Source organism: Ovis canadensis, chromosome 15 (genome assembly GCF_042477335.2).
Source record: "Ovis canadensis isolate MfBH-ARS-UI-01 breed Bighorn chromosome 15, ARS-UI_OviCan_v2, whole genome shotgun sequence".
NCBI classification, from domain to species: domain Eukaryota; kingdom Metazoa; phylum Chordata; class Mammalia; order Artiodactyla; family Bovidae; genus Ovis; species Ovis canadensis.
The window spans coordinates 27,783,324-27,855,412 of record NC_091259.1 but is presented as its reverse complement, the minus strand read 5'-3'; the positions used below and the strand labels follow the sequence as shown (position 1 = coordinate 27,855,412).

Genomic DNA, 72,089 nt, shown 5'->3' with positions numbered 1-72,089 from the left:
GCTCAAATTTGCTTGGGTAGCATTTTAAAAGGAATCAGAGATAGTCTTGAGCTTTGGAGACCCAAGTACAGTGTGACTTGGGAGGCCGTCACTAGTAGAAAGAAAAAGAACATGATCTTTGGAGTCAAAGAGGTCTGCCAACATAAACTCAGTTCTGCTACTGCTAGTATTCATTTCCTAAGCCTTTATTTCCTGATCTTGTATTGAGGGGGGTGTGTGTGTGTGCCTTCAGTTGTGTCTGACTCTTTGTGACCCTGTGGACTCTAGTCCACCAGGCTTCCCTGTCCATGGAATTTTCCAGGCAAGAATACTGGAGTGGGTTGCCATTTTCCTCTCCAGGGGTCTTCCTAAATGAAGGATGGAACCCACCTCTCACGCATGTCCTGCATTAGTAGGTGTATTTACCAGCTGAGCCACCAGGGAAGTCCCTGTATCTAGGTAGTATAATGTCTATGTGTGATAAAGGACTTCTGGTGATAAGTAAATATGATGATATCCATAAAGTGTCTAGCATAGTTTCTGGCCCATTCATTGTTTAATTTCAATATAAAAGGAAGAGGGTGGGGGGAAATAAAAGAAAAACAAAAAGGGAACCTACAGATTGAAAGAGATTTAGAGCACATGTCAATTAATTGTAATATACGGAGTTTATTGGGGTCCCCATTTGAACTACTAGAAAATACATTGGGAAGTTTAAATGCTGAGTGGACATTCAATGATATTAAGGAGTTATTTATTTTTTAAGATGTGATAATGGTATATCTATGTTTCATAAAAATAAGTTCCTAGCTTTTAGAGATACACATTGAAATGCTTATGAATAAAGCAAAAATTGTTTATAAACACTTCCATGATAAAGAGCTGTACCTATACACCGCTGTTTTTTTAAAAAAATTCAAACCTGTTTACATAGATGCAAATAAAATTTTGCAAGCAAATAAAATATTCCTGCACATGTGCACTGGAGTAAATTAAATGCCAGGCTAAGTTCAGACACATCTGCTCTGTTTCTACTCTCCCTGGCACTAATAATTAGATGCGAAGAAGTAACATTGTGCTGAGAGGTTTTGCTGTACGTATTTTTGGTGCTTTTTGTATATTATGAGTGCTTCTTTTCTGACATTATGAAATAAATGCATTCAATTGTTAGATATTATAATTCATATTTGAAATAAAAATTACCACTCAGTTCAGTTCAGTTCACTCGGTCATGTCCTACTCTTTGGGACCCCATGGACTGCAGCACGCAAGGCCTCCCTGTCTGTCAGCAACTCCTGGAGTTTACTCAAACTCATGCCCATTGAGTCGGTGATGCCATCCAACCATCTCATTCTCTGTCATCCCCTTCTCCTACCTTCAATCTTTCCCAACATCTGGGTCTTTTCTAATGAGTCAGTTCTTGGAATCAGGTGGTCAAAGTATTGGTTTCAGCCTCAGTATCAGTCCTTCCAATGAACACCCAGGACTGATCTCCTTTAGGCTGAACTGGTTGGATCCCCTTGCAGTCCAAGGGACTCTCAAAAGCCTTCTCCAATACCACAGTTTGGTGCACTGGGATGACCCAGAGGGATGGTACGGGGAGGGAGGTGGGAAGGGGGTTCCAGATGGGGAACATGTGTACACCCGTGGTGGATTTATGTTGATGTATGGCAAAACCAATGCAATATTGTAAAGTAATTAGCCTCCAATTAAAATAAATAAATTTAAATTAAAAAAAAAAGCATCAATTCTTCGGCGCTCAGCTTTCTTTATAGTCCAACTCTTACATCCATACGTGACCACTGGAAAAATCATAGCCTGGACTAGATGGACCTTTGTTGATAAAGTAATGTCTCTACTTTTTAATATGCTGTCTAGGTTGGTCATAGCTTTTCTTCCAAGAAGCAAGTATCTTTTAATTTTATGGCTGCAGTCACCATCTGCAGTGATTTTGGAGCCCAGAAAAGTAGTCAGCCACTGGTTCCACTGTTTCCCCATTTATTTGCCATGAAGTGATAGGACTGGATGTCATGATCTTAGTTTTCTGAATGTTGAGCTTTACACCAACTTTTTCACTCTCCTCTTTCATCAAGAGGCTCTTTAGTTCTTCACTTTCTGCCATAAGGGTGGTGCCTTCTGCATATCTGAGGTTATTGATATTTCTCCCGGCAATCTTGATTCTAGCCTGCGCTTCATTCAGCCCAGCATTTCTCATGATGTACTCTGTATATAAGTTAAACAAGCAGGGTGACATTATACAGCTTTCACTGACTCCTTTCCATATTTGGAACCAGTCTGTTGTTCCATGTCCAGTTCTAACTGTTGCTTCCTGACCTGCATACAGATTTCTCAAGAGGCAGGTCAGGTGGTCTGGTATTCCCATCTCTTTCAGAATTTTCCACAGCGGTAATTTCCCAGAATAATTACCACTATTCCTCTTTTAATCCTCTAGATTTAATTTTAGACCATCCTGAGCTTACAAGGTGAGCTGTCAACAAATAAATACATTTTCAAAGCTACTCGTCTGCGAAAGTCATGATCTTATTTCTTCTGTGTGATCAGAACAAAAGAAATAATATGAATACTAAGTTTGATGTAAATCAAAAGTCAAATACAAGAGTTTGTGTTTATCTGTGTATTATTCTCACTGACTGACTAAAACAATGAGTTATACCCTTCAGGGAAAAACTGTCTAGCAGGAGAGGGACAGGTAAAAAACAAGGCTTGACTTCTCTGTAAAATGATCTCACTAAGGTATCTTTTCCAAATGTCAAGGATAACTGAGGTTGGAGTCACTCCTGCCTGCCCTCCTGTTAGCACTGATGACTACACCTTATATTTTAGAGAAGTCATGTTAATGTACGCTTTTCTCTCTGATTTCTGTGCTGATGTCAACTAACTCCTCATTAACATCAGTTTCATTTCTTTTTCTCCAGCTTCAGAGGAAGATGGTTTCTTTTTGAAAAAAAAAAATTTTTTTTAACGTGTGGTAAAATACATATAATGTAAAACTTACATCTTAACTAGTTTTTTGAATGTACAGACAGCTCTATAGTGTTAAGTATATTCACAGAAGTCTTTTTTCATCTTGCAAAACTGAAATTTTATACTCATTAAACAACTCCTCATTTCCCGAGGGAATAGTTCAAAACTTACTTTCCTGGCTTTCTTACCTCTTCCCCACCCATTACAACCAAGATCCTTTTGTTTACTTCTCTGAGGTCTGCTAAGGGTAGACCTCATTTTGGTAGCATTTCACACTCCACCCCTGCCATAATAATAATGTTCTCCTGGCTCCACTCTACTGAACGTTCCTTCTTTAAACTGCTGCTAAGTGTTGCTAAGTGTTTCATTGCTAAACACTCTCTAAATGTTATTTGTTGGGCTCTTTCTGCCCTTGGCTTTCTACACCCGTTTTGGGTAATCTCACTCACCCGTTGCAATGACTTCAATTTTGAAGTTTCCCACATCTATACAAATCTCCATCCCTGGCCTCTTGCCTGAGCTTTAGGCTTAGCAAGATTCATTTTATTGTTACGCGTCAGAATCTCTTATAGCACTAAATTTTCAGAGCTGAAAAAGACAGGGACAAGCTAGGCTGCTGCAAAAGCAGCTCTGCTTATTATTATGATATCTTACTTAAAAAAAAGTATATTGTAAAACCATTCATTCTTTTCTTGGCTTCTGTGAGACCGCAGTATCTTTTTCAAGCTATAGTTGCATCTCCTTCTCAGCCTAGAGCCGGTTCTTGGGTAACATCCTCTCCTCCAGTTACACCATCTCCTTGTTGTCTCAGCCAGTCCCAGAGCTTTAGAAACACTGCATGGGGGTGACTTTCAAATCTTTATCTACAGCTCTGACCTCTCCTTGGAACTCCAGCCATGTATATCCATTTCCCAACTTGTCATCTCCACTTGTATGTAATGGTTCTTTCACATTTAACACGGTCCCATAGAAATTCCCAGTTTTCTCTCTCTGACCTCTCCTTTCTCAATAAACATTTCCAACATCCATCTACTGCATATGCTGAATGTTCATCAGTGTTCTTTGATATCACTTTTCCTCTTGTTCCCCAGATTTAATTCACCCACCAAGACCTATTTTTGAAACTTATGTTTGGTAACTCAGATGGTAAAGCGTCTGCTTGCAATGTGGGAAACCTGGGTTCAATCCTTGGGTTGGGAAGATCCTCTGGAGAGGAAATGGCAACCCACTCCAGTACTCTTACCTGATGGTGGAGCCTGATAGGCTACAGTCCAGGGGGTCGCAAAGAGTCTGACACAACTGAGCAACTTCACTTTCACTTTTTAAAGACCTTTTTAACTCTACACAAGCATGTCTCAGTTCTCTCTGCTTCTCTCCATCTCTATTGTCATCAACCTAGTCCACCCTGATCCCTCCCATGAGGATGACTACTATAGCTGTCCAATTTATTTCTTCTACTTCTGCTCCTGTCTACTTTCCACAAAGCAGCCCGTGATCACATAGAAATACATGCCAGACCATGTCACTTGTTTGCCTAAAAGCATGCAGTGACTCAGTTGTGTCCAGATCTTTGCAATTCGGTGGACTGTAGCCCACCAGACTCCTCTGTTCATGAAATTCTCCAGGCAAGTCCACGGGGTCGCAAAGAGCTGGACAAGACTTAGCAACTAAGCAACAGCAATGCAGTGACTTCCTTATGGACCTTAAAATAAAACCCAAATCTGTTGCCTCAGGCCACATGGCATTTGAATTCTAGTCTGGGTCTACCTATTAAATTTAATTGCTTAACCTTCACCTTCTTGATCCTGTTCACTGGCCTTGTTTCCATTTCTTGAACTGGCTCAACTTTTGTCTTCTTAGCACCAGTGTTTCCTTAGCTTGAAATGCTTACCTCCCAATCATAGACTGATTGGCTTTCAGATTCTGCTCAGAGACGTCTTTCTTTCTATGCAGTTTAAAGTAGCCATCAGACAGTCTCTCTTATGTCAGCCTATTTTTCATTTTTACACAGCGTTTAACGTTATCTTCTACTTTTCTTGTTTATCTCTTCACTTGTCTGGTTATTATCTGTTTGCCTCTGCTAAAACACTCTGTGAGCCTAGAGATCTTGTCTCTTTGGTTCATTCCTGTATTCCTTAGACAGAGCTTAGACAGAATCTGGCACTTAGAAGGATATTTTTAAAACACTTGAATGAATGAATAAAATGTCTCCAGACATCAAACTTTCTAATTCAATCTCTAAATAGCTGCCAGAGTGAGCTCCCGAAAACACCCATCTCACCAAGTCATTCCCTACTTGAAACACTCCAAAGATGCCACGTTGGGCATTGGCAAGAGAATATAATCAAAGTGCTCAATACAGCATACAAGACACCCCACAACCTGGACTCTGCTTGCTTCTCCCATCTCATTTCTCACTAGCTCTCTGCCCAATCACCTGCAAGATGCCTAATGATCGGCATGTCCAAGGGGTCATACTGTTTCATGGTCCTGGATCTTTGAACCACGTCTTCATATCTGGACTGTTCTTTTCCCCCGTTACTCCTTTCACTAAAATCCCCTTATTTACTCAATTTTTAAGATACAGCTTACGTCAGGAAGCTATTCTGATCCCCCTATTACCCCAAACTTCAATCTTTTCCTCTATCGTTTATATTTGCCTCCATTATAGCTACTTAACTCTACTGCTTGCTGCATGTCTGTCTTTTCACTTGGACTATAAACTCCATGAAGGCAGGTGTAGTTTAATATGTCATATCATATTACATATCATAGTATGTATATAATTCTATTTCTGGATACTACTCATGGTTGGCAGTTGCATATATTAGTTGACTGACTCACTCATTGACTATATAAAAATGCAAGAAACTTGAAAATGCTTGACATCACTTGCCATTGGGTTGACAGATGCTACTCATTATGTTGTGTTTATTGTAGCTCAGGCTATCATACTGAGCATGATAACTCAGATGAGTGAAGATGAATGTCTTCAAACTCTTAAGAAAAATGTGCTCTAGAAGAAAATAGTCAATTTATCACCTAAAACCAATTCTTAGATCATCACAGGGAAATGAATGGGTCTGACAGGAATGTGAAATACTTAAGGAAAAGTTGATTAAAGCAGGCTTCATGAATGATTAATTGTAGAGTTTAATATTGGTGGGAGAGAGTCTTATTGACATTTAAATAAATGCCAACAAAACAAGGTGCAATTAAGCATTTGCCGTAGCAAATAAAACATCATCAAGGTATTTGTTCTGAATCATAATTATGTAAAAGTGGAAAGTGCAACTCTGAAATATACGTTCATGTTAGGTATGACTCATTGGCTGAAGTCTTACATTTTGGATGCGTATTTTTACGTGATAATTGCAAGTCCTGCTGTGCAAAGGTGAGTGTACTACCTCTCTTTCCTCTGGCCTCCCAGCCCATCTGCAGTCTACTGCTTTCTGGTCTCCAGTTATCTCTACTTTAACTGACACCTTTTCATAAAGTCTCCAGTGACCTCCTTCTGATGAACATATCCAATGGTCCCAGCTTATTTGAATCTATTTAATCTGTTGATTGAATTACTATTTATTTATCACCCATGCTGTGTTAGTGTTAGGCACTGATTTGACACATGGTAATAAAAAGAGGAAAGGACACTTTCTTCCCCAAACTAATCAAATAAACAAAATAAAACCACCAAGAAAATCCACAAATGCATGTACATGTGTGTGCATGTGCATGCGCACACACACAGACACAGACACACAGACACACACACACACACACACACACACACACACAGGAAACAAAGGTAAAAACAGAAACCAAGCCAAACAATGACAAACTAAACAACTAAACAGCAGCAAACTAAACTATGAAACAGACTTGTTTCCTGACCTCAAATATTCAGTTCTAGTAGGAAAGTTAAATAAATAAGCACAGAGATAAGCATTTAATTATATTGTGATAAGTGCAATGCTCTTAAGACAGGGTGCTCGGTGCTGGTGCACTGGGATGACCCAGAGGGATGGGGTGGGGAGGGAGGTGGGAAGAGGGTTCAGGATAGGGAGCACAGGTACACCTGTGGCAGATTCATGTCAATGTATGGCAAAACCAATACAATATTGTAAAGTAAAATAAATACATTAAAAAAACTGAAAAAAAAGAAAATAGAAAACTGAAGCGCATGATGTTTTGAGAAATGATAACAAGGAACCCAGTTTGAATCAAGGATAAAGGCAGAACCTCTGAAGAAGAGATCTTAAGGAGAAGGGAGAAAAAGTCCAAATGGAGAAAGAAAAATTAATAGTAGCTCGGAAAACATGTTTGCTTGGACAACACATGAAGAATATGAATCCTGTTTGGCTAATCATTTCCCCCAAGCAACAGATGAAGAGGAAGAATTGTCCTCTATCACAAATAAACTAAGTAGTCATGGGAGTAAACATGATATGATCAAAGACAAAGCATTCTGGAGCCATATTAGAAAGCAGATAAGAGAGGGATTAGCTGGCAACATTTTTTTTTTTTGAGTTAATTCAGGAAAAAAGAAGAAAAAGCCAAATTGCTTAAGAATGTGAAGAGTATTATGCAGATACTCCAGATACTCCAGCAGAAGGAAGGAAAGAAGTTAGGTCCCTGTTGAGACACTGATTCTTGCTACATTCCATCCAACATACCAGGGAATTTCTGGGAAGATGTTTTCTCTTCTGGCAGACATTCCCTTAATCCTTAATGCTACATAAATGTAGGGTACATCCAAGGCCTCAAGTTTGGGGAAGATGAAATCATTGGCTGAAAATTGTTTTCTACATCTAGGATTGCAAACAATAAGTATGAAAGAGAAACTGATAGTCTTTGCAGAAATGAAGCTTCCTTTGTGTGGTTAGTACATGTGATTAAAACAGGAACTGCAAAGTGTACTCAACACCCTGTTTGGACTTTTCTGGATCTTTGGCACTTTCATTCCTTGTACAAAAATAGGGGGAAAGTCTTTCTCTTTCTCTTTTTAAAAATTAAAAAAAATTCCTAAGGCAATAATTCTCAATCTTGCCTATACATCAACTTTACCTTGGGTCACTTTGAAGGCTCCATGTGCCTTTGAAGCACTTCAAGACCTCCTTATCAGTTTGTCTCAGATGGGTATAGGGATCAGTTTTAAAAATCTTCCCAATTGATCCCTATGTGCTTCCAAGTCTAAGAGCTATTTTAGTAAGCCTTTATTTACCTTCTATCTCTTTTTACTTTTAAAAAGAATCCATTTTCTGAAAATTAAATAAACATTGAAAAAACCAACTCCAAACTTAAATGAGCAGATATCTTAAAATAAAAAAGAGAAACTTGGAAACTTCCGGTAGAATGTTTGTGGTCTCACTGTCCTGTCCTCAACAGCCTGACTTGTAGGTGGTGATAAGTAGCTGAGCCACGGGCCCTGATAGGCAAGTCTGGCTTTGGCTGGAGAACCTGGTTCAGTTCAGTTCAGTCCCTCAGTCATGTCCGACTCTTTGCTACCCCATGAATCTCAGCATGCCAGGCCTCCCTGTCCATCACCAACTCCCGGAGTTCACTCAAACTCATGTCCCTCGAGTTGGTGATGCCATCCAGCCATCTCATCCTCTGTCGTCCCCTTCTCCTCCTGCCCCCAATTGCTCCCAGCATCAGTCTTTTCCAATGAGTCAACTCTTCTCATGAGGTGGCCAAAGTATTGGTTTCAGCCTCAGTATCAGTCCTTCCAATGAACACCCAGGACTGATCTCCTTTAGGATGGACTGGTTGGATCTCCTTGCAGTCCAAGGGACTCTCAAGAGTCTTCTCCAACACCACAGTTCAAAAGCAAATTCTTCGGCACTCAGCTTTCTTCGCAGTCCAACTCTCATATCCACACATGACCACTGGGAAAACCTGGTAGGGTTTCTCAAATATTCTCACTCACCCCAGCCTCTGCACGACTCTAGATGTGTACATCAGTTCTCTATCTAGCATCCTCTGCCTTTGACAAGTCACATGTTTTCATCTGGTCTGAAAATTGGGCCCCTGGAGTCATAGCAGCTTCCCTCCTTTGCCATGATTTCCCTTCACTTCGCTCTCAGTTTCCTCTAGCAGATGCCAGCATAGGTACACAAGCTTTTATCTGCAAACCTTGGGGCTGCATATGTCCTGAAATTCAGCATATCTTAGGCTTTGGAAAGGCAGATTCTGCGTTCCATGTCTTATGGACTTTTAGTGTGGTGAAGCAGTACCCTGTAATCAAGCACTTGCCTGTTTCTTCAGGAAACATGGGACTACTCCCAAGAAATAGGATTAATAATGACTGCAAACAGTCTCATGTCTGTTCAACTTTGCCACCAAATAACTCTGCTAGAACTTTGTGAATAAAAACCTTTAGTTAGACCCAGAGAGCAAGGAGACCTGTGGTAGCAGTATTATTTAAAAATTGTTTTGCAAGACTGCCTTTTCACTGACTTTACTGGTTTTTCTCATTGCTTATAACAGAAACATTGTAACATGAAGTTAAATGCATTTCCATTGTTGGTTGCTTTCTGAGTGTTAATACTTTCCCTTTTGTCAAAATGGAAACCCCAGATAACCCTAGATTTTTTGCTGGGGGAGAATAAAACTGAAATAGATAGAAAAAACAGACCTTTAGAAGCTGCTACCATTGAACCCTGTTGACTCAAGCTTGGAAAAGGAAATAGCTGATTTAAACCTCAGGTGGGCCATTTCAACCATGGTCATCTTTATAACTCTCTTCAGCCTTTAGACATCTTTCCCTGCTCTAATCATAAATTATTTAGTCTTCACAGTTGTAGTAGCTGAATTTCTATTGTATTGGCCTTCCTCATATCTGTCAGGACATGGGTCCAGGGGTTCCAGTGGGGGAGGTGGGCATGTTGTGGAGATAGAGCTGTTAAATATCATGTTACCTCATTGTTTCCACTGGCTAGTGAGGCCCAAGGGAACTCTGAGTCATATGCATCTATTTTCCTATTAGATTAGCTACTTGCTAAGAGTGGATTTTCTTCCTTGTCTGCTCCTTAGATCATGTGGTATAGATCGTGGATGGTTTAAAAATTCTAATGTTTTTCTTAATAGTTGATAGTAGAGTTTCCTTCGGGAATAAGTGGTCTTAAAAGAAGAAAATACCTTGGAGCAACTGGGTATTAAAAAATAGGCCCACCGTAGAATGCAGAGGGTGAGGGCAGACAAAATGGAGGGTACAACTACTTTATATTAAAAAAAACCCACAAACAAACCAAAACTGGTAGTCATTGGAGGGGACAGAAAGAGAACAGCTGAGCAAGGTGGATAATCGGCCAAAAAGACTTTCTAGAACAGAATGACTATTAATAGTAATTGTGATGGATCAGTAGTGCAATCCCCATCTATTACTTAATTTTTCTAAACTTTTTGTAAAATCTGCTACACAGAGGCTTTGTGTGCATAATTGCGGGTGTGTCTGTAAAACTAAGAAACGTAGCTGAAAAACCTACCAAATAAAGAACAAGTTGCAAGATGCTGAAAGGTTGTTGCTGAGCTGTGAAAGATGCCAGGATTCTTGGCCTCCAGAGGAGAAGAAATCAAGCAGGGGCTAGTGACGAGGCTTGATCGCTCAGAGCTTTTGTGTAATAAAGTTTTATTAAAGTATATAAGAGGTAGAGAAAGCTTCTGACATAGACATCTGAATGGGGCAGAAAGAGTGCCCCCTTGCTAGCCTTTAGCAGTATGTTATATACCTATCAGCAAGCTGTTAATTAGAGAAAGGAGATGTCTTAAAACTCAGAGTGGCACAAGGCCCCTCACCCACAACATGCATTTTGAGATAACATTGGCAACAGGTGAGTCATCCTGGGCCAAAAAACAATTGGCATGACTCTTGAAGAAAGGCAGCTTTCCAAGCAAATATATAGTTTCATTAACATGGATTAGGAGAAAAATGTATGAGTAAAACACACAGGTTTGTTGAGCTCTTATCAGTTCTGAGTCTTAAGCGAACCGACTTGAAGAAACACAGAGTTTAGGGTAAATAGATAGTTCATTACCATAGCTTAAGAAAAACATTTCCACAAGAAAAACACATTGGTTAGTTTAAGGTTTGAGGAAAGTTAAGTTTAGGTGGAGCCAGGTGTCGTCATGGCAACACAGAATTTTAAGAGAAACCTCCTTTTAATTTTGTATAGAGAAGGGGGAAAATAAATCTGACACTTGTAGTTTGCTTCCTTCTGCCGCTTAAGAGAGAGATAAAGAAATGTCTGACACTTGCAGTCTATTTCCTCCATTTGGAGACCCCTAGCCTTCCTGCCTGTTACCCTCTCAATGCCAAGTGGAGAACAAGAAATCAGCTGAAGCAGAAGGTGGTCATGAAAATGAAAGCCCTCCAGAAATGCACAGAAATCTTGGACAGGGATTTAGGCTTTCAACATGAGGTGTGTTGGAGACCAGTCTTATCTAGATTTTAAGAGGCAAGATGACCATGAATATTATGTAGATTAAGTAGTAAACGCTTAACAAATGTTACAGATGACATTAAAAAATGATAAACATTGGACTTAGTAGAATGTTATAATTATCTACAAAATGGAAAGGGTCCTGGAGAAGAAATTAGAGGTTCTGGATGTGAATTTTTTCTTTCCATTTTTAAAAATTTTTTATTATTTTATTTTATTTTTTCTTTTCTTCAACTCCCACCATCTTTACTTTTCCTAGAATCAAGATACAATGAACTCTAGCAGGACAGTTACCGCTATTTAAGCCTTAAACTTAAGGTTCTTTAAATTAGTTCAATATTTGTAAATATGAGAATTCACATTCTATCACATTCTAAATAGTGAAAAATTTACTCAATATTAATCTAATTACACAAAATTTTGTATGCAGCACACGGACTTTTATATTGCAGCATTTTTATTTTTCTTTCTTTATTTTTTTTTTTGGTTTTTATTTTTTTTAAAAAATTTTAATTATTTTTTTATTTTTTTAATTTTAAAATCTTTAATTCTTACATGCGTTCCCAAACATGAACCCCCCTCCCACCTCCCTCCCCACAACATCTCTCTGGGTCATCCCCATGCACCAGCCCCAAGCATGCTGCACCCTACGTCAGACATGGACTGGCGATTCAATTCTTACATGATAGTATACATGTTAGAATTCCCATTCTCCCAAATCATCCCACCCTCTCCCTCTCCCTCTGAGTCCAAAAGTCCGTTATACACATCTGTGTCTTTTTTCCTGTCTTGCATACAGGGTCTTCATTGCCATCTTTCTAAATTCAATATATATGTTTTAGTATACTTTATTGGTGTTTTTCTTTCTGGCTTACTTCACTCTGTATAATCGGCTCCAGTTTCATCCATCTCATCAGAACTGATTCAAATGAATTCTTTTTAACGGCTGAGTAATACTCCATTGTGTATATGTACCACAGCTTTCTTATCCATTCATCTGCTGATGGACATCTAGGTTGTTTCCATGTCCTGGCTATTATAAACAGTGCTGTGATGAACATTGGGGTACATGTGTCTCTTTCAATTCTGGTTTCCTCGGTGTGTATGCCCAGCAGTGGGATTGCTGGGTCATAAGGTAGTTCTATTTTATTGCAGAATTAAAAAAAAAAAAAATGAAGTATAGTTGATTTATAATGTTAATTTCAGGCATACAACAAAGTGCTTCAGTGATATGTGCATGTATAACTTTTTTAGATTCTTTTCCATTGTAGATAGGCTATTATAAAATATCGAATATAGCTTTTCCTTTCCCATACAGTAAATCCTTGTTGTTTATCTGTTTTATACATTGTAGTGTATGTCTGTTAATTCCAAACTCCTAATTTATCCCTCCTCCTCCCCTTTTACCTTTGGTAGTCATAAGTTTGTTTTCTATGTGTGTGAGTCTATTTTTGTTTGTGAATAAGTTCATTTTAATAATTTTTTTAAGATTCCACAGATAAGTGATATCATATGGTATTTGTCTTTGTCTAACTGACTTCACTTAGTATGACAACTTTAGGTACATCCATGTTGCTACCAATGGCAATGTTTCATTGTTTTTCATGCCTGAGTAATATTCCACTGTATGGAAACAACCTAAATGCCCAAGATCTGTCAATGGGCATTTAGGTTGCTTCCATGTCTTGGTTATTGTAACTATTTGCTGCTGTAAATATTGTAAATATTTACATGGTGGTGCATGTATCTTTTCAAGTTAGAATTTTCATCTTTACCAGATTTATAAATGTGGTCTTTTTATAAGATCTTATCTATAAAAAATTTTTTTTGCCTATCTGTCTTAGCCTATGAAGATTTGCAACCAACAGACCACCTCCCACAGCTTTTCACTGTGTCCTTAAAATATATAACTGATTCTTCCTCTTAGACAAGGAGAAAAGAGCAAAATTCCTACCCAGAAAAAAACGTTAACCCAGAATTATCAAATTTTGATTTCAGCAGATAAAACACCAAAAATAGATTATAGGAAACTCTTACTTAAATGTTTTAAATCCCGTGGATGGAGGAGCCTGGTGGGATGCAGTCCATGGGGCCACTAAGAGTCAGATACGACTGAAGTGACTTAGCAGCAGAAGTATTATAGAGATTTACAGTCTTGACCAAAAGAGGATATAGGTGTCTCATTAAATTCTGTTTTAATGTGTCTCCAACTTCTATAACAGCTTTTTGGTCAACTTGTTTCCTTTAGATATTACTGATTTTATTTATTTGTTTTTATATTGTATTTATTTTATTTTTATTTTATTTTATTTTTTGGTTTCATAAGTCTTTTATTTATTTATTTTTATTTATTTTTTTTTAGTTTTTTATTTTTTCTATTGTATTTTTTTTGTTTTTTTTTTTTTTTAGTTTTTTATTTTTTAAATTTTAAAATCTTTAATTCTTACATGCATTCCCAAACATGAACCCCCCTCCCACCTCTCTATTGTATTTTTTTAATTAGAGGATTATTACTTTACAAGAGTATGGTAGTTTTTTGGCCATACGTCAACATGAATCAGCATTAGGTATGCATATGGCCCCTTTCTCTTGAACCTCCCCCCCTCCATCTCCCTCCCCATTCCACCCCTCTAAGTTGTCAGAGAGCACTGGCTTTTTGTTCCTTGTACCATACATCAAACTCGTACTGGCTATCTATTTTACATATGGTAATGTATATGCTTCAAAGCTGTTATATTTACTGTATATCAGAATCCAACAGAAATTGTAAATCAACTATATTCCAAGAAAAAATTTTCAAAAAGAGCCAAAAAATTGCTGATTTAAAAAACTGACAACTTAAACTTGCCATACACACAAAAACAGAAGCAGTCCACAACACATTTGCCTTTCCTTCTGAAAGTTTTACAATGCATTATCATTAAGCAGTCTTTTACCTTTAAACTCAAATGGCCAACAGAAGCAAACAGTTCTGAGAATATTCTTCCACACTTAAGGACTGATTAAGACTAGGATGGCAGGTATTAGGCATATTATGCACTTAGTTTTGTGAACTTTCTGGGTTGACTTAGTGACCTTCCCAGCTCCAGCTGTCTTCTCATCCACTGACACTCAAGACAGCCGTCTGTCTCATGTCACAGGCAGCAAAATCCTTAGAAGGACTGTCAGAAAAGCTCTCAAAATGCATGAGCTTTCTAGGAACCATATGAACCATGCCAGCGTCACCAGCTTTACAGAATTTGGAGCCACTTTCCAGCTTCTTCCCAGAATAATAATCAACCTTCTTCTTCAGTACAGCAAACTTGGAAGCAACACGAACTGCACAAGGGCATAGCTGGCAGTGATTTGGACTGGATGCCATAGGATAATTTCTTGAGCTGTGAAGCCAGCTGCTTCCACTGGTGGGTCATTTATGCTTTCACAAGTCACAATGCCACAATCAACATCTTTGAAAGATATGTTCTTGACATTGAAGTCCATCTTGTCCCTGGAAAGTTGTTGCTGTTCAGTCACTCAGTCATGTCTGACTCTTTGTGACACCGTAGACTGCAGCACTCCAGGCTTTCCTGTCCTTCACTATCTCCTGGAGTTTGGGTCCATTGAGTTGATGATACCATCTACTGTCTCATCCTCTGTCATCCCCTTCTCCTCCTGCCCTCAATCTTTCCCAGCATCAGGGTCTTTTCCAGTGAGTCGGGTCTTTGTATCAGGTGGCCAAAGTATTGGAGCTTCAGCTTCAATATCAGTCCCTGCAATGGATATTCTGGGTTGACTTCCTTTTCAATTGACTGATTTGATCTCCTTGCTGTCCAAGGGACTCTCAAGAGTCTTCTCCACACCACAGTTCAAAAATATCAATTCTTTGGCACTCAGCCTTCTTTATGGTCTGGCTCTCACATCCATACATGACTACTGGGAAAACCATAGCTTTGACTATACAGACCTTTGTTGGCAAAGTAATGTCTCTGCTTTTTAATATGCTGTCTAGATTTGTCATAGCTTTTCATTCAAAGGACAAGTGTCTTTTAATTTCAAGGCTGCAGTCTCCATATGCAGTGATTTTGGAACCCAAGAAAATAAAATCTCACTATTTCCATTGTTTCTCCATCTCTTTGCCATGACGTGATGGGACCGGATGCCATGATCTTCATTTTGAATGTTAAGTTTGAAGTCAGCTTTTTCACTCTTCTCTTTTACCATCACCAAGAGGCTCTTTAGTTCTTCTTGACTTTCTGCCATAACGGTGGTAACTGCCTCATCTGCTTATCTGAGATTATTGATATTTCTCATGGCAATCTTGATTCCAGCTTGTGATTCATCCAGCCAGACATTTCACATGATGTAATTTGCATAGAAGTTAAATAAGCAAGGTGACAATAAACAGCCTTGGTGTACTTATTTCCCAAGCTTGAACCCATTCATTGTTCTATGTCCAATTCTAACTGTTGTTTCTTGACCCATATACAGGTTTCTCAGGAGGCAGGTAGGGTTATCTGGTATTCTCATCTCTTTAAGAATTTTCCACTATTTGTGTGGTTCACTCAAAGTTTTACAATGCATTTCAAAAGATCTGACTTCAGTTGTAATGTTGACTAGAGTAAATGTGACCATTATGATGGGTTAGAGAACACCCGTCTCCACAGGGACAGTACCAATACCACCAATTTTGTAGACACTCTGGAGGGGTAGATGCAAGGGTTTGTCAGATGGAAGAGTTGGTGGCAGGACCCAGAGGTTCAAGCAGCATGGTTTCATTGGCATTGTCGTCTTTATGAGTGACTTTCTAATACTTGAGCCAAAGCGTGTTTGCATTTGGCTGCAGCATGCTGTCACTCTTCCAAACAGAAACTGGTACAAATGATACGTGTTGGAGCTATTGCAAGTTTTCTTAATGTAGGTGCTGACTTCCTTAACGATTTCCTCATATTTCTTCTGGCTGCCGGGTGTCTCAGTGGAATCCATTTTAATACCAATAATTAGTTGTTTCATTCTCAGTCTACAAGCCAGGAGAGAATACCCTCATGGGTCTGCCCATTCTTGGAGATACCTGCTTCAACTTCACCAACACCAGTAGCAACATTCAGGACAGCACAGTAAGCCTAAGGTGTGCCTATAGTCATGCTTTTTGTAGCCTCTGTGTTCCAGGGCATCAGTGAGACTACTTGCTGGTCTTGAATTTTTACAGGAAATTTCAATGATGATACCATGCCCATGTGCAGCTTTCACTTTGTCCAAGATCCAGGCAAAATTGAAGAAATCCTATCCTGTATCAGTCACCCCCTTCTCAAATTTTTCCTGTGGTTCTTTTGTTGATACCGCCATGTTTGTAGACCTTGTGGTGTAGACTTGCTGTAATCTATGTTTAGTGAGAACAATATTGGCATGAGTCTTTTTCTTTCCCATTTTGGTTTAGATTTAGTTGTGCTACTTGTATCCTGGCAGCAAATCTGTTGTGAAAAAGTAGGTTTGAATTCTGTGGCATTAAGTAATTATGTAACTTTGGGAAAAAGCTTTACTCTGAGCTGCAGTTTTCTTACCTGACAAAGGATAGAAAAAGCTAATTATTGGTTTTCTTATCTGTAAAATAGCTTCAGTGTTAACTAAAATGCTTGAGGACAGAGTTCAGAATTTGGAATAAGAAATATACACATAAAATACCTATGTTTGCATCTGGCTCCTGCCACTCTCTGGCTGTGCCACCTCCAGTTAGCTGCTTAAATTCCTAAGCCTCGGTTTCTTTACCTATAAAGTATAAAACGCCTATGCCTCAGATGGGCTTCCCACATGGTGCTAGTAGTAAAGCACCCATCTGCCAATGCAAGAGACATAAGAGACATGGGTTTGATCCCTGGATTGGGAAGATCCCCTGGAGGAGGGCATGGCAACCCACTCCAGTATTCTTACCTGGAGAATCCCACGGACAGAGAGCCTGGAGGGCTACAGTCCATAGGGTCACAAAGCGTCAGACACAACTGCAGTGACTTAGTGTGCACAAACACACACACAATCACACACACACATGCTTCAGAAGGCTTTGAAAGGATTAAATATTTTAGCCTAGGTAGACATGCTTGACGGATAAGGCAATGGCACCCCATTCCAGCACTCTTGCCTGGAAAATCCCATGGATGGAGGAGCCTGGTGGGCCACAGTCTATGGGGTCGCTAAGAGTCGGACATGACTGAGCGACTTCCCTTTCACTTTTCACTTTCATGCATTGGAGAAGGAAATGGCAACCCACTCCAGTGTTCTTGCCTGGAGAATCCCAGGGATGGGGGAGCCTCATAGGCTGCCGTAAATGGGGTCACACAGAGTCGGACACGACTGAAGCGAGCAGCAGCAGCAGCAGCAGCAGACATGCTTGATAAGTATTAGACCCATCTCTTTCAGATTTAAATTCAATTTCCTTGCTCGGTTTCTTTCTCCATGACCTGGAAAGGGAAAAAATTTCTGGTTCTGTTGTACAGGGTGGTCCAACTTCACACCAACTTAGTTCTGTTGAGAAAAGGAAATAATGCTAATTCATCTTTGCATTTATCAATTGTATGGAATTTAGCAGCAATATTAAAATCCATATGCCACTATGGTTACTGATATGAGGTACTAAGTATTAACCAAGTAGGTGCTATTTAAGGAATGGCATCCAGGGAGGTGATAAATTTTGCCTACAATTTGTTTTATTACTATGTAGCTTTTATATCTCTTATAAAGATAATACTTTCCCAGCATCAATTCTAAATCCCAAGTCTTTTTGTTTTAACAGTCCTGGAAGACACAGTAGTAGTGGAACTCTCGCTCACTTTTTTCACCCCTGGGAATAATTGGAAGCTGTATCTGTCACCCACCTCAATCCTAACCCCACTAAACTGGGAATAACTCCATTTACGTTTACAGCAAAAGATAGCCCACAGCGAAGAAGATATGAAACCCTCAATTTTCCTGTGCAGACAGAAAGTCCATTTCTTTACCTGGATCATGTCCCAGTGTTTCTTCTCACTAAATAGCCAGCCATCATCAGGATACCTTGGACAGGACTTTATGTCACTAAATACTGCTTTTGCAGTATTGTTGAGCAAGGGGACAAGTCGAACTATCTTACATCTGTCTATATTTCTTCCCACCTTCCTAGGTTTCTAGTATCATGAAAAGGGAAAAGGAGCTCTTCTCAGGACCTAAGAAGTGTTGATGGGCCACCTTTTCTGCCCTAAATCTTGTATTCCCTGTCGGTCTCATGCTGTCTCCATTTCACCCACAGTTTGTACCTGAGCTTTACCTACTAAAGAAACCTAAACTTAGGGTAGTGGGTCTGAGAATGGGAGGAAAGCGTGTAACATTATACAGGGTGTAAAAATATATATTCTTAATTTTGCTTCATATTTTCATCCATTATCTCAACGGGATGAGATCTTAATGGGAGTATAGGCTGTATTGACCCCGTCCCTTTATAATCACTCCTAGGTTGAAAAAGATGGTTCTAAGCTGATGAAGAATTTCCAAATGATTATTGTATTTCAAAAAATACTCTACTAGGCATTGTGTTGATATGTGCTGCCTATATTCCTGAGCTAATATTAATATTTCTTTTAATTTGTATTGCCCATAATCCTTTTTGCTGAGTATTAATGATCTAAATTCTAAATTCCTAAAAGAAATGAGCAGATGATGAACATTTCTCTACCATATTGTCATTAGGATGGTAATGGAGCACAAAAATAGTTGGTGCTGATTTATTTTGCCCTGGAAACTCAGAATACCCCAAGTTATAAATATACCTTAAACTGAGAGGTTCAGTGTTTCAGTGTAGATGTAACATCAAAACTATGCCTTCGATTTTGATTGATGAGCAAGAAGACCTTTGTCAGGCCAGCATGATGAAATTGTGCTAATAAAGGAAAATGAGACAGAAAAATGGTTTTAGAGGTTCAGAACTTTATTAGAATTAATAACTAAGTGATAATGAGCTCTAAATATATCCTATAATGAACACAGGGCAAGGAATATCTAACTTAAAGTAGACAGGCTATTTTCTGGAAGTTGATTATTTTGTAACTCAGCATAGTTTCACATAGGATTAGTAAATGGTGGTTGTTTTCTCAAGGCCGTATATGCATTTGAAGTCCTAGGCCGTATGTGAGGCTTAGGACTTCAGAGACTGGTGTAGGCATGGGGTGAAGAGGGCAGCAGGTTCAGGGAGCTGGAATAAAATCAGGCTTCTCTGGAGCGCTGGGGTGAGTAGTCAGAGTCACCTGGAGCATGCATGCTGCAGTCTAGTGCCAGTGATGGCCCGTGGCACCTGGGCCTTCTGACTTATTGAAGTCTGACCAGTAACCACAAAGCCATATCAATTCAACTTCTTAAATGCTTATTGTACATGCGTGCTAAGTCACTTCAGTCATGTCTGACTCTTTGCAACCCTATGGACTATAGCCCACCAGGCTCCTGTGTCCAGGCATGAATACTAGAGTGGGTTTTCTGTGACATCCTCCATGGAATCTTCCTCACCCAGGAATGGAACCCGTGTCTCTTACATCTAACCTCACTGGCTGGTGGGTTCTTTACCACTAGCATTACCTGGGAAGCCCAAGCGCTTACTGCTGCTGTTGCTAAGTCACTTCAGTCGTGTCTGACTCCATGCGACCCCACAGACGGCAGCCCACCAGGCTCCTCCATCCCTGGGATTCTCCAGGCAAGAACACTGGAGTGGGTTGCCATTTCCGTCTGCAATGCATGAAAGTGAAAAGTGAAAGTGAAGTCACTCAGTCGTGTCTGACTCCTAGTGACCCCATGACTGCAGCCTACCAGGCTCCTCCATCCATGAGATTTGCCAGGCAAGAGTACTAGAGTGGGTTGCCATTGCCTTCTCCGAAGTGCTTACTGCTGCTGCTGCTGCTAAGTCACTTCAGTCGTGTCCGACCCCATGTGACCCATAGACAGCAGCCCACCAGGCTCCCCCGTCCCTGGGATTCTCAAGGCAAGAACACTGGAGTGGGTTGCCATTTCCGTCTGCAATGCATGAAAGTGGAAAGTGAAAGTGAAGTCACTCAGTCGTGTCCGACTCCTAGTGACCCCATGGACTGCAGCCTACCAGGCTCCTCTGTCCATGGGATTTGCCAGGCAACAGTATTGGAGTGGGGTGCCATTGCCTTCTCTGAAGTGCTTACTAAATCTGTGTAATTCTCCTTAATTTTATTATCAGCACCATCTCCCACTAGGACTCCTGGAATAATTTTCTAATCACCCTGCTCTGCATCCACACTTTCCCATTGAGCATCCATAATACAATCAAACATCTTTAAAGACTCAACTTTTAGAGAATTATTGCTGTATTTGAATCTGTCAATAATTTTCCATTGTCCTTTCAATAAGGCCCCAAATGCTCAATGATCAAAACATTTGAATTCCATTCAGTGATGGTAAGGTAGGCAAAACTTTCCCTAACAACAAGCAGTTGTAATGAAAAGGAGATTGCAATTTGTTTGGCCAATTAACTGACATTTCAATATATAGCTATTAATAAAATAACTCCAGTATTTAATATAACTCAATTTTATTCAAGAGTCATTAACTCATGGTCTGCAGTCCAGAACCCGCCTGTAAACATGTTTTGTTTAGCTTATACAGTATTAAAAAGATTTCAGGCAGTATTTTAAAATTGGGAGGATGAAAATAACTGAGACTTCCAGCTCTCTTAAACCTGGGAGAGACTGAAGACCTGGGATTCATATTCCCCTCCCGGTAGCAAGAAGCTGGAACAGAGTGGCAGGTGTCCGTTTTATGGAGAGCAGTGGTTCTCAAACATTTTAGGTGGGCATGCAGTATATGACGGAGAAGGCAATGGCACCCCACTCCAGTATTCTTGCCTGGAAAATCCCATGAACGGAGGAGCCTGGTAGGCTGCAATCCATGGGGTCACTAAGAGTCGGCCACAACTGAGCGACTTCACTTTCACTTTTCAGTTTCATGCATTTGAGAAGGAAATGGCAACCCACTCCAGTGTTCTTGCCTGGAGAATCCCCCAGGATGGGGTCGCACAGAGTCGGACACGACTGAAGCGACTTAGCAGCAGCAGCAGCAGCAGTATATGAAAATCACCTGGATGCCTTGATAAGCCACAGATTGCAGGTCTCACCAGGGAGTTTTCAATTCAGTGGGTCACGATCCAAAAATGTGCATTTCTGACTATCTACCAGGTGAGGCTTATGCTTCAGGTCTGAGGTCCACACTTTGAGAACCACTGAGGTAGGAAATGTGCTGGTTCCTGTACCTTGGGTCTCTGTTGCCGCTTTATCACCAAGCTCACACTACTACCTTTAGTCTATTTAGAGAAATATTTCCCCCAATGCATCTCTCCAGATAATGGCGGGGGGAGGGGGAAAGGACTATTTGTCTTTGTAGAAGCAAAGAACATTTCAACATGTTTAAATTGCAAGCATGCAAACACTAAAGGCCTTTTTACTCAAATGCAAACACTTAGGCCTTTTTGCTCAAACTTGACTTTGTGAGCTGTTTTATGGCAACTTTCACACACACAAGAAGAGTTTGCCAATAAACCTGAAACTAAGGATTTCAGTCATTTACAACTGCGTTTGAGCTCCTGGCTCTATTACCAGCTTTGTGACTGTGGGAAGATTTTGAATCTTATTAAGATTCATTTCCTCATCTATAATATAGGGATTTTTAATGATATGTATGTTAAAATAAAAAACAAATGGAAACCAGCCTCGAAAATTCCCTAAGCAGACGAAATCAGCAAAACTTAATTTAATTTATTTTGCAAGACTTAACTTGACCTGCGTCATTTCTTGCTTATGCCTCTGGAAATCATAAGGAAAACTTAAACTGTTTCCCAACATTGTTGAGGTAACCACGGATTAATTCCCTATCACTTAAGAAAATTCTAATATTATAGTCTATCACTGTGAAGAATAAACAGTCACTTCACTGCTTTGTCATTTTATAAGCTGCTTTACAAATTCCATGTACAGAGAGGCCTGGTGGGCTATAGCCCACAGAGTCACACAGAGTTGGACATGACTGAAGTGACTTAACAGAAGCTGCTTCTGTATAATATATCCCAGAGCATCCTTCCATATTTTGGTTTGAGTTTTCCCAGTTTGCAAACTGTCTTTTTGGTGTGCGTGTAGTGAACTTTTACTCATTACTACTTTGGTGATTTGTTGGGTTTACTTCTGTTATTTATAAACTTTTGATACCTACACCACTGGTTTTATCATGGAATTAAAAGATTGCATGGTGCCTGGTACACAATAAAGTGTTCCATAGCTTCTATCTGCCAGTTGCATTGCTGAGATTTTAATACAGATTTTAAAATGATGTAACCAGAAGCTGGAAGGAGAGGAAAAATCTAAGCAAAAATGTAAAGCATTCAGAACATGGGAAACCTGGATCAGAAAGTTTAAAACCCAAATCGAGTAGAGGTTTGCAAAGAGGACATAGGACCACAAAAAGAGAGCCTCAGTTGTTTTTAGGGAAGGAAAAATAAGGAAGGGGTACCTGCTACTTAGAGAAATTATGTAATGTTAACAGACAACAGAAAGAAAGCAGAACTATCAAATTAGTGTTTTTATTTTTTTTCTTCTTGGTCAAAGAGAAGTACTTGCAGTCAGAAAAGGAAGAATAAACATTGGTAAGAGGAATCTAAGTTTCTTAGAGACAGAACGAGAACCATCCAAATGAGTTCATATTACCACGTCATGGGTGTGTGCCAAGTTGCTTCAGTCGTATCTGACTTTCTGCGACCCTAAGGTCTCTAGCCTGACAGGCTCCTCTGTCCATGGGATTCTCCAGGGAAGAATACTGGAGTGGGTTGCCATGCCCTCCTCCAGGGGATCTTCCTGACCCAGGGATTGAATCCATATCTCCTGCTGCTGCTGCCCTGCAGGCGGATTCCTTACCACTAGTGCCACCAGGGAAGTCCCATAGGCTACCAGGAAGAGGGCAGGCAAGATTGGGAAAGCACAAATGGCAACCCATGAGGAATCACAGAGCATGAGCACGTGTCCAACACACGTGACACAGACTTTGTCCTGATTTCCAGAAGAGACAAGAGTCTCCTCAGTCTCATAACTTCATGTATTATAAACCAATAAGCTTGATGTTTACCCCAAGTGAAGCAGTACATGGATTGTTTATAAGCATTTAGAGGGCTTCCCTTGTGGCTCAGCTGGTAAAGAATCCACCTGCAATATGGAAGACGTGGGTTCAATCCCTAGCTTGGGAAGATCCCCTGGAGAAGGCAAAGGCTACCCACTCCAGTATTCTGGCCTGGAGAATTCCATGAACTGTATCATCCAGGGGGTCACAAAGAGTCGGACATGACTGAGCGACTTTCACTTTCATAAGCATTTGGAAAAGGCAAAAGATGATTATAAACATTAATTCCTAAATGTCAGTTTTGTCCTTTTCCTTTCTGGGATAATTATTCAGCTACTAGATCATGAAAATTAGTCACTCATCTGGTGAATAGCTATTGAACACCAACAAGGTGCAGGAATAGTGTCTGTCACATTTTTATTGGAGACACGAGCAATACATTCATGTATTAATGAACATGGGATAAAATCAAGTGTTCTAGGAAGAAATGAGACAAAAATCTGAACAGGTACACAAAAAAGAGTGGTGGCAGTTTTTACTGAATGGAATAATAGAAAACAAATTACCTTTTAGACTTAAAATATATCAGTGACGTTGAGATATCTATTAAGATACAGCTATATAGCTCAAAGGCCCTGGACTGGAGATACAGATGTGGGGTTAATTAGCATGTATGATTGTCAGATTTTCATAGCGGCTGAAATTTCTGAGTGTTGAGTGAGAAGAGAGCTAGAATGCAGAGGAAAGGCTAGAATGCAGGGAACACTAATATTAAAGAAAAGAAGAAAGGTACTGACAAAGAGGCCTGAGAGACAAAGCTCAGTTTGATGAGAGGAGAACCAAGAGAGAGTGCTGTTATCCGGCTGAGGCGGGAGGGCGCTGCTACGCGGTGTTGAGGGTGCGCGTGGTTTGGAGACATGGCTTGTTGTGACACTAACTGGCACTGATGTGTGACTTTTGTGCATCAGTCCTCAGCTGTAGGACTACACCCTCACCTCAGGATGAAGGAAAGGAAGAGGGAGATGGACTGAGTGCTCAAAGAATAAGAGGTCTGCAGAAATGGTAAAATGAAGGAGCAAGAAGTAACAGCAGAAGCTGTTGAAAATGTAGATTCATATGGTGATTAAGATCATGTGCTATTGAGTGGGCAGCCAAATACTGGTTAGAATAACTGAGACTCGAAATAGCATTGTTGGAACAAATGGTCAAATCTAGCAGAGTGAAAAAATGTCATAGGATGCATATCTGTTCCTCCACTTGTCCAGGGAATTGGCAAAGTGCTGAATGAAACAGACGACGACAAATTCTGTGGAATGAAGACATATATACCACACTCACTCCTTTTTTTATTTCCCTTACAGGGACAATAAATATTTGATTAACATCTTCTTTTTTTAAGAAGGGATTTTAAGAGAGCAATGAACTCAATCAACATTTTCCATCTGGACACAAAAACGTGGAATTCAACTGAAAGTCATACAAATGAAAAATGCCTTTCAGATTTTATGTTGTTGTTCAGTTGCTCAGTCATGTCCAACTCTTTGTGACCCCATGGACTACAGCTCGTCAGGTTTTCCTGTCCTTCACCATCTCCCAGAGCTTGCTCAAACTCATGTCCATTGACTCAATCATGCCATCCAACCATCTCGTCCTCTGTCATCCCCTTCTTCTTTTGCCTTCAATCTTTCCCAGCATCAGGATCTTTTACAATAAGTCAGCTCTTCCTATCAGGTGGTCAAAGTTTTTGAGCTTTAGCATCAGTCCTTCCAGTGAATATTCAGGGTTGGTTTCCTTTACGATTGCCTGTTTGATCTCCCTGGAGGCCAAGGGACTCTCAAGAGTCTTTTCCAACACCACAGTTTGGAAATTACCAGTTCTTTGGCCCTCAACCTTCTTTATGGTCCAGTTCTCACATGACTACTGGACATAACTTTGGCAATACAGGCCTTTGTCAGCGAAGTAATGGCTTTTTAATATGCCATCTAGGTTTTGTCAGATTTTATAGCTGACTTTGAATGCACTAACAAAAATGTTAATAACATAAATAACATTTTGAGCATTTATTGTGTGTTATAGATGTTTTATATGTATAGTAGATGTATGAATCTCATTCCAAAGACTCAGTTAATTTAGGAAAATACCTTAATCATTTCTTCTAAATCAATTCTATGCTAACTCTCCTACTGCCTAGCTGAGAGTAATAATTTCAGGTGGTTTTTATTTCTCTCTTCAGTCCTGGGTTGAGACAAACGTTATGGAGGGATTTACACTGTCCATTATCTAGTAAATTGGGGAAGTGGAGGAGTCATCTGCTGAAGTTGAGTTACCCTAAAACTGCCTTTGGCCTGGAGCACAGCCCTGCCGTTTAGGGTTGGAGGCTCACACAGATGTTTTGCTGTATCACGTAAGGGCAGGGAAACTTTAAGAGGCAATGGACCATTTGTGCTGAGACTTTGCAAGAAACCATTTCCTCTTTGGGATCTGACTGCCTCCCCAGGAGCACTGCCCAGAAAGAAGGGAACTTGGCTCCAGGACCCCCACCATTCTGTCTGTTCCACTTGCCTCCCCTTTACGTTCCCTTTCTCAGCCCATGAAAAACCCTATTCTAGGAAGAGAGTGGATGAAATTATGGCTGTCTGACCCCTACATCTCCCATATGTTTTGTATATACATCATCCCCAAGCTCTAAGTTTCCCCTTTAAAACTTTTTGACCAGCTGCATCCCCTCCCTGCAGCAACAAGATCAGGGTTGCCCATATTTTTGGAAAAGAGGAAATGCCAGGAGAAAAATGTGACAAAATAACTGTGTCACCACACCCACAATAAATTATTTGTTCTTGAAGCAACAAACTTAGATAACAAACTGGTAGAGTCATTGATGGTTGCAAGAAAGTGTCCTTCCAAATCTAAAATCTGTAGTTCTGCTAATGCTAGGGGAGGCCAGTTGGTTTGTGCTGCTGGAAAGGACAGGAAAAATATGGGCATCATTTGAGGTATAGGACAGCAGTGGGTCAGACACTGGGAAAGGGCTCTGACCATTATATCTGAGAGTGATTTCAAGATTCTTAAGAAATGATGTGAATGGAACTGAAAACTCTTCTCTGATGCCTAATTGTTGACTTTGCCTCCTCTCTCAAGACCTCTAGTCATTAACTTCTCTTCCAGGTTAGGCCCTGCCATTTCCTCAGCTCCAAACCCCTGGCTGTGCCTTGATAGGACATCTCAGCCCTTGGACACCCTCATTCTTCTGCCTTGGGGTCAGGACATGGCGGGCTCTGAAATTTTACAGGACATTATTGTCAATGAACATTTCTCAGTGTGAGGTGTTTAAAGCCCTGTGATAAAGTTTCAGGGGCTTCCAATCATGTTGGAGAAATGAGTTACATGCATAGCGCACCCCGTCCCAAACAGCCTCTATGTCACTGCTCTAGGAGTTGGGAGAAGGAGAGGAGCACGAAAAGGAACTCTCAGCTGCTGAGTCAAGAAGGCGTGCACTTGTGCCACTTGAGTTGCAACTGCTTTTCAAGCCCCACCTAAAAATAACTCAAGCTTGATCTGCAGAAATTCTGCCCTGAGTGGGTATGCCTGTGTTCAAGAAGGATGAGTGATTCTTAGACCTCAGCAACTGAGCAGGAAGTTTCGACCTCAGCAACATCAGCAATTAAGACTAATAATATCTCCCATTCTGCTTTGAAGATGGGAAGACTATATAGGTGAAAGAGCACTAGTTGCTGTTCAGATATTTACTGGGGTTGTTCATTATTATTTCACATTCAAGAGGTACAGCAGCTGCTTTTACATTCTGATCTAACTACTAAATCCAGAGTGAAGCCCTTCCCTCCAAACTGATCACTCTGGTGTTTAATTAGCTTCTGAAAACCTCAGACTACCAAAGCACCCATTTTTAAAATTGCTGTTTAAGATGAATGTCCTACCCTTTTATGTTGTATTTTTGAAATGGATCAGAGTAGTCCTTTGATATTGTAAATATCTACACATCAGCTCATCTACTTTCAGATTAATCAAAATATTTAGGCATCTTCAGAGCAATTTCTCATATTCATAAAACAAGGCTATGGTTATTGACTTCCTGATATTATGTTTTGGGAAATCTCTGTATAACTTGTGTACAGGGAATAAAAGCTAGTTTCATGGAACTACACTGTCAGAGTAATGAAAGCTTTAAAAGTACGTTGATTCAAAGCCTGCCAGGCTCTCCCCCTCCGGCTGCGGCGAGGTGCCCTAGTGAGTCTTAGAAGGAAGGAAGCTCTTCCTTTGCCCCACTTCCTGTGCCTTCTCAGAGCTGGGCTTCGAGCCAGTGGGAACAGAGAACGGCCAGACAGTTAAAAGGTCAAAGGCCGCCATGGTGTTCTCAGCATCTCTCAAAGGTTCTTAGGAAACGAGTTGCAGGGAGCTGAGTGGCAGCGAGTGTACCTCAGAGAGTACACTTGAGCGTTTTATTTCACATGATTACATATGCAAATTGGTTTTTGATTCCCTGGGTGCCACGGGGGTTACGGGGTGTCGAGGGAGGTGGGAGAGAAGTGTGCTGGGCATGCATGGGGAGTGGAGGAAGCTGGTCTGGGGTTAAAAATGTGCTACAGACATTTCCCTAAAGTGAAAAAGCCCCACAGTCACAAAAATCCAGACAACCAGGCAAGAACTGTGAATCTGAAAAATGAGACTGAATTTCCAAGTGACATATGATAATCCTGTGATACATTAAGAATTCTACATTAGCAAGGACTTTTTTTTCCCGAATACTTCATAACTGGCTTTTTGAAGTTTTCCTGTTATAGTCAGGTAAGTTAACACATATCCACCCTGCTGTCTATACTAAAACAGGAATGATGAGTAAATGTCTGTGACATTTTGCTTAATTGGAGTCGGTGTTGGGGAACCTTTTGACTGTTAACGGCTACAGGCATAACCTTTATTTGTCTTCACTAATGTGGTTTGAGAAGATGCAAGGTTGTGTTGGAAAGCGTAGGCAGAGGTGGGGAATTTTGAAAGCATATGAAGTTGTTTATTAGCTTTGTACGTTTGTGACATTTCAAAGACAAAACACGAACTTTGCAAAATCGCATTCTTCAATGATAGAAATAGTATAACTAGGATATGGACGTATAGATAAAAGAGAATGCAGTCTGTTTGAAACACATTATAAGGTTGAAAATCCTTATCAAATTTGCCATTTTCCCCACAAGGAAAGTGTAAGAGATCTAACTGAGATGTGCTGCCAGACATGGGAGGGTCCACCACAGGAGGAGGGAACTGGATCAGGAAAAGTGGGACTTGGGGAAATAAAATGCAGCAGAGACCGGAGGTAAGGGATTTGGACCTTGCACAGCATTATCTAGAAGGTCTGACAACAGACTGCAGGTGATGGCTGGGCAATGTTAACCACAGAGAATTTCAGAGCAAATGATGTTCAAGGGTCTTACCAGCACTGCCCAAGGGGAAGATGTAATTCAACACTTTTTAGTAGTGACATTTTAAAAAGTAAATAGGAACAGGTGAAAGAAACTTTAAGAACGTATGGCGTTGAATCCAGTACATCCTGTCAACAGGAGGCACTAGCTACTTCCAGTGCCGGGTAGCCACGTGTGACTATGACAGGGAAGAGTTCAGTCAAGTTTTGGCACCAGGGAAGTCTTTCAGAGGAAGGCTAGCCTCATGAGGACTGATGGGAACTCTTCTGTTAACTGTTAGTTCACAGAAGAGAAAAAACAGGTTAGAAACTTCATCAAAAAATTTCCATCTTGTTTGCAGTGAAAGCTATAAACATTAAAATATCAGTGAGATACTGTTTCCCACCTGTCGAAATGGCCAAAGTTTTTTAAAAATCGCAGTTCTTTGAACGTACCCATGCTGCTATTAGCAGTGTAAATTGTTATAACTCTTTTTGAAAACAGATTTACATTTCATGTCAAACATGCTCGATTTTTTTTAACTTCTAAGATTCTACTATGAAAAACAATAAGATTGATTATTTACTGAATGATGATCTTAAAACATAATATGCTTCAATGCCATTCTCCCAAATCATCCCACCCTCTCCCTCTCCCACAGAGTCCAAAAGGCTGTTCTATACATCTGTGTCTCTTTTGCCGTCTCGCATACAGGGTTATCGTTACCATCTTTCTAAATTCCATATATATGTGTTAGTATACTGTATTGGTGTTTTTCTTTCTGGCTTACTTCACTCTGTATAATTGGCTCCAGTTTCATCCACCTCATTAGAACTGATTCAAATGTATTCTTTTTAATTGCTGAGTAATACTCCATTGTGTATATGTACCTCAGCTTTCTTATCCATTCATCTGCTGATAGACATCTAGGTTGCTTCCATGTCCTGGCTATCATATAAGAAACAAATCGCCAGTCTATGTTTGATGGAGGATACAGGATGCTTGGGGCTGGTGCACTAGGATGACCCAGAAGGATGGTATGGGGAGGGAGGTGGGAGGGGGGTTCAGGATTGGGAACATGTGTGTATCCGTGGTGGATTCATGCTGATGTATGGCAAAACCAATACAATATTGTAAAGTAAAACAAACAAACAAACAAACAAAAAAACATAATATGCTTAGTGTATGTTTGAAGTCTTTTAATTCTAACACCAGCCCTGCATGTGCTAAGTCACTTTAGTCATGTCTGACTCTTTGTGACCTCTTGGACTGTAGCCCGCCAGGCTCCTCTGTCCATGGGATTCTCCAGGCAAGAATATTAGAGGGGATGCCATTTCCTTCTCCAGGGAATCTTCCCAACCCCAGGATTAAACCTGCATCTACTTTTTGTCCCCTTCACTGGCACGCAAGTTCTTCACCACTAGCACCACCTGTGATGGAGTTATTATTATCCAGTTTTAATCCCTTGAAATAAGCCAAAGTATGGAAAAATTTATTGTCACTGTGTTATTATAACATCATTAAAAGAAGCAAAAAATTAAGCTACCTCCACCCACTAGGAAAAAAACAGATAAAAAACTTAATTCAAAAATCAAGGAATGATTACTTAAGTGAATACTCAAGGCAATTGATGTTTTTACTAAAGTGTTCTTAAAGATAAATAATTACATGGAAAATACATGTCTTAGTCTGCCATTGCCTCAATAAAGCCCTATAACTGAAGCACTGAATCTGCGTGGCATACAACAATAAGCATTTATTTCTCATGCACACATTTGCAGATTTGCTAGGATGTGGCTTTGCTTTGGGCTTCAGATAAACTGGCTTTGGCTGCAGGCTTATGTATGATGCGCTGTATTCATTTTAGAGCCTGTGATGAAGGACATCTGCTACTGGGGGAAGCTCTTCTCATGGCAGATCCCTGGAGTGCAAGAGGGCAGGAGGCACAGAAACAACACTAACTGCACAGCACAGTTTAAGCATCTGCTTCCTTCATGCCTGCTAACTTTCCAAAGCGAGTCACATGGCCAAGCACCCGGCCCAGATTTGAGGAGTGGAAAAGTTCCTCTCCCTGCCTTGAGAAAGTGGCAAGAAAGTTATACACAATTTTATTATAGCAAAATAGAGAATTCAACCTACCATGGTCTGGTTTCCAACACTGTTATTCACATCCCTGCCACATATACTCACCCCCATTCCAACATCCCTCCAACTCTCATTCCATGATGGCACCAGGCAAAGAAGAAAGCACCTCTGGACCTACATCTAGATGTCATTCCTTTTGGTCTAGAGACCTTTGAGCTAAAAGAGACAAGTCATCTCTCTCCTCCCACATCTTACATACAAAAGTGGAACAGGAACAAGATGACCACAGTAAACACCCCCATTCTAATAGGGGAAGAGTGAGAAGCATATAGTAGTCATGGGCTTATAGCAATTGCAAAATCCTGGTAGGCAAATGTTGCCAGGTTCCCTTACCTGGCTGAAGAGAATGTTCTTGGATTAGATTCCATACTGTGCCCTGGGAGAATCTTCCTATACCCTAATCTGGTCTTCCCTCAAGCTCTTGGTGCTACTCTTTGGGAGGTCCTTCTTTGCCAAAACTCCCCTCTGGCCGTGTCTGAAGGCAGCATTAGAGAATATGCTCAATTTGGTAGCTGAGCAACCTTCTCAGCTTGCTTCCTGCCTGAAGATAGTTGGGGAAAGAGAAGGTATTTTCATATCTAAAAGAGCCATGATCACTTTTAATTCAAGCTGATGTAAATTTTTCTCAAAACAGTTAAATTTTTCATTCCTACAAATTCTAGTATTTCTGAGCTCTGTTCACTCTCAATTCTTTGAAAACTCACCTTGTTTTTCTCCGTTTTCATCTCTTACAGTACCTTTTCAAATGCAATTAGCACCAGCCCACTTATCCTATCAACACTGTACGTTGCGCTTGCCCGTCATGCCAACTTTATCAAGTCCACTTTCAGACTTTCGGTTTATTTAAAGTAACAGCTATAACAAATGCTTCACCACTAAATAACAGGGATCAACATTGTTCCCGCCTCCCGTGACAATATCCCTGTTGCCTGCTCTCTAGTTCCCAAGCTGCTGGCACTTGTTTCAGGATTCGTTACTGCAGCCTCCTATTTCTAGTCCTTATTTTAGCCTTAGTTAGCTATTGTCACAATAATGCTATATAACAAGCAGCTATAAAATCTTAGAGGCATGCAGCAATAAGCATTAATTTCTCACTTATGTGGGTTGGCTGAGGTTTGGCTCAACTTCCAGCTCAGTGGCAGCTGGGCTTAGGTCTTGGCCTTGGGTTGGATTCACGTCTGCTCCACTTGTGGTTGTTCCATAGCCACGGCTGCATGAGCTCGTCTCATTATGGACAAACACATTGCAAGAGAACAAGCCCAGCCACGTCAGCCCATCCAAGCCTGTGCTTGCATCATGTTGCTTTGTCTTTTTATTCTGTATTTTTGATGCTTTAGCATTTTGGGGGCCTTGCTAACCCTGGAGGGACTGCCCCTCCCAGGATTAGCGGAGACAGTGAATAACTAAGTATTCTGGTATACCTTTTTCATATGCAAACCGATATAGAGGCCATACTCCCAACCATCTCTTTCATGGAGCTCTTACATTCTTGGCCAATATTTCCCTGCTCTAATCACCCCAGGGCCAGGTGCCAGACAACTAGGAACAACACAGAACCCACTGAAACTATTAAAAATAGTCAATCTGCTTACGCTGCTTTATCCATTCCTTCCCACAGAAACCACAATAAAGATCTTGCCCACATTTTCCCCTTGTTCCTTCTGCCTCCTGACTGACCCTGTGTGGCCTGTAGTGTGGTAGGTCTCCTTTTCTTGAGATCTGTAAGTGAACAAACACTCTCTTCAATGGCATTTATTTCTGAATCTGTTGGCCTTGCCATACCTGAATAACTACTAATATCCCTTTGACCAATTTAAGTCACTTGGCCAAGCCCAACATCAAGGTGTGAGGTACCCTCTGCTCACCAGCTTTGGCAAGGATGAGTACATGCTTCCATTAGCAGGGAGTGAAGAATTGGACACTGTTTACCAAATGGCAAGCCTGTGGATGTCTAATTCTATTAGAGGAATTGGGACTCTGGAATCCCAATTCTGTTAGAAGAGTTAGGACTCATAATTCAATTAGCCAAAGCTGAGATAGGGAGTATGATTTCAGATATATAAACCGCATCTATGCAGAGAAAGTAGTCTTGAAGGAAATACAGTGAAATATTAATAGGGTATATTTTGTGGTGCTAAGACTGTGGATGATTAAAATTATTCTCTTTCTCTATTTTACCAATTGTCTTTCATGAGGATATATTTATTTTAAAATTTAAAATGTACGATATTAACTAGAAACTGAGTCTTCTAAGTATTAAACTAAAATTGCTTGAATATCTTCTGCTTAAGAATGGTCCTAAAAGCATGGACAAGAATTTGCTGCTGATTCCATGTGTTAGGACAGAAAGGCTTCCAGAGCAGAGAGCCATGAAGGGCCTGGCGTGGGCCACCCTCTTTTATTTGCTATTGAAAGTGTGGTGCACAGATCACCAGCCTCAACATCACCTGGATGCTTTTTTAGAAGCACATAGTTATTCAGGTGGCTTGCATGCACATTAAAATTTGAGATGTACAGTGTTTATTATCAGTTCAGTTCAGTTGCGTCCAGCTCTTTGTGACCCCATGAACCGAGGCACACCAGGCCTCCCTGTCCATCACCAACTCCTGGGGTCCACCCAAACCCTAGTCCATTGAGCTGGTGATGCCATCCAACCATCTCATCCTCTGTCGTCCCTTTCTCCTCTTGCCCTCAATCTTTCCCAGCATCAGAATCTTTTCCAATGAGTCAGCTCTTCACATCAGGTGGCCAAAATACTGGAGTTTCAGCTTCAACGTCAGTCCTTCCAATGAACAACCAGGACTGATTTCCTTTAGGATGGACTGGTTAGATCTCCTTGCAGTCCAAGAGACTCTCAAGAGTCTTCTCCAACACCACAGTTCAAAAGCATCAATTCTTCTGTGCTTAGCTTTCTTTATAGTTCAACTCTCACATCCATACATGACCACTGGAAAAACCATAGCTTTGACTAGATGGACCTTTGTTGGCAAAGTAATGTCTCTGCTTTTGAATATGCTATCTAGGTTGGTCATAACTTTCCTTCCAAGGAGTAAAGGTCTTTTAATTTCATGGCTGCAATCACCATCTGCAGTGATTTTGGAGCCCCCCAAAATAAAGTCAGCCACTATTTCCACTGTTTCCCCGTCTTTGCCATGAAGTGATGGGACTAGATGCCATGATCTTAGCTTTATGAATGTTGAATGTTAAGCCAACTTTTTCACTCTCCTCTTTCACTTTCATCAAGAGGCTCTTCAGTTCTTCTTCACTTTCTGTCATAAGGGTGGTGTCATCTGCATATCTGAGGTTATTGATGTTTCTCCTGGCAATCTTGAGTCCAGCTTGTGCTTCATCCAGCCCATCGTTTCTCATGATGTACTCTGCACATAAGTCAAATAAGCAGGGTGACAATATACGGCCTTGATGTACTCCTTTTCCTATTTGGAACCAGTCTGTTGTTCCAGGTCCAATTCTAACTGTTGCTTCCTGACCTGCATACAGATTTCTCAAGAGGCAGGTCAGGTGGTCTGGTATTCCCATTTCTTTCAGAATTTTCCAGTTTATTGTGATCCACACAATCAAAGGCTTTGGCATAGTCAATAAAGCAAAAATAGATTTTTTTTTTTTTTTCTGAAACTCTCTTGCTTTTTTGATGATCCAGCAGATGTTGGCAATTTGGTCTCTGATTCCTCTGCCTTTCCTAAAACCAGCTTGAACATCTGGAAGTTCACGGTTCGTGTATTGCTGAAGCCTGGCTTGGAGAATTTTAAGCATCACTTTACTAGCGTGTGAGATGAGTGCAATTATGTGGTAGTTTAACATCATTTAAATTAAACACATTTTTACTTCATAATTCAAATTAATTGATAGTTATCATTATTTTAAAGTTAAAACAGGCAGATAGTGGGATAGATAGGTGAACAGATTGGCCCAATGATAAAATACCAAAAATTTTCATGTGACAAAAATTAATTATTCAATCTAGAATATTTCTTGATTGCAAGCTTGATGTGGGTCCCTGTTTCAGGTAGGATAGCATTACCCTCCTAAATTGTAATACAGGCTATAATTCTGGGGGATGTTAGTTGGAGATTAATAGGTGTCCCACCGTGGGACATTACTATGGCTGTAATAAATGACTATAAACTTGGTGAGTTAACACAACACAAATTTACTGTTTTACAGTTCTGGTGGCAAGATGTCTGAAATGAGTTCCTTTGGGCTGAAACCAGGTTGTGAGCACGGCTGTTTTCCTTCTAGAGGCTGCAGGGGAGGATCACCCCCTTGCCTTTTCAAGCCTCTACACGTTTCCTACATTCCTGTGTCCTCCCCTTCCATCTCCAAAGCCAGCCATGGCTGGCTGTGGAGTGCTTCTCACGCTGCCTTACTGACCCTCTGCAACCTCCCAGTTCTACTTTGAGGGACTTTGGTAGCTATGTTGGGCCCACCTAGATAATCCAGAACTTCTCTAAGCTTAAAGTCAGCTGATAGACAAGCTTGATTCCCTGTAAAGTTCCAGGGATAAGGATATGGATGCACTTGGGAGGCTATTAGCTTGTCTTTCATACTCATGAAATGGGAATTTGGTGGTCACATAATTCTAAAAATAATATTTTCTTCTTGGAGTTTTGAGATCTTCATCAGCATAGTTAAGTCTCAGAGAATTCTTAAAGAGACCTTTTAACTGTGCCCAGCCCATGAGCTCTTCTTTCACTTGCACATTTCATCAAGTTGAGCCTGAAAAATAGGAAGAAATTTGGAGAAAATCAAAGAACTGGCTTCTGCCCCAAAGGAGTTGAAGAAAGCTTTTTATTTTTTCAGTCATGTATTTCAAATTAATCCTGAATTCATCAGTGCTGAGGGAATGCAGGGTGGAAGAGTGAGTGAGGACATCTGTAGTAATAAGAGGCCCCAATTACCAGGCTTCTATCCCATCACAGGGCACCGCTGAGTGCAGCGGCGGCTGTGGGACTCAACACCTATTTCCATTTTCACCAGTGACATATTGTGCCATTATGAATAATTTAAAAAATATGTCCTGGTCTCTATCACTCTGTTTCTTATATGTAAAACTGGGTTAACTGCATCCCTTTTATCCAATGCCATTGTGGGGTTTTGATTAATGTTAAAATTCTCTTTGGCATCTATGTGCAGAAAGAGTTATCAAATTTCAGCACCAAATATTATGATGGTAATGAAAACTAGCTCACCAATATTTCATTATATTTGCAACTTTTTTCCCCACTAATTTATTGCATAAGTCATCAATGGCTACATATAGTATTATCTTGATAGGCAGAACAGAAATCTTCTTTCATCTTTTAGCTATCTCATGTTGAAACCACGAAATATAAACTAGAGAAAGCTGTGTATTATAAAAAAAATTCCCGGAAGGCACTTTTTTTTTTTACTGTGGTGAGCATAATGATTGCTTACAGCAAAAAAGCCCTGAAAGGTCTCACATGTTCTAAGATTATTCATGCAGCAATTATGCTATTGATGACAATCTGTTTTTATGATAATATATTGTAAGCTATTTGAATTCACTCAAAAAAGCATAGTATAATACTTGCAGTCTTCCTCAGGGCCTCTTTTGCCAAGATACCCATTCACTTCCTTGATTAGAAAAAGCTAAAAAATAGAGGCATTAAAAAAAAAAGAGATAAAGTTTGTCTACATTGAATTGGAACTTGTAATTTTAAAGTGAAGACTCACAAAAAAGAGAAATTGTTGGGTACACTGACATGTTCTCCATGATCTTGTTTATCTTAGTACGAATGTTGTACTTGTGAGCCAGTACATTGTGTGTATGGCACAAAGGAAGGGGACTTATTTATTTGCAATTTGCCAAGAACAAAAGGGCTTTCCCAACTCAGATCTTAAATTTAACCTTGTGTTGTTATAGGTTTTCAAGTAACTATTTCTATTTCATTTAGGTTCTTAAGATTCTTGCTTGTTTTTGTGGAGTATGTAATAAATACCCTGGGTGAGTCTCCAACAAAAAACAAAGTTGAAGTACCTTTTAAAAGGTGTGCTTTCTGATCTTAAAAGGTTAAATCTCACTCTTGTTTCATTCAAGTTTAGTTACAACACTAATTTGAGGTTAGATCCATATGGGTAGAGTGAAACTGCCCCACTGAAACACCTATTTGATGTCATCATATGTGTTCATAGTCTCAAAAATATACTAGTTATAAAATGAAAGATGCTTTCCATCCTAAAGAGCAGGATGTTTTTCCCCTTTCATTTCATTTTCTTTCTTTCTTTTTTTATTCTCCCCTTCATTTTAATGTATAGATATAATCTGTGTAAATAATTTGAAGATGGATGAAAGAAAAGTTTGGTTGAGTCTGCTGAGAGTAAGCAAATTGATAACTATTCTGATTTTTGTAAGCTGGGATACAGAAATATTTAATTATGTAAAATAAAATTTAAAAACAGATGTAGAAGTTAGGGTAAAGGGAAGTGGATAGAGAAGAGTAAAATGAGGTGAGGTCACACTTAAAATGCACCCTACTTGTGTAGCACACACAAGCAGGTTTCTCTACTAACACACACAATTCAGGCTACTTGGGATACATACTCCGTAGATCTGGGACACACACATTTATTTCCATATTTCTTTAGCAGCTCATGAAACAAGAGGAAATAACCTCTGATGAGAACCTCTTGAAGATAAAGGGAAGTCAGTTAGCCAGAGTCCAGTTATTTTTGACAAAATTGGAGAGAATGAAACTCTCTCTGTATTTCTCTCTGTCTCTTTTTGGTCTCTGTCTCTACTTCTCTTTGTCTCTTTCTCACTTTGGGATTAAAGCTGAATCTGTACAGTTGGATTCTCTAAAGTTAGATGTGCTTATGGTACAATGCAATTGTTCTCTGAATTTGGCTTTTGAAAGAACAGAATTTTTAAATCTACTTACCGCTGTTATTTTCAGAAAGGAGGGAATAGGGTAGCTGATCATCAGACCATATCAGATGATACAACGTAATTTTATTTTTAGCTTTGAAATGCAACCAGGGAACTTTAAAACAAAATCCAATGCGCTACAACCAGTCACGACCAGCTGGCACTGCAAAACACTGAAAGTCACCAACAAAGGGAATTATCAGTGAAAGCCAGGAGCTAGGGGAAGTCCTCACTGGCAGCTGATTGGGTTTGCCCCAACCGTAGAGGAGTTGTGTGTTGCTTATAAATCAAAGATAGCAACATCCTGTGAACCCAGAGATTCCCATCATCAATTTTTGTGGATAAAAGTGGTTCTTGATTTTGAACACTCACATTTCAGGGTGCTGCAGAGATGTGGAATGTTGTTCTGGCTCTGTTACTAACTAGCTCTGTGACCCTGACGTAATTAACTCTCTGCTTGTCCCTCTGTTTCCTCTCAATACAACGCGGATTGGACTAAGATAGCTTTAAAGTCCACTGCAGGACCTCACATTCAGGCAGGGCAGTAATATCCTCTCTGTATATGTAAGTGTGTAGTACTTTTTAACCTCTTTTTAGCCAAACTGAATTCTCATGGTCCTTATTCTAATGATGGGAGAGAGAGAAAAACATACAAATGAAACAATAACAAACCACTGTGTTTTGCGACTTCAAGGCACCTTATTTTCTTCTAGTTTTGAATTTAGTCTTTTGGTGTAGTTACCCAGTATTTAAATTTAGTTGATTAAAAATTCAAGGTCTCTGTTAGGGTTGCCTTTTCCTCTCTAGCTTTCTACCTTGTTTGCCTGTCCTTTCCTTGCTCTTTCCTCCTCCTGATTCCCTCCGCTTCCTCCTTTTCTTTCTCCTCCCCCTTCCTCCCTTTCTTTCTCCTCCCCTTCCTCCCTCTCCCCCTGCTCATCCTTCTCTGCTTGTACTGCTTCTCTTCCTCATGATGGCTCCTGGGTGCAGGGGCTGCCTGTATGGTAGTGCGGCGTAGAGGTGGGGTTTCTGGCCCGGAGTTGTCTCCACCTGAGTATCTCACGCTGCCAGTCCCTGCTCGTCCTTTTGACAAGTACCGGCATCACCGCTGGTGCCCTTGGTTGCAGTCATGCCATCTGATCTTCAAGCCTGTGGACTTTGCGGCCTGCTTACTCTGTTCCCCACCCTTGCTGGAGCATGCCGGAGCTGTTGGAAGGGAGCCAAGTCCGAGGGTCAGGAATTCTAAAGCTCTCTACCCAAATATGCTATATTCCGTTTCTGTTTTGAATCTAAACTGTGATGGTTTAGGGGACACAGAAGGACTCCCCCTTCCACACTGTCTCTGTTTTTGGTGTAAAGCAGACTCTTCTTTCCTTAGATTCTTAAACCCACTTAAGGATTTCCGTTTTTCACCAAGCCAGTCTCAATCCTGGAAGGAAGTATACTCACCTGTGTCTTACTATCTCTCTTTTCTGCCTCCAGGCTGGGAAAAATGCTTTTTTTTGTTTGTTATAATGTCATATTCTGATCATATAAGTATTTCTATGTTTCATACTAAGCATTCTATATTCAAGTTCTTTACGATTTGCTGCTTTAAAGTCTGCAAAAGTATTCCCCCTTCCCCCCGGCTTAACAAAGTTTGGCTCTCGAAAATTAGAAATAAATATCTGGCATTCTTATCTTCAAAATGTGCATGAGAAGCTTATTTAAGAAGTTACAGGCTGAAATCTGGCTTCCGTGATTCTTCTTGGCAAGAGATTCCAAGATTTCTATGGACGGAGGACAAAATGGATAGCAAGAATTAATAAGCATAAAAATGACACAAGCTAATATTTCAATATATTATTTAAAAATAACACTGGGTTCTACTTCCGGAATATGGAGTAGACATGCTTTTCCCTATTTCTAAGAACAATACCTATTTGCTAAGAACAACACCCCCTGCACATTATATATATCAAGCAAACATGAAAATGCTCTGAAAAGTAGAGAGAAGGCAGATTGCCTAGGGATCTTGGGACTCGGGCAAAGCACTGCAATCATTTGACTGGATTTTTTTTTTTCCTTCATATATCCCATACATGCAGCCAAATAATGGGCAATCTGAAAATAGCAACAAACACAGACAAATTTAAATAAAAGGAAGGCTAAAACAAAAAGCTTGCTTTTTTTAACCAAAGGAAATACAGATCAGATGGACAAATAAAACTATCTCTTTGCAAATGACCTGGTTATCCATGTAGAAAATCCCAAGGAAACTAGCAGGTTCTTTATTACTGGGCCATCTGGGAAATCCGCCCCCTCCCCCAAATTACGTTAGAACTAATTAGTGAATTCAGTATTGTTGCATGATACACACTAAACATAGGAAATCAATTATAAATTGTATATATAGTATATATATTATTTTCATAAATGAATAAGTACACATCAAAATAAAAAGAAAATACTATTTACAACTGCCCAGTGATTGTAACTGACTACACTGAAACAATGAAATACTTAGGTGTAAATCTAACAAAGCATATCTAGAAAGTATATATTGAGAACTACAAGACACAGATGAAAGAAGTCAAAGATGAGTTGAATAAATGGAAAGACATGTTATGTTCATGAGTTGGAAGATTCAACATAGTAATTCTTCCCAAAATGAAATTCCACCAAAATCCTAGAAAGATTTTTTTGTGTGTGAAGACACAATTATTCTAAAGTTTATATGGAAAAAAGTAACCTAGTTAAAACAGTTTTGAAAGAGTAAAACAAATTTGGAGGAATCTGTCTACCTGATTTCAAGACATCATTTAGCCACAGTAATTACACTTGTATGAAATTTGTGGAGAGATAGATATAGAGATCTGTTGAACAGCTTAGAGAACCAATAAATAAACTCACACAAATATGCCAACTGATTTTTGACAAAAGATGCAAAAGCAATTCAATGGAAGAAAGACTGCCTTTCAGCAAATCATGCTGAAACAACTGAACATTCATAGGCAATCCCACCCCATGAATTTTAACCTAAACTTCATATCTTAAATAAAAATTAACTCAAATGGATTATGGACTTAAAAATAAAATGTAAAACGAACTGATCAGGTTCTCGTAAAACAAGAACAAGAACAAGAACAACAACAACAAAAATACAGGAGAAAATCTTCAGGCTCTAGAGCTGGGCAAAGAATTCTTAGACTTGACAATAAAATTAAGATCTATACAAGTTTGATAAATTGTATATCATTAAAATTAAGCACTTTTGCCTTGAGAAGCACTCTGTTAAGAGAATGAAATGACAAGCTACAGATTGAGAGAAGATATTTGCAAACCACATTTCTGGCAAAGTACTAGTGTCTGGGAAAAAATATATACATGTATGTGTAAATTAATGAACTCTGAAAACTCAATGGCAAAATAATCAAAGCATGGGCTTCCCTTGTACCCTAGTGGTAAAGAATCTGACTGCCAATGCAGGAGACACAGGAGATTTGGATTTGATCCCTGGGTCAGGAAAACTCCCTGGAGAAGCAAATGGCAACCCACTCCAATAATCTTGCCTGGGAAAGCCCATGGACAGAGGCCTGGTGGACTACAGTCCATGGGGTTGCAAAAGTGTCAGACATGACTTAGCGGCTAAACAAAAACAATCAAACCATTCAATTCCAGTTAGGAAATAGGCAAAAGACACAAAGAGATGTTTCATTAAAGAAGATATACAGATAGTAAATAAGCATAAGAAAACATGTTAAACACCATTAGTTACCCATCAGATAAATGTAATATAAATGTACAATGAGATATCACTATGCACCAATCAGAATAACTTTAAAAAAAAAAGTGACAATACCAAAGACTTATAAGGTTGCAGAGAAACTAAATAGCTTATACATTGCTAGTAGTAATAAAAATTGTACAGCTCTGGAAAGCAGTTGGCAGTTTCTTAAAAAATAAACATGCAACTACCATACAAGTCAGAAAATGTACTCCTGGACATTCATTCCAGAGAAATCAAAATTTATGTTCACACAAAATCCTATACATAAATGTTCATGGCAGCTTTACTTGTAATACATAAAAGCTAGAAACAACTCAGAGGTCCTTCAATGGACAAATAAGCAAACTATGATATATCCATATCATGGGATATTACTCTGCAATAAAAAGTAATGAACTGTGAACAACTTGGACGAAACTCTAGAGAATTATTCTGGGTGAAAAAAGCCAATTTCAAAAAGTTGCATACTGTATGACTCCATTTATACAGCAATTCCAAGATGACAAAATTATAAAAATGGAGAACAGATTAGTGGTTACCAGGGGTTGAGGAATGGTCCTATGGGAGGGAGTAAGGTGAGTTGGGTGTGGCTATAAAAGGACAACTTGAGGGATCCTTGTGGTGATGGAGTGAAAGTGAAAGGCGCTCAGTCGTGTCCGACTCTTTGCAACCTCATGGGCTGTACAGTTCATGAAACTCTTCAGGCCACAGTACTGGAGTGGGTAGCCTTTCCCTTCTCCAGGGGGTCTTCCCAACCCAGGGATCGAACCCAGGTCTCCCACATTGCAGGCAGATTCTTTACCATCTGAGCCATAATGGAAGCCCAAGAATACTGGAGTGATTAGCCTATCCCTTCTCTGTGTATCGTTCCAACCCAGGAATGGAATCGGGGTCTCCTGCATTGCAGGCAGGTTCTTTACCAACTGAGCTATCAGGGAAGCTCCTGTGGTGATGGAAACACTTTGATTGATTGTATTGATGTCAATATTGTGGTTTTGAAATTGTCCTTTAGTTTTGTAAGATGTTTCCTTTGGGGGAAAATGGATAAAGGGTTAATGGAATCTTTACATTATTTCTTATAACTCAATGTGAATCCACAATTATTTCAAAACAGCACATTTAATTTTAAAGTGTAAGTATTTTAAAAAAGCAAAGATGATCTCATATGCAGTACCTGTGCCCCATACACACTTTCTGGTACCTAGAACAATTCCTGGTAGATAGAAGACAATTAATTTTGCTAAATGAATAAGCTATGAATTTGAAACAAGAAAATGATTCATAAACTGATTTTATTTAAGATTCATAAAACTTAGAACCTCCAGGAGAGATAGGAACTCTTTATCTTCCATCATTTACAGATGTTTTACAGTCTGTTCACCTTCCCCTGTAATATTGATTTGTTCTAAGTTTGTGGACCTCTGAAGGATTGTTGGAATCAGAATATGCTTGAGAGCACAAACTTTCCACAGAAACCAGTTGAAAAAATTTTCATTTTTATAAAGAAATTCTATTCAGTTTTTTTTTCCTTACTCACTGGGAATACTAGTTTGGTGCGTTTCTTCCTACTTGGCATGCACTTGATATCCAGGTCTTGGCTGGCTCAGAGTGTAAGTAGTCTTTTGGCCCCACTCTAACTCACAGGACCAGTATCCTCCCCAGTTCCTCTATCATTTAATCCAGCACCCAGTGAGGTTTTTGGAAATGAGAGTTTGGGGAGAGAGATGGGGGCCTATGCCTTTGGTGTTTACTACTGAAATTCCCTGTAAGGACTCTCAGTTTACCCTTCACCGGTAAGTAGTGTTAGGAGACATTCTGCAGAAAGAAAACCAGGTCTCTGAGAACTCATTCTGCTCAACAAAAGTGTTTCGACTCAGAACTCCGAGGCTGGGTGAGTACATTTTGAAGGTCTCGAAATAGAGATAATCAGATCAATGATTAATTTATGCTTCTGAGGAAACTGGTATAGTCAGAGCCAAGAGAATGAGGAGCCTGAAGTCGATTGATCACACAGCTGATGGAGCAGCTCCCTCTAGTGGTCAGAGTCTGCGCTGCAGCGTGAAGCGAAAGGGCATCTTCTAACTTAGAAATTAAGGTAAAAGAAAATAGAGACTTAACTCAGCCACTAGCAACACCTGACGTTCAAAACTGCATTTTCAAGGCTTATAAAACAAGCTATCCTCCACAGGCAAGGAGAGGGGAGTCTGGATTCTGATTAGTAAACAGTTGCCCGGAAGCAGAACGTGAGATGCTTGTTTGCCTTTGATGCCCCATCAGCACTTTCGTAAAACCTCCCTGTTCCTCTGAGTGCAGCCCATCTCACACTCATTAAGGATTCAGTGCTACTGCCTTGATCAAGACTTGTGATCTAGTATTGCGCTCTTACATTTTTCTGTGAAATTAAGTCAACAGATTTCCATTTCCAATGGAAATACATTCTAAGTGCTGTTCTAATGTGGCATTAAAGGCCATAAAATTACAAGCATCAGGACGAAGTAAAAATTGGTTCTGATAGTAAGATGAACCCAGTCCAGCCCGGCTCTGCCCAGCTCAGCTCAAATCTCAGATTCCTCATCTCTAGTTGGTTCTGGGTGTTGGGGAGGTCATGGATCATGACTTGTAGCATTTTACTGAGGCCCCTAATTATAAGGGATTTGATTTTGGTCATACCTGAAAGTTTTCCCTACTTTCTTCAATTTAAGTCTGAATTTTGCAATAAGAAGTTCATGATCTGAGCCACAGTCAGCTCCTGGTCTTGTTTTTGTTGACTGTATAGAGCTTCTCCATCTGTGGTTGCAAAGAATATAATCAATCTGATTTCAGTGTTGACCATCTGGTGATGTCCATGTGTAGAGTTGTCTCTTGTGTTGTTGGAAGAGGGTGTTTGCTATGACCAGTGTGTTCTCTTGGCAAAACTCTGCGAGCCTTTGCCCTGCTTCATTCCATACTCCAAGGCCAAACTTGCCTATTATTCTAGGTATCTCTTGACTTCCTACTTTTGCATTCCAGTCCCCTATAATGAAAAGGACATCTTTTTGGATGTTAGTTCTAGAAGGTCCTGTAGGTCATCCTAGAATGGTTCAACTTCAGCTTCTTCAGCATTAGTGTCTGGGGCATAGACTTGGGTTACTGTGATATTGGATGGCTTGCCTTGGAAATGAACAGAGATCATTCTGTCATTTTTGAGACTGCACCCAAGTACTGTATTTTGGACTCTTGTGTTGACTATGAGGGCTACTCCACTTCTTCTAAGGGATTCTTGCCCACTCCAGCAGATGTAATAGTCATCTGAATTAAATTCACCCATTCTGGTCCATTTTAGTTCACTGCTTCCTAAAATGTTCACTCTTGCCATCTCCTAGTTGATCACTTCCAATTTACCTTGATTCATGGACCTAGCATTCCAGGTTCCTACGCAATATTGTTCTTTACAGCATTGGTCTTTACTTCCATTACCAGTCACATTCACAGCTGGGCATTATTTTCTCTTTGGCTCCATCTCTTCATTCTTTCTGGGGTTATTTCTCCACTGTTCTCCTGTAGAATACTGGGCACCTACTAACCTGGGGAGTTCATCTTTCGGTATCCTATCTTTTTGCCTTTTCATGCTGTTCATTGGGTTCTCAAGGCAAGAATACTGAAATGGTTTTCCATTCCCTTCTCCAGTGGACCATGTTTTGTCAGAACTCTCCACCATGACCCGTCTGTCTCGGGTGGCCCTACATGGCATGGCTCATGATTTCATTGAGTTAGACAAGGCTGTGGTCCATGTGATCAGTTTGGTTAATTTTATGTGATTGTGGTTTCCATTCTGTCTGCCCTCTGATGGAGAAGGATAAGAAGCTTGTGGAAGCTTCCTGATGTGAGAGACTGACTGTGGGGGAATTTGGGTCTTGTTCTGATGGGCAGGGCCATTCTCAGTAAATCTTTAATCCAAATTTCTGTTGATGGGCAAGCCTGTGTTCCTTCCCTGTTGTTTGGCCTGAGGCCAAACTATGGTGGGGATAAAGGTCACCTCCCTCCAAAGGACCCACACCTGCACCGTTGTACTTAGTGCCCCTGACCCCGCAGCAGACCACTGTCGACCCAGCCTCCACTGGAGACTCCTGGACACTCACAGGCAAGTCTGGCTCAGTCTCTTGTGGGATGCTGCTCCTTTCTTCTGGCTCCTGGTGTGCACAAGGTTTTCTTTGTGCCCTCCAAGAGTCTGTTTCCTCAGTCCTGTGGAAGTTCTGTAATCAAATTCCACTGGCCTCCAAAGTCAAATTGCCTGGGGATTCTCATTCCCTTTGCTGGATTCCCAGTTTGGGAAATCTGTTGTGGGTCCTAGAACTTTCTAAACAGTGTAAGAATTTCTTATACAGTGGAAGTGACGAAATAGATTCAAGGGGTTAGATCTGATAGACAGAGAGCCTGAAGAATTATGGATGGAGGTTCATGATATTGTACAGGAGGCAGTGATTAAGACCATTCTCAAGAAAAAGAAATGCAAAAAGGCAAAATGGTTCTCTGAGGAGGTCTTACAAATAGCTGAGAAAAGAAGAGAAGCTAAAGGCAAGGGAGAAAAGGAAAGGTATACCCATTTGAATGCAGAGTTCCAAAGAATAGCAGGGAGAGAAAAGAAAGATAAGAAAGCCTTCCTCAGTGATCAATGCAAACAAACAGAGGAAAACAATAGAATGGGAAAGACTAGAGATCTCTTCAAGGAAATTAGAGATACCAAGGGAATATTTTATTTTTTTATTTTTTTATTTTTTTTATTTTTTAAATTTTAATATCTTTAATTCTTACATGCATTCCCAAGGGAATATTTCATGCAAAGATGGGCTTGGTAAAGGACAGAAAGTGTATGGACCTAACAGAAGCAGAAAATATTAAGAAGAGGTGGCAAGAATACACAGAATAACTATAGAAAAAAGATCTTAATGACCCAGGAAACCACGATGGTGTGATCACTCACCTAGAGCCAGACATCTTGGAGTCTGAAGTCAAGTGGGCCTTAGGAAGCATCACTACAAACAAAGCTAGAGTAGGTGATGGAATTCCAGCTGACCTGTTTCAAATCCTAAAAGATGATGCTGTGAAAGTGCTGCACTCAATATGCCAGCAAATTTGGAAAATTCAGCAGTGGCCACAGGACTGGAAAAGGTCAGTTCTCATTCCAATCCCAAAGAAAGGCAATGCCAAAGAATGCTCAAACTACTGCACAATTGCACTCATTTCACATGCTGGTAAAGTAATGCTCAAAATTCCCCAGGCTAGGCTTCAACAGAATGTGAACCGTGAACTTCCAGATGTTCAAACTGGTTTTAGAAAAGGCAGAGGAACCAGAGTTCAAATTGCCAACATCCATTGGATCATCAAAACACCAAGAGAGTTCCAGAAGAACATCTACTTCTGCTTTATTGACTATAAAAATTTGGAAAGATGTATGTCAAGGCTTTATATTGCCACCCTGCTTATTTAACTTACATGCAGAATACATCATGAAAAATTCCAGGCTGGATGAAGCACAAGCGGGAATCAACATTGCCAGAAGAAATATCAATAACCTCAGAAATGCAGTGACACCACCCTTATGGCAGAAAGCGAAGAGGAACTACAAGAGCCTCTTGATGAAAGTAAGAGAGGAGAGTGAAAAACCTGGCTTAAAGCTCAACATTCAGAAAATGAAAATCATGGCATCTGGTCCCATCACTTCATAGCAAACAGATGGGGAAACAATGGAAACAGTGACAGACTTTATTTTCTTGGGCTCCAAAATCATTGCAGATGGTGACTGCAGCCATGAAATTAAAAGATATTTGCTCCTTGGCAGAAAAGTTACGACCAACCTAGACAGTATAATGAAAAGCAGAGACACTACTTTGTTGACAAAGGTCCATCTAGTCAAAGCTATGGTTTTCCCAGTAGTCATGTATGGATGTGAGAGTTAGATCATAAAGAAAGTTGAGCACTGAACAATCGATACTCTTGAAATGTGGTGTTGGAGCAGACTCTTGAGAGTCCCTTGCAAGAAGATCAAATCAGTCATTCCTAAAAGAAATCAACCCTGAATATTCATAGGAAGGATTGATGCTGAATCTGAAGCTCAAATATTTTGGCCACCTGATGTGAAGTATTGACTCATTGGGAAAGACCTTGATGCTGGGAAAGACTGAAGGCAAGAGGAGAAGGGGACAGCAGTGAATGAGATGGTTGGATGGCATCACTGACTTGATGGATATGAGTTTGAGCAACTCTGGGAGTTGGTGATGGATAGGGAAGACTGGCATGCTGCAGTCCATGGGGTCACAAAGAGTAAGACACTACTGAGCAACTGAACTGAACTGAGGCCTCTAAACTCTCTACCAGCTCTCAAAGTCCTTTTTCACAATGTATCTTTTGGCTGGAAACTCTGTCTCCTAAATATCTTCTGTGTGTATGCTCAGTCACTCAGTCTTGTCTCTTTCTTTGTGCCATACGGACTGTAGCTTGCCAGCCTTCTCTGCCCATGGAATTTTCCATGCAAGAATACTGGATCAGGTTACCATATCCTACTCCAAGGGATCTTTCCAATCCAGTGAGCTGCAGGTCGATCCAGAGACCCCTTCCTGCGTCTCCTGCATTGGCAGGTAGATTGTTTACCACTGAGCCACCTTGAAAGCCTCAAATACTGCTTATGTATCTTTAAAAGTTTCTTTATTTTGCTATTTTTTCTAACGTGGATAATTTTCATGTTATCATGTTATTGAGGGGAGCCTGTCTCTGACCTTTTGCATCTCTTTATTGTGGTTTGACTAAGTGCATTTAAAGATTACCATTGCTTTAATATGTACTTTAGCACACTTTTTTTTTTTTTAATTAAAAGACGCTTACTCCTTGGAAGAAAAGTTATGACCAACCTAGATAGCATATTCAAAAGCAGAGACATTACTTTGCCGATTAAGGTCTGTCTAGTCAAGGCTATGATTTTTCTAGTGGTCATATATGGATGTGAGAGTTGGACTGTGAAGAAGGCTGAGTGCTGAAGAATTGATGCTTTTGAACTGTGGTGTTGGAGAAGACTCTTGAGAGTCCCTCGGACTGCAAGGAGATCCAACCAGTCCATTCTGAAGGAGATCAGCCCTGGGATTTCTTTGGAGGGAATGATGCTGAAGCTGAAACTCCAGTACTTTGGCCACCTCATGCAAGGAGTTGACTCGTTGGAAAAGACTCTGATCCTGGAAGGGATTGGGGGCAGGAGGAGAAGGGGACGACAGAGGATGAGATGGCTGGATGGCATCACTGACTTGATGGACGTGAGTCTGAGTGAACTCCGGGAGTTGGTGATGGACAGGGAGGCCTGGCGTGCTGTGATTCATGGGGTCACAAAGAATCGGACATGACTGAGCAACTGAACTGAACTGAACTGAAAAGGTTTATGCCTTAAAAGATATTTATGCTTTGGGGGCAATGGAGGGATGGGTGTGAGAGTTGGATCATAAAGAAGGCTGAGTGCCAGAAGAATTGATGCCTTCGAATTATGGTGCTGGAGAAGACTACTGAGAGTCGCTTGAATGCAAGGAAATAATACCACTCAATCCTAAAGGAAATCAATCCTGAATATTTATTGGAAGGACTGGTGCTGAAGCTGAAGCTCTAATACTCTGGCCACCTGATGCAAAGAACCAATTCATTGGAAAAGACCCTGATGCTGGGAAAGATTGAAAGTAAAAGGAGAAGGGGGCAGCAGAAAATGAGATGTTTAGGTCGTATCATGAACTCAATGGACTTGAATTTGAGCACACTCCAGGAGATAGTGAGGAACAAAGCCTGGCATCTTGAAGTCCATGAGGTCACAGAGAGTCAGACAAGATTTAGTGACTGAACAACAAAAAACAACAAAGTGTAAGTGGCTGCTTGTTTGCTTTATACCTGTCCTCTACGGTCCCCCTTCCAAAAGTCCCGTGTCCCTTTCACAGAAAACTGCATTATGAGCAGAAATTAAAATGGCTTTAAGTAATTTCATCATAATGTCCCAACTGTTTTCTTTCTTTACCCTTAGAGGCTAAAGCGTGCATATGCATGCATGCCCGGTCGCTAAGTCGTGTCTGACTCTTTGTGACCCAATGAACTGCAGCCCACCAAGCTTTTCTGTCTATGGAATTCTACAGGCAAGAATACTGGAGTGGGTTGCTATTTCCTCCTCTGGGGGATCTTCCCGACCCAGGGATCAAATCCGTGTCTCCTGCATTTGCAGGCGGATTCTTTTACCACTGAGCCACTTGGGAAGCCTATAGAACCTAAGGCAGGGTTTTGCAATTCTCATAATTTTCTCACAATATTGGATTTAAAAAAATAAAATAAATCCCGATATTTGGGCTCCCAACTTTTACATTTTAAGTATACCAAAAAATGCAACTGTCTTTGAAAAAGACTTTGAAAAATATTTGAACAAAAGTTTGTTTGATTTGGGTGCCAACTGGGAGGTTAGAATAGCAATTTGCTTATTTCAGCTGTTTTATTCAGTAGCACTTATAAAGTTGACTAATTTCCTCCACAAATAGTTTGCCAACTTCCATTAAGAAACAAGAGATTTTAGGAATAAACTTTTACTCTTTTCCTATCCAAAGAGGTGGTTTTCAGTTTTGTTTGTTTGTTTGTTTGTTTTTTAAACTATCAAAACTATCACATTTTTCTTTGGCTAGAGAAATTCTATTTGAATTCATGTCTGAATAATTTTTCATACTCATTAAAAGTTATTTATAAAACTGAAAAAAAAGTTTGTTTCCAAGTATCTTCCTTATGTGTGTCATTAAAAAAAAGTATAATTATTTGAGAAAAGTTTCATTTAAAAAATATGCCATTCAGAGATATCTCCTTATCTTTCTCCTTGTCTCTATCTCTCTCTCACACAGACACATTTAGGAAATGATTTAATTTCACCCCCTTGCATTTGGGACATGTTTGATAGCAAGCTTGGAGACAAAGTGGAAAAATGATCATTTAGCCTAAGAAATTAGATTGTGGTTTTACTCCACCAAGAAACAACTGTACATAGATGAGAAAATATTGAACATTTATGTCAGTAATTTAATGTTACCCATTTAAAATTCATCTGACAGTTTTAAATTTGGAAATTTTAGTTTCTTGTTAACATCAACAGATACTAAAACTTCTATGATTCCTTATGGCTATGACAGTCTTGATGTGTATAATGACTTTGAAAAGTAATACTCAACAGAAAAATCGCCTAATAATCTGGAGTTTGGAAGAAGCAAAATCACTTTTTTATGGCAACTGAATGGCCTCTTAAATCATTAACATGTTTCTTCACTTTAGCCAGTGTTTTCAGTGAGGTGTAAATCTTGAAAATATAAATATTTTCTAGAACTGTGGTTCTGGAGGGGACTCTTGAGAGTCCCTTGGACTGCAAGGAGATCAAGCCAGTCAGTCCTAAAGGAAATCACTCCTGAATATTTACTGCAAGGACTGATTCTGAAGCTCCAATATTTTGGCCATCTATTGTGAAGAGCCTACTCATTGGAAAATACCCTGAAGCTGAGAAAGGTTGAGGGCAAGAGGAGAAGGGAGTGGCAGAGTATGAGGTGGTTAGATAGCATCATTGAGTCAATGGACATGAATTTGAGCAGAGATGGTGAAGGACAGGGGAGCCTGGCACGTGGCAGTCCATGGGGTCACTAAGAGTTGAAAATGACTGAAGCACCTGAACACAGCATAACACAATGGTGTAAAAGACACATCTCTGTTGAAAGGGAGTGCGCTTCAGTATCATAGCAAGAATGATGACTCCAACCCAAGATTCCAAGACACAGAAATATACCTCTTAAACATAAACAAAACATTAAGTTCAGTTCAGTCCCTCAGTCGTGTCTGACTCTTTGCGACCCCATGAACTGCAGCACACCAGGCCTCCCTGTCCATCACCAACTCCTGGAGTCCACCCAAACCCATGTCCATCGAGTTGGTGATACTATCCAACTATCTCATCCTCTGTCGTCCTCTTCTCCTCCTGCCCTCAATCTTTCCCAGCAATAGGGTCTTTTCCAATGAGTCAGCGCTCCACTATCAGGTGGCTGAAATATTGGAGTTTCAGCTTCAACATCAGTCCTTCCAATGAACACCCAGGATCTCCTTTAGGATGGACTGGTTGGATCTCCTTGCAGTCCAAGAGACTCTCAAGAGTCTTCTCCAACACCACAGTTCAAAAGCATCAATTCTTCAGTGCTCAGCTTTCTTCACAGTCCAACTCTCACATCCATACATGACCTCTGGAAAAACTATAGCCTTGACTAGTTGGACCTTTGTTGGCAAAGTAATGTCTCTGCTTTTTAATGTGCTGTCTAGGTTGGTCATAACTTTCCTTTTAAGGAGCAAGTGTCTTTTAATTTCATGGCTGAAATCACCACCTGCAGTGATTTTGGAGCCCAGAAAAATAAAGTCAGTCACTGATAGTCTAGTTCTCAGTATAGAATGTACTATACTTTCCATAATAAATCATACTAATATTAACAGAAAACTTTAAGCAGGAACCAAATGTTATAAAAGTATGGTGAGTGTTAATATGAAAATAATAAGTTATTTATCTAAGATACCCAAAATCAAGATTTTCCATTATTTTCTTGTTGGAGAAAGAAATGGCAACCACTCTAGTATTCCTGCCTGGAAAATCCCAGGGACAGAGAAGCCTGGCAGGCTACAGTCCATGGGGTGGCAAAAAAGTAGGACATGACTTAATGATTAAACAACAGCAACAACATTATATTCTGAATACTTAAAATTGTTACATAAGCAAAGCATCAAACTTCTATAATTTGTTCCTGAGAGAGAGAATGAAAGTGAAGTCGCTCAGTTGTGTCCGACTCTTTGTGACTCCATGGACTGTAGCCCATCAGGCTTCTCCATCCATGGGGTTTTCCAGGCAAGAATACTGGAGTGGGTTGCCATTTCCTTCTCTAGGGGGCTTCCCTGGTGGCTCAGAGGTTAAAGCGTTTGCCTGCAATGCAGGAGACCTGGATTTGATCTCTAGGTCAGGAAGATCCCCTGGAGAAGGAAATGGCAACCCACTCCAGTATTCTCACTTGGAGAATTCCATGGAGAGAGGAGCCTGATGGGCTACAGTCCACAGGGTTGCAAAGAGTCAGACATGACTGAGTGACTTCTGAGAGAGAGAACTTTTATATAAACATGTGTTTTTTCTTTTTTTTGGTAAGCAGGAATTCAGTAATTTTCTTTGTATCATATTTAGATAATTGAGAATTAATGTATAGTATTAAATACAGTCTCTTCTCCCGAAATAAAAATAACTTGACTTCTTTAGCTGCATTTTCAGTTATCTAAAAACTGAAGAAACAGTGAAGAATTGGCCTCCTGAAACTTAATTCTAAGTAACAAAACGTATTTAGGATGGACAAGATTTCTTAAGTGACAATTAATTGGTTATATGTATATTTTATATTTGATTCAGGAAAACAGTCAAAAGCAGGCAAATCTGATGTTTATTATTCTTGGATAAAAGCATACCAGGGACCAGTAGAAGGTGTTATAAACACATATGTCTTGACTTTCAAGACGAGTGATTAAGGATTTGTTTAAAATACTTAGGAATATATCTACCTAAAGAAACTAAAGACCTATATATAGAAAACTATAAAACACTGATGAAAGAAATCAAAGAGGACACTAATAGATGGAGAAATAGACCATGTTCATGGATCGGAAGAATCAATATAGTGAAAATGAGTATACTACCCAAAGCAATTTACAAATTCAATGCAATCCCTGTCAAGCTACCAGCCACGTTTTTCACAGAACTAGAACAAATAATTTCAAGATTTGTATGGAAATACAAAGAAACCTCGAATAGCCAAAGCAATCTTGAGAAAGAAGAATGGAACTGGAGGAATCAACTTGCCTGACTTCAGGCTCTACTACAAAGCCACAGTCATCAAGACAGTATGGTACTGGCACAAAGACAGACACATAGATCAATGGAACAAAATAGAAAGCCCAGAGATAAATCCACACACATATGGACACCTTATCTTTGACAAAGGAGGCAGGAATATACAATGGAGTAAAGACAATCTCTTTAACAAGTGGTGCTGGGAAAACTGGTCAACCACTTGTAAAAGAATGAAACTAGATCACTTTCTAACACCGTACACAAAAATAAACTCAAAATGGATTAAAGATCTAAATGTAAGATCAGAAACTATAAAACTCCTAGAGGAGAACATAGGCAAAACACTCTCAGACATAAATCACAGCAGGATCCTCTATGATCCACCTCCCAGAATTCTGGAAATAAAAGCAAAAATAAACAAATGGGATCTAATTAAAATTAAAAGCTTCTGCACAACAAAGGAAAATATAAGCAAGGTGGAAAGACAGCCTTCTGAATGGGAGAAAATAATAGCAAATGAAGCAACTGACAAACAACTAATCTCAAAAATATACAAGCAACTTATGCAGCTCAATTCCAGAAAAATAAACGACCCAATCAAAAAATGGGCCAAAGAACTAAATAGACATTTCTCCAAAGAAGACATACGGATGGCTAACAAACACATGAAAAGATGCTCAACATCACTCATTATTAGAGAAATGCAAATCAAAACCACAATGAGGTACCACTTCACACCAGTCAGAATGGCTGCGATCCAAAAATCTGCAAGCAATAAATGCTGGAGAGGGTGTGGAGAAAAGGGAACCCTCCTACACTGTTGGTGGGAATGCAAACTAGTACAGCCACTATGGAGAACAGTGTGGAGATTCCTTAAAAAATTGCAAATAGAACTACCTTATGATCCAGTAATCCCACTGCGGGGCATACACACCGAGGAAACCAGAATTGAAAGAGACACATGTACCCCAATGTTCATCGCAGCACTGTTTATAATAGCCAGGACATGGAAACAACCTAGATGTCCATCAGCAGATGAATGGATAAGAAAGCTGTGGTACATATACACAATGGAGTATTACTCAGCCGTCAAAAAGAATTCATTTGAATCAGTTCTGATGAGATGGATGAAACTGGAGCCAATTATACAGAGTGAAGTAAGCCAGAAAGAAAAACACCAATACAGTATACTAACACATATATATGGAATTTAGGAAGATGGCAATGACGACCCTGTATGCAAGACAGGAAAAAAGACACAGATGTGTATAACGGACTTTTGGACTCAGAGGGAGAGGGAGAGGGTGGGATGATTTGGGAGAATGGGAATTCTAACATGTATACTATCATGTAAGAATTGAATCGCCAGTCCATGTCTGACGTAGGGTGCAGCATGCTTGGGGCTGGTGCATGGGGATGACCCAGAGAGATGTTGTGGGGAGGGAGGTGGGAGGGGGGCTCATGTTTGGGAACGCATGTAAGAATTAAAGATTTTAAAATTAAAAAAATAAATTAAAAAAAAAAAGTGTTAACATGGAGCTAAAAGAATATTTCCCTCTCATTCTCTCAGACCGGAAAGACAGGAAATTGTGGGGGGCAAAAACATCCTCTGGATTTGAAGATATTCCTAGAGAACAGTGTTCTCCAGGGGAAAATTTAGGCATGATTTCATGAGTAAACTTTCAGTTGAAACTCAGAATCCTTTTTCAGAGAGGTTTCAAAGACAATCTGATTTGACTAAACATGTCAGGACTCCCAGAAACGGCATTCTTATCAGAGATTTTTTGAAGTAGTATCAAAACAATTGTTTTAATGTTGTTGATTTAAAATTGGAGGACAACTCATTTTATTTAGTCTCTTATTCTGGTTTTACCAGGATACCATATTTAGCGCTATTTCCACATTTCTTACCATTCTTCAAAAGTTAAACCACAGATGTTAATGAAATGTCTTGTTCAGTAGCTAAGTCATGTCTGACTCTTTGTGACCCAACGGACTGCAGCCAACAGGCTTCCCTGTCCTTCACTGTCTCCAGAGTTTGCTCAAACTCATGTCTATTGAGTCAGTGACGCCAACCAACTATCTGATCTTCTGTCACCACCTTCTCCTCCTGCCCTCAATCTTTCCCAGCATCAGGGTCTTTTCCAGTGAGTTGGCTCTTCTCATCAAGTGGCCAAAATATTGGAGCTTCAACTTCAGCCTTAGTCCTTCTAATGATTATTCAGGGTTGATTTCCTTTAGGATTAACTGGTTTGATCACTTTGTTGTTCAAGGGACTCTCAAGAGTCTCCTCCAGCACCACAATTTGAAAGCATCAAGTTTTCTGGTACTCAGCCTTCTTTATGGCCCAAGTCTCATATTTGTTCATGACTACTGGAAAAATCATGGCTTTGATTATATGGACCTTTGCTGGCAAAGTGATGTCTCTGCTTTTTAATATGTTGTCTCAGTTTGTTATAGCTTTTCTTCCAAAGAGCAAGTGTCTTATTTCACAGTTGCAGTCACTGCAGCGATTCTGGAGCCCAAGAAAATAAAATCTGTCCCTGTTTCTGTTTTTCTCCATCTATTTGCCATGAAGTGATGGGACCAGATGCCATGATCTCCATTTTTGAATGCTGAGTTTTAATCCAGCTTTTTCAGTCTCCTCTTTCACTTTCATCAAGAGATTCTTTAGTTCCTTTCTTAATGGCTTTCTGCCATAAAGGTGGTATCACCTGTAAATCTGTGGTTATTGATATTTCTCCTGGCAGTTTTGATTCCTGCTTGTGATTCATCCAGCCTGACATTTCATATGATGTACTCTGCACAGAAATTAGATAAGCAAAGTGACAATATACAGCCTTGACATATTCCCTTCCCAATTTTGAGCCAGTTTGTTGTTCTATGTCCAGTTCTAACTGTTGCTTCTTGACATATTTCTCAGGAGGCAGGTAGGGTGGTCTGGTATTCTCATCACTTTAAGAATTTTCCACAGTTTGTTGTGATCCACACAGTCAAAGGTTTTCTCGTAGTCAATGAAATGGAAGTAGATGTTTTCCTGGAATTCTCTTGCTTTTTCTATGATCCAACAGATGTTGGCAATTTGATCTCCTGATTCCTCTGCCTTTTCTAAATGTCTTCTGTGTGCATTCAGTAACTGTGTTGGAGATTCTGGTGGAGAAATAGGTAACAATCCACTCTTCTCTTACGTTAAAACCATTGCATTCTTTCTCACTATTTTGACCTCATTCCCTTGATCACTCTTCCTCTATTTACTACTTTTTTGTAGTAAAGCTTTAAGTTGAATTTCATCCTCTCTGATGTGGATTTCCCAGGTGGGGCAGTTGATAAAGAATCTTCCTGCCAATCTAGAAAATGTAGGCTCCTTCTCCGGGTTGGGAAGATCCTCTGGAGTAGGAAATGGCAACCCACTCCAGTATTCTTGACTGGAAAATTCCATGGACAGAGGAGCCTGGTGGATTACAGTCCATGGGTTCCAAAGAATCGGACACAACTGAAAAGGCATGCATGACACATCGACCCATAATCAGCCAAACTAACCTAACACCTTCCTCCCTTCTGTTTCCAAAAAAAGTGCTCATTGTGCACATTATGACATTTTAAATGTTATAAGAGACGTTGTTTCCATGCTCTGTCTCTACTAGGTTTGCAAGATCATGTCTGAGTTATTTCTGCCTCCATCTCCCACATAAGATCTCATTAAAGATTTGATTATCTTTGAGGAACTTACTGTCAAGCAATGAGCATATTTAAAATAATGAAAAATCATAGGAGGCAATGATTAATTCATTGATTTATTCAACAAATTTTAATTAATTGCCTATTTTGGCTTAAAGAAGTAAATAAGGTAGAATTGGTACTTGATTTCAAAAAATTTAAAATTTGGGCTTGTTGTTGTTGTTCAGTTGCTCAGTCAAATCCAAACATTTGCAAATCCATGGACTGCAGCATGCCAGGCCTCCCTGTCCTTCACCATCTCCTGGAACTTGCTCAAACTCATGTCCATCTAGTTGGTGATGCCATCCAACCATCTCATCCTCTAAGGTCCCCTTCTCCTCCTGCTTTCAATCTTTCCCAGCATCAGGGTCTTTTCCAATGAGTCAGCTCTTCACATTGGGCAGCCAGAGTATTGGAGCTTCAGCTTCAGCATCAGTCCTTCCAATGAATATTCATGGTTGATTTTCTTTAGGATTGACTGCGTTGATCTCCTTGAAGTCCAAGGGACTCTCAAGAACCTTCTCTTGGGTTCAGAGATAGGTATCAAATAATGGATCATCAAAAGTGATTTGTAATTAGTGCAGGGTGCCAGGAGAATGAAGAATAGGCATGGGAAACAGCGTGTTCAAGGTCCTGAGGTAATAAGAAGCTTGGTCCTTTGGAGAAAATGAGAGAAGACTGATGGCACTGATACAGGAATAGAAGGGAGAGATAGACAAGAGATCAATGTGGGGAGCTGGGCAGAGGCCAGTTCATGTAGGGGCTTTTAGGTCACATTAAAATGTCTAGAATTTATTGTATATCTAAAATAAAATGATTCAAGTATATGAAGCAGGATTGCAACATGATTGAATTTACTGTTAAAAAAAAAGCTTTTTCTAGCTGTCAGTTGAATCCTGATGTGGGGAGATAAAATGGGTGAATGATGATTGTAACTTATGCTAGTATGATGTAAGTGGAAAGAGAGAAAACTGGATTGATTTGAGAGATTTTAGAAGCTAGGATCCACAATATTTAGAGATTAATTTGATTTGTGTGTGTGTATGTTTGGTATTCTGTGTTGAATGAATGGTGGAAGCATGAGGGAGAAGAAAATGTCAAAGATGACTCAAGTTTCTTAATTAAGTGGTTTTATGAATGACAGCATGTTTTTAAATGTTTATGTGGAAAAATTTTAAAAATGCAAGATTATCAACCCAGCCTGCCTCATCAATCTTTGGAACCTAAAACATCATACTCATTTTATGTGTATTCAAGTGTCTCCTATTAAAAGAGGAAATATCCTGATGATAGTTGATAGGTAACTTTTTAAAACCATTTTTTAGTAGAGATTGTTGGGACTCTAACTTGTACCAAGAAATGAGCCTTGAGTGCATGAGACTTGTCTGGCAGGGGCTCTTAGAGTAGTTGGTGAGATGAGGAAATGGAGGACAGGAAAAAAAAAGGGGGCTTGGAAACAGGCCTTACTGTTGGCAAATGCAAGAATTTTGCTGGAGAATAGGGAGGTCCTAAAGGGCATATATCATAGCATCTCCAGAGAATCAGATGCTGCAAATGTGTAACTGCCATTCTAATCTCCTCCCCTTTGCTTTCAGCTGAGCTCTTCGCCATCATAATGGCAATCTTCTTTCACAAACTTAGAATCTAGTTGAGCTTCACTATCTCCCATATCTGATTTGCTGCATCTTTCCCTGAAATATCGAGCTCATAAGCCCTTAATATGTTTCTGTGATTCAGCACCTCTTGCTAATTAATGTAATACATTTTAGAATGGTCTCAAAAGGTTTTAGCTTTCTGCCACCCCCACCCTTCACTTCCCTCCACCCACACTTTGAGCTAAACATAAACCAGCTCATCTGACTAAACCATGAATCCTTTTATAAAAGGCACTAGATGGCAGTAGAGGAATTCTTTCACTGTGGAAAAATGTCTTCTGTGTAAGGGGGATGTGTGTGAAAATGGTCAGATTCCAGCTTCCCACTGTTACCTGAATTAAAGGCAGAGAGAATATAAAAGAGGAAAGCAGCACAGTTAGCTTAAATGCTGCTTCATCGATTCAATCTGCTTGGTATTCACATCACACAGGAGAAAAGGTTTTCAAGTACACTTGTCTCTTGTTTAATGAAGTAAATGCGTTTCTGTTTTCTTTTTCAACCCATAAAGTTAATTTTCATTAAATGAACCCTATTTTTCCTCCCCGAATTTCATTATTAAGTGGGGGATACAGTCTTTTAGGAAAAAAAAACTGTTCATGAATATTATTAAATCTTCGGAAGTCACTGAATACTTTGAAATAGCTGATTTAAAGGAAAATAATAACCGTGTGCCTAAAATACTGACAATAGTATTAAAATATTTACAAATATTCCTAAAATATCAGTAACATTATGCTATATTCCAAATAAGTCAGAAAATAGAAAATATTAAGAAAGAAAATATAGCATAGTAACAGAGTCTTTTGAACAAAGGATCAAACTTTCAAGCTAGTCATTCTTTTTAGTTGCGTTATTCAGTCACTAAGTCATGCCTGACTCTTTGTGACTCCATGGACTGCATCCCGCCAGGATTCCCTGATCTTCACAATCTCCTGGAGTTTGCTCAAACTCATGTCCGTCGAGTCAGTGATGCCATTCAACCATCTCATCTGCCACCCCCTTTTCCTCCTGCCTTCCGGCCCTCTTTCCCAGCATCAAGGTCTTTTCCAGCATCAAAGTCTCTTCCAATCAGTCAGTTCTTCCCATCAAGTGGCTAAAATATTGGAGTTTCAGCTTTAGCATCAGTCCTTCCAAAGAATATTCAGTGTTGATTTCCTTTATGATTTTGACAGCTTTGATCTTCTTACAGTCCAAGGGACTCTTCAAGAGTCTTCTCCAGTACCACAATTTGAAAGCATCAATTCTTCGGCACTCGCCCTTCTTTATAGTCAAACTCTCACATCCATACGTGACTACTAGAAAAGCCATTACTTTGACTATACAGACCTTTGTTAGTAAACTGATGTTTATGCTTTTTAATATGCTGTCTAGGTTTGTAATAGCTTTCCTTTCAAGGAGGAAGCGTTTCTTTTTTAAATTTCATGGCTGCAGGAACCACCCACAGTGGTTTTGGAGCCCAAGAAAATAAAATCTGTCACTGTTTCCACTTTTTCTCCTTCTGCTTGCCATGAAGTGCTGGAACTGGATGCCATGATCTTTGTTTGAATGTTGAGCTTTAAGCCAGCTTTTTCACTCTCATCTTTCATCTTCATCAAGAGGCTCTTTAGCTCTTCTTCACTTTCTGCCATCAGAGTGGTATCATCTGCATATCTGAGGTTATTGATATTTCTCCTGGCAATCTTTAGTAGTTTGATTCAATTTTTCCATTGCCTAGAATGGTTACATTCCCCCTTTAAACTATCTATATATTAAATGTAATTTATTTAAAACTTTTTTTTTTCTGTATGAGAACTTGGACTCTTTCCAGGTATTAGCTCATGCTGACTCTTAAATGGCCAAAGCAGTGTGGTATTTATTTACCTGATGATAGACTTTCCGTATTAGGTAATGTTATTAACATTTGCCCCATGTGTTATTGTTTATAAAATGTTTTTTCATAAACATTATTTCATTTAATCTTTACAATCATGTGGTTGTTTAGAGATTATTATCTTTTTTTTACAGATGAATAAAAAAGAGATCATAAAGGTCTAATAACATATCCAAGGTCATACACATTTTAAGTGACAGAATTTTGACACGAACCTAAGTTTTGACTCTAAATCTCTGGCTCTTCCCCCTACTAGTCACTGAGTGTCCTGTTGAAGATAAACTGGGGCTGATGGTGAAGGGCTTTGTAAACCTTAGAATAGAGATTTTATCAAGGGCTATGGGGAGCCACTGAAGCATCCTAAGCTAAGGCACAACATGGTTTGCATTTAATGAAAGACAACTCTGGTTACAGTATGGAAGTCATTTGGAGGCAGCAAGAGTGGCTGTGGGGAGGTTGGGTAGGTGGCTGTGTCAGTGTTCAGGAGAAGAAAGTGGCGTTAGGTGGTGCCAATGGGCAACGGACTGCAAAGACATCAAGCCAGTCATTCCTAAAGGAAATCAACCCTGAATATTCATCAGAAGGACTGATATGGAAGCTGAAGCTCCAATTCTTTGGCCATCTGATTCAAAGAAGTGATTCATTGGAAAAGACCCTGATGCTGGGAAAGATTGAGAGCAAGAGGAGAAGGGGGTGACAAAGGATGAGATGCTTGGATGGCATGACTGACTCAATGGACATGAGTTTGAGCAAACTCTGGGAGATAGCAAGGGACAGGGAAGCCTTGCGTGCTGCAGTTCAAGGGGTTGCAAAGAGTTGGACCCGACTTAGTAACTGAACAACAACAAAATGGGCACTGTGAAAGAAAACTGGTTTGATTTAAGAGAAGTTCAGTAGTTAAAATGAACAGGACTTGATTGAGTATAAAATGAGAATAAAGGAAAGGGGTGTGCCAAGGATGACTTTTATGATGGTAGTAAAGGTTTTTTTTTTTTTTTTTTTCCCTGAAATGTTGTCTACTATTTAATCAATAAAAGCCCTTGCTGGCAGAATTTCTTTTATAGTTTTAAATTGAATTTCTGAAAGGGTGTGCTCTTTTGCCTGAGCGTTCTCCCTTCTGTTTCTCCCTATCTTAAGAGCCTGAGCTTAGTCTGTCTCCTCCAAGAAATCCTCTCAGTTTGCCCATCTGGAAAGCTCTTCTGTTCTCCTGTGGCACCGTATCCACATCTCTGGCTTAGCTATTGTCACTTTCTGTATTTACTGTGGGGTTTATATCTACTGCCTCAAACAGACTATAATTCTTTTGAGTTAAACTTGAATAAATATCAACTGAATAAATACATGAATTAATAGATTTGAACTCATACTTTTCTTCCATTTTACAAGTAAGATGGTATTCTTATTAAAAATTGGAAAGGTTAACATCATAAACAAGAAACTTAAGGCAAAGACGGGGACAGGAGATCAGTGGACCCTTAGAGCTCTAATCTAAAATAATTTAGCTTCTAGCTCCAGAGACACTACTTTATAGACCAGTGAAAAGACTTTAGATGTGATATCAGAACTGTGAGTCATAATCTTTTAGAAATCATAGAGGATGTCAGTAGCCTCAAATGAAAGTAAATGGGAGAATGCTACAATTTTTATTAGGAAAGAATGGTAAGTTCCTGAAACAAAATTCACTAATTTTTATTTAAATCACAAAATAATAAATTAATTATCCAATTTATTTATTCTGTAAAAATATATTGACTACTGAGAACACAAAGATAAATAAGAATGAAACCATAACTTCTTAGAAGAGACTTAGAAGCATGAAAGAATAAATGTAACATGATGTGACCTGTACTATAATAGAGATATATACATACAGCTATGGTTATTACAAATGAGAAATTAATTCTACCTGAGCATGTGGTCATGGATAGCTGTAGATAAGAAGTGACATTTGCATTACTCTTTAAATTATAAATTGGAATTCCTCAGAAATCAAATAGAAAAAGAGCATCACAAGCATGCAAAATGCATAATTGAGTTATGAAAGAATTATAATGCCTGTCTGAGCATGTGGAACAGAAGATGTGTGAAAGAAAATGACATGAGATAAATCCAGAAGGCCAGGTTAGAACTTAGAGAAGACCTAGCTTAGGAGCTATAATAAGAAGCTGGTACCTGATTGTGTAGAAAATTTTAGAGCTCATTAAAAAAAACAACAACAACACATGGTTTACAAGTGTGCAGAAAAAAAGTGTAGTGATAAGTAAGAATTAGTATGTGAGTGAGAACCTGCAGTGTCTGGCAGAGAGCAATGATCAATAAATACTGGATGAATAAAGTTAGATTCCTACGGGAGGTTTAAAGCAAAAAATATTTAAAATATTTGTGATGCAAAATAAATATACACAAACCAAACTCCTTTGTACATACTAGAAAGGAATGACTGGAAACTGTAATGGAAACAATACCATTTTCAACAGCAACAAACAAAATCTACATGTGTGTAACCTTATAAAAAATGAAAATTTGGAAACCTCAAATTTGGACAACTCAGCAGTGACTGCACAGGTGGAAAAGGTCAGTTTTCATTCCAATCCCAAAGAAAGGCAATGAATGCCAAAGGATGTTCAAACTACTGAACAATTTTACTCATCTCACGCACTAGCAAAGTAATGCTCAAAATTTTCCAAGCTAGGCTTCAACAGTGCGTGAACCAAGAACTTTCAGATATTAAAACTGGATTTTGAAAAGGCAAAGGAACCAGAGATCAAACTGTCAACCTTCACTGGATCATAGAAAAAGTAAGGGAATTCCAGAAAAACATCACTTCTGCTTCACTGACTATGCTAAAGCCTTTGACTGTGTGGATTACAGCAAATTGTGGAAAATTCTTAAGGAGATGGGAATACCAGACCACCTTACCTGCATGTTGAGAAATCTGTATGCAGGTCAAGAAGCAACAGTTAGAACTGTACACGGAACAACAGACTGAATCCAAATTGGTAAAGGACTATGTCATATTATCACCTTGCTTATTTAACTTATATGCAGAGTACATATACTCTGAACTGGATGAAGCACAAGCTGGAATGAAGATTGCCAGGAGAAATACCAATAATCTCAGATATGCAGATGACACCACCTTTATGGCAGAAAGCGGAGAGGAACTAAAGAGCCTCTTGATGAAAGTGAAAGAGAAGAGTGAAAAAGCTGGCTTAAAACTCAATATTCGAAAAAAGTAAGATCATGACATCCAGTTTCACCACTTCATGGCAAATACATGGGGAAACAATGGAAACAGTGAAGGTCTTTATTTTCTTTTTTTTTTGAATCTTAAAATTTTTATTAGAGTATAGATGATTGACAATGTTGTGTTAGTTTCAGGAATACAGTAGAGTAAATCAGTTATACATATACACATCTTTTGTTGAATCTTAATTTTCAGCCATCATATATGTTGCTTCAATATGTAATTTTCTTTTTTTTATGAGTTATCCCTCCTGTGGAGATTTTTAAAAATATAAATATTTATTTTAATTGGAGGCTAATTACAATATTGTGTTGGTTTTGCCATACATTGACATGAATCCACAACAGGTGTGCATGTGTTTCTCATCCTGAACCCACCTCCCACCTCCCTCCCCATACCATCCCCCTGGGTCACCCCAGTGCACCAGCCCTGAGCATCCTGTATCATGCACTGAGCCTGGACTGGCAATTGTTTCACATATGATAAGATACATGTTTCAATGCCATCCTCCAAATCATCCCACCCTCGCCCTCTCCCACAGACTCCAAAAGACTGTTCTATACATCTGTGTCTCTTTTGCTGTCTCACGTACAGGGTTATCGTTACCATCTTTCTAAATTCCATATATATGTGTTAGTATACTGTATTGGTGTTTTTCTTTCTGGCTTTCTTCACTCTGTATAATCGGCTCCAGTTTCATCCACCTCATTAGAACTGATTCAAATGTATTCTTCTAATGGCTGAGTAATACTCCATTGTGTATATGTACCACAGCTTTCTTATCCATTCATCTGCTGATGGACATTGAGGTTGCTTCCATGTCCTGGCTATTATAAACAGTGCTGCGATGAACATTGGGGTACACATGTCTCTTTCAATTCTGGTTTCCTCGGTGTGTATGCCCAGAAGTGGGATTGCTGGTTTATATGGCAGTTCTATTTCCAGTTTTTTAAGGAATCTCCACACTGTTCTCCATAGTGGCTGTACTAGTTTGCATTTCCATCAACAGTCTAAGAGGGTTCCCTTTTCTCTACACCCTCTCCAGCATTTATTGCCTGTAGACTTTTGGATTGGAGAAGGCAATGGCACCCCACTCCAGTACTTTTGCCTGGAAAATCTCATGGACGGAGGAGCCTGGTGGGCTACAGTCCATGGGGTTGCGAAGGGTCGGACACGACTGAGCGACTTCACTTTCACTTCTCACTTTCATGCATTAGAGAAGGAAATGGCAACCCACTCCAGTGTTCTTGCCTGGAGAATCCCAGGGACGGGGGAGCCTGATGGGCTGCCGTTGATGGGGTTGCACAGAGTCAGACACGACTGAAGTGACTTAGCAGCAGTAGCAGTAGCAGCAGACTTTTGGATAGCAGCCATTCTGACTGGGGTGAAATGGTACTTTATTGTGGTTGTGATTTGCATTTCTCTGATAATGAGTGGGATTGAGCATCTTTTTATGTGTTTGTTACCATCTGTATGTCTTCTTCAGCGAACTATCTGTTTAGTTCTTTGGCCCATTTTTTGATTGGGTCATTTATTTTTCTGGAATTGAGCTGCTGGCATTGCTTGTATATTTTTGAGATTAATTATTTGTCAGTTGCTTCATTTGCTATTATTTTCTCCCATTCTGAAGGCTGCCTTTTCACCTTGCTTATAGTTTCCTTTGTTGTACAAAATCTTTTAAGTTTAATTAAACTAAATTTTGAGTTTAATTATTTTTGCTTTTATTTCCAATATTCTGGGAGGTGGGTCATAGAGGATCCTGCTGTAATTTGTGTTGGAGAGTGTTTTGTCTATGTTCTCCTCTAGGAGTTTTATAGTTTCTGTTCTTATGTTTAGATCTTTAATCTACTTTGAGTTTATTTTTGTGTATGGTGTTAGAAAGTGTTCTAGTTTCATTCTTTTACAAGTGGTTGACCAGTTTTCCCAGCACCACTTGTTAAAGAGATTCCCTTTAATCCATTGTATATTCTTGCCTCCTTTGTCAAAGATAAGGTGTCCATATGTGCGTGGATTTATCTCTGGGCTTTGTATTTTGTTCTATTGATCTATATTTCTGTCTTTGTGCCAGTACCATACTGTCTTGATGACTGTGGCTTTGTAGTAGAGCCTGAAGTCTGGCAGGTTGATTCCTCCAGTTCCATTCTTCTTTCTCAAGATTGCTTTGGCTATTCGAGGTTTTTTTGTATTTCCATACAAATTGTGAAATTATTTATTCTAGCTCTCTGAAAAATACCGTTGGTAGCTTGATAGGGATTGCATTGAAACTATGGATTGTTTTGGGTAGCATACTCATTTTTACTATATTGATCCGTCCGATCCATGAACATGGTACATTTCTCCATGTATTTGTGTCCTCTTTGATTTCTTTCACCAGTGTTTTATATATAAGTGTCTTTCACCAGTGTCTATATATAAGTCTTTTGTTTCTTTAGGTAGATATATTCCTAAGTATTTTATTCTTTTCGTTGCAATGATGAATGGAATTGTTTCCTTAATATCTCTTTCTGTTTTCTCATTGTTAGTGTATAGGAATACAAGGGGTTTCTGTGTGTTGATTTTATATCCTGCAACTTTACTATATTCATTGATTAGCTCTAGTAATTTTCTGGTGGAGTCTTTAGGGTTTTCTATGTAGAGGATCATGTCCTCTGCAAACAGTGAGAGTTTTACTTCTTCTTTTCCAATCTGGATTCATTTCTTTTTCTGCTCTGATTGCTGTGGCCAAAACTTCCAAAACTATGTTGAATCGTAGTGGTGAAAGTGGGCACCCTTGTCTTGTTCCTGACTTTAGGGGAAATACTTTCAATTTTTCACCATTGAGGATAATGTTTGCTGTGGGTTTGTCATATATGGCTTTTATTATGTTGAGGTCTGTTCCTTCTATTCCTGTTTTCTGGATGGTTTTTATCATAAATGGGTGTTGAATTTTGTCAAAGGCTTTCTCTGCATCTGTTGGGATAATCATATGGTTTTAATTTTTCCATTTGTTAATGTGGTGCATTACATTGATTGATTTGCAGATTTTGAAGAATCCTTGCATCCCTGGGATAAAGCCCACTTGGTCATGATGTATGATCTTTTTAATGTGTTGTTGGATTCTGTTTGCTAAAATTTAGTTAAGGATTTTTGCATCTATGTTCATCAGTGATATTGGCTTGTAGTTTTCTTTTTTTGTGGCATCTTTGTCAGGTTTTGGTATTAGGGTGATGGTGGCCTCATAGAATGAGTTTGGAAGTTTACCTTCCTCTGCAATTTTCTGGAAGAGTTTGAGTAGGATAGGTGTTAGCTCTTCTCTAAATTTTTGGTAGAATTCAGCTGTGAAGCCGTCTGGTCCTGGGCTTTTGTTTGCTGGAAGATTTCTGATTACAGTTTCAATTTCTGTGCTTGTGATGGGTCTCTTAAGATTTTCTATTTCTTCCTGGTTCAGTTTGGAAAGTTGTACTTTTCTAAGAATTTGCCCATTTCTTCCAAGTTGTCCATTTTATTGGCATATAATTGCTAGTAGTCTCTTATGATCCTTTGTATTTTTGTGTTGTCTGTTGTGATCTCTCCATTTTCATTTCTGATTTTATTGATTTGAATTTTCTCCCTTTGTTTCTTGATGAGTCTGGCTAATGGTTTGTTGATTTTATTTATCTTCTCAAAGAACCAGCTTTTGGCTTTGTTGATGTTTCCTCTGGTCTCTTTTGTTTCTTTTGCATTTATTTTTGCCCTAATTTTTAAGATATCTTTCCTTCTACTAACCCTGAGGTTCTTCATTTCTTCCTCTTCTAGTTGCTTTAGGTGTAGAGTTAGGTTATTTATTTTACTTTTTCTTGTTTCTTGAGGTAGGCCTGTGTTGCTATGAACCTTCCCCTTATCACTGCTTTTACAGTGTCCCACAGGTTTTGGGTTGTTGTGTTTTCATTTTCATTCATCACTATGCATATTTTGATTTCTTCTGTGATTTGTTGGCTATTCAGCTGCGTGTTGTTCAGCCTCCATATGTTGGAATTTTTAATAGTTTTTCTCCTGTAATTGAGATCTAATCTTACTGCATTTTGGTCAGAAGAGATGCTTGGAATGATTTCAATTTTTTTTGAATTTACCAAGGCTAGATTTATGGCCCAGGATGTGATTATCCTGGAGAAGGTCCCATGTGAGCTTGAGAAAAAGGTGAAATTCATTGTTTTGGGGTGAAATGTCCTATAGATATCAATTAGGTCTAACTGCTCTATTGTTTCATTTAAAGTTTGTGTTTCCTTGTTAATTTTCTGTTTAGTTGATCTATCCATTGGTGTGAGCGGGGTATTAAAGTCTCCCGCTGTTATTGTTAATTTCCCCTTTCACACTTGTTAGCATTTGTCTTACATATTATGGTGCTCCTATGTAGGGTGCATTTATAATTGTTATATGTTCTTCTTGGATTGATCCTTTGATCGTTATGTAGTGTCCTTCTTTGTCTCTTTTCACAGCCTTTGTTTTAAAGTCTATTTTATCTTATATGAGTATTGCTAGTCCTGCTTTCTTTTGGTCTCGGTTTACATGGAATACCTTTTTCCAGCCCTTCACTTTCAGTCTGTATGTGCCCCTTGTTTTGAGGTGAATCTGTTGTAGACAACATATATAGGGGTCTTGTTTTGTCTCCATTCAGCCAGTCTTTGCCTTTTGGTTGGGGCATTTAACCAAAATTTACATTTAAGGTAATTTACATTTACATTAAATTACCCATTTACATTTAAGGTAATTAGTGATAAGTATGATCCCATTGCCATTTACTTTATTGTTTTGGGTTTGAGTTTATATACCCTTTTTGTGTTTCCTGTCTAGAGAAGATCCTTTAGCATTTGTTGGAGAGTTGGTTTGGTGGTGCTGAATTCTCTCAGCTTTTGCTTGTCTGTAAAACTTTTGATTTCTCCTTCGTATTTGAATGAGATCCTTGCTGGGTACAGTAATCTGGGCTGTAGGTTATTTTCTTTCATCACTTTAAGTATATCCTGCCATTCCTTCCTGGCCTGAAGAGTTTCTATTGAAAGATCAGCTGTTATCCTTATGGGAATCCCCTTCTGTGTTATTTTTCCCTACTGCTTTTAATATTTGTTCTTTGTGTTTGATCTTTCTTAATTTGATTAATATGTGTCTTGGGGTGTTTCACCTTGGGTTTATCCTGCTTGGGACTCTCTTGGTTTCTTGCACTTGGGTGGTTATTTCCTTCCCCACTTTAGGGAAGTTTTCAATTATTATCTCCTCGAATATTTTCTCATGGTCTTTCTTTTTGTCTTCTTCTTCTGGGACTCCTATGATTCGAATGTTGGGGCATTTAACATTGCCCCAGAGGTCTCTGGTTGTCCCTCATTTCTTTTAATTCGTTTTTCTTTTTCCCTCTCTGTTTCATTTATTTCTACCATTCTATCTTCTACTTCACTTATCCTATCTTCTGCCTCCATTATTCTACTCTTGGTTCCCTCCAGAGTGTTTTTGATCTCACTTATTGTATTATTCATTATATATTGACTATTTTTTTATTTCTTCTAGGTCCCTGTTAAACCTTTCTTGCATATTCTGAGTCCTTGTCTCCAGGCTATTTATCTGTAACTCCATTTTGTTTTCAATATTTTGGATCATTTTCACTATCATTATTCAGAATTCTTTATCAGGTAGATTCCCTATCTCTTCCTCCTTTGTTTGGTTTGGTGGGCATTTATCCTGTTCCTTTACCTGCTGGGTATTTCTCTGCCTTTTCATCTTGTTTATATTGCTGTATTTGGGGTGGCCTTTCTGTATTCTGACAGTTTGTGGTTCCTCTTTATTGTAGAGGTCCTCACTGTGGGTGGGGTTGGATGGGTGGCTTGTCAATGTTTCCTGGTTAGGGAAGCTTGTGTCGGTGTTCTGGTGGGTGGAGCTGGATTTCTTCCCTCTGGAGTGCAATGAAGTGTTCAGTAATGAGTTTTGAGGTGTCAGTGGATTTGTGTGACTTTGGGCAGCGTGTATATTGAAGTTCAGGGCTATGTTCCTCTGTTGCTGGAAAACTTGCGTGGTATGTCTTTCTCTGGAACTTGTTGGCCATTGGGTGATGCTTGGTTTCAGTGTAGGTATGGAGGCATTTGATGAACTTCTATCGATTCATGTTCCCTGGAGTCAGGAGTTCTCTGGTGTTCTCAGGATTTGGACTTAAGCCTCCTGCCTCTGGTTTTCAGTCTTATTCTTATAGTAGCCTCAAGGTTTCTCCATCTATACAGCACCAATGATAAAACATCTAGGTTAAAGATGAAAAGTTTCTCATAGTGAGGGACACCTGGAGAGGTACACAGAGTTACATGGAGAAAAGAAGAGGGAGGAGGGAGATAGAGGTGACCAGGAGGAGAAGAGGGGGAATCAAAAGGGGCGAGAGCAAGCTAGCCAGTAATCACTTCCCTATGTGTTCTCCGCAGTCTGGATCTCTCAGAGATGTTCACGGTGTTACACAGAGAAGAGAAGAGGGAGGAAGGAGACAGAGGTGGCCAGGAGGGTAAAAGGGGGAATCAAAAGGAGAGAGACAGATCTAGCCAGTAATCAGTTCCCTAAGTGTTCTCCACAGCCTGGAACACACAAAGAGATTCACAGAGTTGGGTAGAGAAGAGAAGGGGGAGGAAGGAGATAGAGGCAACCTGGTGGAGAAAAGGAGCGTTCAAAGGGGGAGAGTACAGTTAAACCTTGCTCCCAAGTAAAAATGGGTATTGAAGATTGGGTTCTTAAAAGTACAAAATTGATAACAAATACCAAATAAGCAAAAATTAAAAATCTAGAGTAGAGGTTGAATTCTCAAAAATACAATATTAAAGAAAAAAAAGTCACAAAAATGATTTTATATATATATATATATATGTATATATATATATATATATATGGAGTTTGCTTTAAAAAATAGGGTCTTTGCAAGGAGATCCGACCTGTCCATTCTAAAGGAGATCAGTCCTGGTTGTTCTTTGGAAAGAATGATGCTAAAGCTGAAACTCCAATACTTTGGCCACCTCATGCGAAGAGTTGACTCATTGGAAAAGACTCTGATGCTGGGAGGGATTGAGGGCAGGAGGAGAAGGGGACAACAGAGGATGAGATGGCTGGATGGCATCACCGAGTCAATGGACATGAGTTTGGCTAAACTCCAGGAACTGGTGATGGACAAGAAGGCCTGGCACGCTGCAGTTCATGGGGTTGCAAAGAGTCGGACACAACCGAGCGACGGAACTGAACTGAACTGAATAGTGGGTTATAAAAATGAAAATTAAAGGAGTAATAGAGGACTTTAAAATAAAGGGGGGTTCAGGATTGGGAACTCATGTACACCCGTGGCGTACTCATGTCAATGTATGGCAAAACCAGTACAGTATTGTAAAGTAAAATAAAGTAAAATAAATAAATAAATAAAATAAAATAAGATATATGTATATATATTTATTTTAAAAAATGGTCATAGTAAAAATATATCTAGGACTTTCCCTGGTGTTGTTGTGGACAGTGTGGCGTCAGTTCATTTTCAGATAGTTCCTTGATCTGGCTTATACTTCTCAAGATCTATAGGCCCCTTCTTATGTAGTCAGTGCTAAGTACAGGGTTTTAATCTATTGCACCTGTCACTTCCAAGGCAGTTCCCTCTGTTTGTTTTAGCTTCTTCTGTTTGCTGGTCTCTTCAGTGTCTAGTTTCCACCCTGACATAAGGGGGCGGTGGTGGTCACTTTTTTAGGCTAACTTTTTCAGACGTGCTGTGGGGAGGGAGGAACCCCACAAACGAGTATCACTGGTATGTGCTCACAGTATCTTGGCCACACTGGCTTTGCCCCTGCTCGTGGTGTGTGTGCTTCCCCAGACTACACTGCTTAGGCTCTAGACTGCTCTGCTGGGAACTGTCTGAGGTGGGCCCTGAGTTGTATGCACTTCCCAGGTCTAAGCCACTCAGATTCAGGTCTCGGGTACTCCACAGAGGTGCAGACTTGGTTGGGCCTGCGTTTTGTG

The 72,089-nt window shown here is 39.6% G+C and overlaps 1 long non-coding RNA gene across 1 annotated transcript; it reads right to left on the bottom strand.

The window, feature by feature from the left end:
• Positions 1-14,162: 14,162 nt before the first annotated feature.
• On the bottom strand, positions 14,163-31,271 carry LOC138421126 (uncharacterized). Its single transcript, XR_011249414.1, has 4 exons — positions 31,118-31,271; positions 19,175-19,284; positions 17,307-17,897; positions 14,163-16,849 (listed from the first exon to the last, which is right to left on the bottom strand). It is a non-coding gene; the product is annotated as an uncharacterized lncRNA (long non-coding RNA).
• Between the last annotated feature and the right edge of the window lie 40,818 nt (positions 31,272-72,089).